Genomic DNA, 70675 nt, shown 5'->3' with positions numbered 1-70675 from the left:
TCCCCTCATGGGCCAAACCCTGTTGTTCAAGGGCTCCAAGAGTAACTCAAAGATTGCCCCAAGCACCTGCAGTCTGTACCCCAAGTGAACACTGAGATGGGACCAAAGCAAAGGAAACTAGACCAAGAAAATGGCCCAAAGCATTGCACAGATCCAGGAGAGAAGGCACTAATTGCATGACAGCTGTAATAGTTCCTAACAAATCTCCCCACACATTTGCACTTTTATTGGACACGCCCTGGTCCCCTCTGTAGGTACATCTCTGCCTCTGCCTTTCGTCCTCTTTGGAAGCAGTCGAACGGGCAGGATTTGCCCACCCGCAGGAGCTGCTCCAAGCTGGGAATGCAACTGGCAGTGCTGATTTCCAGAGGCTTCTGGCTCCCGGCTGAAGCCAAGGCCAGGAGCGGGTTGAAAGGTGCTGGCGCTGCTGCTGCTCTGTGCCAGAGAGCCCCGGCTGGGAGGGCACGGTGCCCACTGCGCCGTGGGCTCTCTCTCTCCTGCCAGAGCTGGGCGCACCTGGGAAGGAGTGATGATGACTTGTGGGAAAACCAAGGGCTTTGTGGGGGCTGCATTTCTCTGCACACACCCAGGCCACCTGGGGCACAGAGCTTTGGCCCCCAGAACAGGTCAGCTAGAGGAAAACTGTACGAACCCAGGTTGCTGAGAGGATTTCTCTGCCTGTTTTGAAGGGTTCTTACCCCCCTGAAGAACAGTGCTTTAGCTTCAAACCTTGGAAAAAATTACCAACAGTCAGACAACAGCTAGAAAATACAGTGGTATGAATTAGCTGATAGACTTCTATGTAAGATTGTCACAGGGTGAAAAATTTAGAGGTTTTGGGCTTCTCTTTGTAGTACATAGAAAAGAGTAAAAAATATCAAAATGGAGGATTGTTGTTGTTCTCTAAACCTTCTTCTCCTTCTTCTACTACTCCATGTTCTGCAGTAAAAGTAGTTTGGATTGATTGGATAGAAAATTCTGCAGTTCCTAGTTGTGTTTCTGAATCATTGGTAGGAAAGTGAAAATCATGTACCTTTTTAGTAACTATTGGTTAAAATATCTTTAAAAAGCTGTGTAAATCTTGATGATTGGACTCACTCCTACTTTTCTTCTTTCTGTGCTGTACCTGGGTCACCCTAGTGGCTCTGTTCCTCTGATAAGACTTAATAAACAACTATCTGGAAGCACTGAAACTAAAGGAGACATCTCGGTTTATCTCTCAAACTCCTTGCAAGGACTTTCGGTAAATTCTCTCCCATCCGGAGGGACTAGATTTACAGCACGGTAAAGTGTCAGAAAACAACTTAATGGAAATGGTTTCATTTTGATTTTTCTTTACTGTTCAGTAAAAATGGCCAAAATGAGAGGTTACCAAGCAGGGCTCCATCCCCGCTGCCAGCTCAGCATTAGAAAGGAAGCATTACTTGATTTTGGCACTGGGTGCATGGGGAATCACTTCTCTAACACATGCACACCCAGCAATTTCACCTGCTAGTTTGTATCCATGGAACTAAGATATTGTGATTTAGCTTTGATTCAGCTAATTCTGTTTTGTCTCAACCCTGGCTGTCAGAGGCATGCTGAGGGAGGAAGTGCACGTGTGCCGCTTGCAGGAGGCAGCCAGGAGATGGGGGAAGCCTTGTCTCTGGGGAGACTCTGCCTGTCAACACCTCACATGGGACAGGCAGTCAGTAGGTGACACTGTACACGCCAGAGAGGCTTCTCAAGTCAGATGGTGAAAGGTCTCCACCAATGGATGGCAGAGAAAACTTGGAGTGGACAATGCTCCCCTGTCAGTGAGCAGACTTTGGAAGGGGACAGGGGATATAAACTCTAACTTTATATAACTCTAACTTCTATAGGCTCTATCATGAGCTTTAGGGCTCGCTGCTGCTCGCTGCTATTTGTTCGCTGGCTCACTCGCTCCCTCCCTGGACCTGCCCCAGCCTGCCTTTTGGCTCTGCTGCCCTGTTACAAAGAACCCAGATCCAATATGGAAATGAGTTATTAAAATTTATTGAGAACTCAATAAAAATGGCAGAGCAAAAGGGGACAGCACTGGGAGCGTGGCTGGGTGCCAGAGGCTCACCCACAACATGGTAGTCCTGCCTTTTATACCCTTGTGATTGCATCAGCCTGATGCATATTTATTCACGGCTTTGCATAGTCTCGCCCCCTGGTCAGTCATTTGGGAGCCTGCGCTTTTCTGTTGCTGTGGCCTTCAGGGTCCTCACTGGTTGGAGTCCTAGTCCTTTTATGGTGGTGCCTTCGAAGTCTGGCTGGCAACAGCGCAGCCCTTTGCAAACCCCAGAACTGCTATTACAACATACAGATATACAGCCCTGCAAAACCAACCTCCACAACAAGACCACCCCAGCAACACTAAACATTTCAACATATCCTATCACCTTGATATTTTCCCTGGGAAAATATCATAATATTCAGCATCACAACTCATAATATAACTCATAAGATGACCCATAATTCATACAACATACGGCGAAAACCAACTCTCAAGAAGTCATTTATAGCAATCCCCCCTCTTATTCTTTGAAACCATTATTTGGCTTGAGCTGTATGTTAGATTCTTTATCTGTGTCATTAGTTCATACCTTTGGTCTTAATCGTTTTTTTCCACCAAGCTTGCCTAAATAAGTTATCGCAGCAGTCACTGTTTAAGATGAATAACAAGCACCTTTTCATGTGAGTATGGGTTACCAGATAAGAATCCCAGGTACTTCCATAAAATAGATTTTGATAACCCTTCCAGCAGGGAGGGTTCCTTCTGCTTGCATCTCCAAATAAGAAGTGGAATAAGCACCAGAGGTCCAGTAGGACTCCTAATCCCACAGCCACAGCCTATGGGGTTGCCACCCATAGCTGGCTCCTTACGTGGAGAGTACAGATATCCACCTGGTCTTGCCCTCTGGCCTTGTAGGCTCACATCCACATCATACGGAGTTCCTGCTGGCATTTGGAAATACGGGGTTTGATTCTCTTTGATGGTCTCTTCCTATTCGATTTTGGTTAATTCTTGATTCTCTGGCAGCAATAGTTTGAATCCACAACATAAAACTACAATCACAGTTCTGGGGTTCAGATACTTCAAACAGGGTACGTAGCTAGCAAGAACCCCACAGATTTTAAAAGGACCAGGTGGGGCTTTCCTCTTTTTATATCTTACACACATACAAAGACAGTGATTGCTATACCCCAAACCTTCCCCCGCCGTTTGTGGACGGATTAAACCATCCCTGGGACGATGTCAGAGTTTATACAGTTTTTGTCCCTCAGGTATCCCAAACCACCGGTCTACTTGCCACCCGCTTTAGGGGCATCCTCAACTGTCCTGCTGCTGATGTTACAGTCCACTGGCAGGGTTCGTTGACAGGTCCTTTAACTCTGTTGACATGGGTCCAGCCTCGCTCAGCAGTCCTGACGGCTGTCTCGGTTGTTACCAGCACCTAAAAGGGGCCTTCCCATTGTGGTATTAATGGTGGTTCATTCCAAGATTTAATTAACACCCAGTCCCCAGGCTCGAGGTGATGTATTTTAAATCTAGAAGGGCAGTTTGGGGAATCATCCCTCGTTTTCTTCAATGTTCCAAATTTCAGGCTATGGTTTTAATATATTTTGTGATGTTTGCCTCCCCTTCCTCACCAGTTGCGGCTCTGTGAGCTGCGGCTAAAAAAGGTAACCCAAAGATCATTTTGTAGGGAGATACCCCTGGGTCAGATCGTGGTTGCGTTCTAACCCTTAGTAACGCAAGGGGTAAGCATTTTATCCAAGACATCTGAGTCTCAATCATCAATTTGGTCAATGCCCTTTTAAGAGTTTGATTCATCCTCTTGACCTGTCCGGAACTTTGCGGGTGCCACGGTGTATGTAGCTCCCATTTTATCCCCAGTGCTTGGACTAATTGTTGTAACACTTTAGAGACAAAGCGTGTTCCACCGTCTGAATCAATTCGGTTAACCATCCCATATCGGGGAATAATTTGTTCCAACAACATTTTAGAGATGGTGTTGGCTGTTGCTCTCACAGCAGGTATAGCCTCTACCCAATCGGTTAAATGGTCCACCACTACCAGTAAATATCTCCAGCGCTGGATTTGGGGAAGTTCAGTAAAATCCACTTGTATATTTTGAAAGGGTCTTAGGGCCAGGTCCTAGGCACCTAAAGTTGTTCTTCTCATTACCTTTTTGTTCATCTTCTGACAAATCACACATCTTTTGGTTACTTGTTTTGCAATTCCAAAAACACCTATACACCCATAACTTTTCAAAACTTCATCACAAAGGGCCTGCCTGCCCCAATGGGTCTTTTGATGTGTTCTTTCTAATATTTCTTTGGTGAGGGGTCTGTTTAACAGCTGCCTTTCATCTGGGAGTTTCCAATTACCTGCATCATCTATTTCTGCTCCTATTTCCTTCAACCTCTCCTCTTCTTGCTTACTAAACCTTGGAGCTTCTGACTCTTTATCTTTGGAAGTTAGGACTATCATTACTTTCTCCTTCCCATTCTCTGCAGCATCCTTTTCTTCTCTGTCAGCAAGAGTATTTCCTCTAATCTCTGGAGCCATTCCCCTTTGGTGACCTTTAATATGAACAACAGCTATATCCTCTGCTGATCTCAGGGCTTCTAAGACCTCCAAAATCAGTCCTTCATGAATCAGTCCCTTCCCTTCTGAGTTTAGTAACCCTCTCTCTTCCCATGTCTTTCCAAAGGGATGCACCATGCTGGAGGCATATTTTGAGTCAGTGTAGATTGTTCCTCTTCCACGGCCTATTAACTTTAAAGCCCGGACTAAAGGACATAATTCACAAGCCTGGGCTGACCAATTTGGGGGCAATTCTCCTTTTTCAGCTACTGTCATCTTTTGTCCATTTATGATGGCATCCCCTGATTTCTGTCGCCCTTGTGTTGAGCTTTTGACGGGGTACCCTTCCTTCTTGGACCAGGGTAAGAGAGCAGAGGAGGCTGCTGTTCTGCTAAGTTCTTTATTTCATAGTCTCATAGCTTTCTTGAAGGCAGAGTTCAAAGGGGCTTCATGATAAAGCCAAGCAGCAACAGCAAACAGTAGGCAGAAAACAACTTCTTCTTCTTCTATATGCTCTATGTGCTCTATATGCTCTATATTTTTTCTTACAGAATTGTGGATTATATTTGTTAACTGACCAATATGATTAACACACGATTCTACTTTTCCTTTTCTTAACCTATCCTGGTCTAATTCTAGCAATCCTAAGTCTTCCACAGGTGTTACATAGGTATTACACAGATTTGCGTCTATAGTTTCTATCAGTTCTTGTTGTTTATGTGAACACTCTATCTAAAAAACATGAACAGTATGATTCTACCTATATTTTGTCTAAAGTAAAGAATTCTGTGAATAGGTAACACTGCTGCAGCAAGAACTGTGTTTAAGGTCTGTGCTACAGCTTTTTAATGTTTAAGGCACTTAGCATATATTTCTACTAAAAGTTAAAAAGATCTATATTTCTATTTCACTTTGGTGTGGCTTCATGTATCTCAGCTTGTCCAAAGGTTTTAATTCAACCCCTGTTCTTTGGCTTCCCTCTGGGCCTGAGTCCAGAGGAGCTTTCACTCCAACACCCTTATATGCATCTTGAGAAGCCATCTATATACAGAATCTTCCCTCCTTGGAGTGGTTAGTCAGTTAAGTCCTCCCTCACTTTGGTTTGATAATCAATTATGTCTAGGCAGACATAAGCTCCAACCAGCTCCCCATATAAGAATTGAGCTGGGTTCAAATATTTGTTTGTGATCCATTCCAGATCGTTCCAGCCTGTTAGGATGGCCTCGTACTTGAGTATCCAAGAGGCTGTGAGCCATTTTTCAGCCTTTTGATTTAAAATGGTCCTCACGGAATGAGGAGTGTGTACGTTTAACTTTCCCCCAAAGGTTAATTTCCTGCTCTCCTCCACTAACAGTGAAGTGGTGGCTACAGCTTGAATGCATGTGGGCCACGCCCTACGAACGGGATCTAACAGCTTGGATAGGTACGCAACGGGTTTTTAGATCCTCCCCAGTCTTGAGTTAGGACCCCATGGGCCACCCCATTGTCTATGTTCACAAATAGAGAAAAGGCTTTTTTTAGAGCAGGGAGACTGAGGGCTGGGGCAGTTATCAATTTTTGTTTTAATTTCTCAAACCTGCCTTCATCCTCCTTAGTCCAGATTACTTCCTCTTCAGTTAATTTCTCATAGAACCATTTAACAGCCTGGGTGTATCCTTCAATCCATAGCCAGCAATATCCTAACAGTCCAAAAATCTGCCTTAGTTCTTTCTTTGGTTTTGGTTTAATAACTATCCCTGTAATTCTTTCTGGATGTAACCGTCAGCTGCTTCTGCTAATTATGTGACCTAAATATTGGAGTTCCTCTTCCACAAATTGGAGTTTTTTCTTTGACACTCTCAATCCCTGAGCTCCTAGAAAATTTAGGAGGTCTATTGTGGCCTTCTTAACTTCTCTTTCTTCTGTCCCGAAGAGTAACAAATCATCTACATATTGTATGAGTTTAATGTTGGGATTTAGGACAAAGGATCGTAGGGTGTCCTCCAAGGCCTGCCCAAACAAATTCAGGGATTCTTTACACCCTTGGGGTAGTCTTGTCCACCTAAGCTGTTGTTTTCTTCCTCTATTAGGATCCTCCCACTCGAAAGCAAAGATGTCTCGACTTTCCTCAACTAAGGCACAAGCCCAAAAGGTGTCTTTGAGATCTATTACACTGAACCATTGATGCGAGGGTGGTATCTTACCTAAAAGGGTGTATGGATTAGGGACTACAGGATAGCGGTCAAGAGTTCTCTTATTTACTTCCCTTAAATCTTGTACCAATCTATAGGTACCATCTGATTTCTTAACAGGTAGAATGGGAGTGTTATTATGTGGGAACATACATGGCTCGAGGGTTCTGGTTTTGACCAGAGAATTAATAATGGGTTGTAATCCCTTACACCCTTCCGAGGAAATAGGGTACTATTCCGAGGAATAGGAACTTGGATTGGGCGGCTTTTATCAGTTATTTTAATCGTAATGGACATCATGTCAAATTCACTCTGATTCTCTGGTCCTGCCCATACAATTGGATTTGTCTGTTTTTCACCATCCTCTTTTAGTTTGAACAATTTAACTACTATTTCCCCTTCTTTGGGCAGTACCCCAGTTCCTAATTGTATTTGCAAATCCCTCCCAAGAAGATTACATCCTGCCCCTGGTACTAGTAATATGTCCCCCTTTCCTGTTTTGTGATTTCCCTTAAAGATTACTTGTTTAACAATAGACGCTTGAAATCCTTCCCCTTTCACCCCCACTACTTGTAAAGATTCCTGGCTCTTCTCACATCCTTTTGGGATCTTACAGACACATGTTCTCTCAGTTCCTGTGTCCACCAAAAACTCAAATTCTTCTCCCTGAGGACCTAATTTTAAGCTTCTCAGGGGCTCACGATGCTATTTTGTTCCCAAGAGATAGAGTCCCTGACACTCCTGATCTTTTTGTTTTCCCTTTTTGTACTTCTTCAAAAACCTCCAGATCTTTACTCCTTTGAGAACAATTCCTCCTTAGATGTCCCTTCCCTTTACAATAAAAACATATGGGACCTTGGTTTTAGTGGTTGTTCTCACTTCATCCAGCTTGTTACCATTCCCGAGTGTCACGATCCGCTAATGCAAGCGGGGCTCGTGATGGTTCATTTATCGATCTCAGAGTGTAAAAGGACACAAGGGATTTCAGTTTTAATCAAAACAGTGCACCTTTATTAAGTGCCCACAACACAGTAATGCAATAGAGGAGAGAGATAAAGAAAAACAAGAGAGAGAAAGAGAGATAAAGAAAAAAAAAGTAGAGAGGAAGAAAAAGGGGGGCCAATAGCTACCAATGGATGAGATAAAGTGGTCTTCCACCAATAGATTCGTCTTCTTTCTGTGGGGAGATCTGGGGCTCAGTCATTTCAGAAAGTCCCTTTATAGTCCTTTTCAGAAGCGAGGGGCAACTGGCCAAGAGGTGGGGAAATCTGCAGCCGTTGTTATGGGGCCCGTTGCTTTGGGAAACAGGTACAGGACAGGCGTACAGGACAGGTGTACAGGACAGGTCATTCCTTTTCGCTTCAGCGCGGTCCTTCCCGCCTGGGCAGCAAGAACGGCGCAGTCCATTGTGACCTGCACTAATTTTCCTCAGGAATGCGTACCAGTTCCCAGTGGGCACACCCACAGGCAACACTTGGCAGACACCCCACCTCAGCCAGGCCAGGACTCCTGTGTTCAGTCTCTGTCCTTGGCGATGATCGTGAGGCAGATGAGGGATCTTCAGACCATCTCTTCCAGCGAGCATCTGTTGTTGCCACCCCCTATCCTGTCAGAGTTCCACTTCTCGTAGGTCAATTCCCTTCTCTCTCAGTTGCCACCATAACTTTAGCTTTTGTCTTGATTTTTTCCTCCTCCCTTCCAACATAGACTTTCTGGGCCTTCCTCAATAGTTTATTTAATTCTTGTTCCTGCCAATCCTCAAGCTTATGCATCCTTCTCCGGATATCTGGCCAGGCATGCATGACAAAGTTGATTTTTAATAATACCTGGCTAGCCTCTGTCTCTGCGTCTATGCCAGAATATTGCCTCATGTTTCTCCTGAGTCTTTCTAACCATTCTGTGGGGGTTTCCTCTTTCCCTTGCTGTTCATCAACAGCTTTATTAACGTTCTGGTTTCATGGAGCAGCCTCCTTTATTCCTCTAATTATCAAAGCCCTATAGTCCTCCATGTTTGGCCTTCCCTCTTTGGTGTTGTGATCCCAGGGGGAATGGGCATTTTCTCCCCCCCATTTTGTTGTCCGTTCCAGTGTTCCTTATCCCAAATTCTCATACCTGTCATCCTTATAACTTGCTTTTCCTCTTGAGTGAACAACATGCCTAGGATGGACTGCATCTCGTCCCAAGAATAAGTGCTTGGTCCTTAAAAGTGATCCACCTGTTCAGACAAAGCAAGAGGCACATCCAGTAATCCTTTCAACTCCTTTTTGAAGGCTCTCACTTCAGAGGAGTTGCGACAGATGTTTACAAACCCTACCCCTCCTTGCATTCCTTCCATCAGTACTTCTCTGAGGGGACACACTTGGAGCCTGTGACTCCCATCTCTAGAATTCTCCTTGCCCCTGGATATTGCTTTACTCCTAGTATTCTGGCTAGGTCCATCTGAGGGTATCCTCCTCTCCGGAGGCACTGGTGTTTCTAGAGGTACCAGTGCACCCGGGTCAATCGGGGGTGCTGGAGTTTCTAGAGGTACCAGGGCACCTGGGGTAATCAGGGGCGCAGGAGCTTTCAAAGGTATGGGTACATCTGGGGTAATTGGGGCTCCTGGGGTTCCCAGAGGTACCGGTGTGTAGAATTTCTCACGTTTCACTCGTCGGAGGAAATAACTTTCAGGGATGGGACCATGTGACTAATTGGATCTATTGTTTAAAGTAACAAAATGCATCAGTCGAGGCGTGAGATTTTACAGTACCTCCGAATAATGGCGAATAGTCACAAGATTTAGAGTTACGTCGTAATTTCTAACATTCTAATCCAATAGGCACTTAAAACGACACTTTGCTTTGGATTTATGACCTATCACCTGTGGCACTTCTCCCTGCAATGCAGCTCTGTCTTGACCAATAACTTCTCATGTCACATACACACAGATGTCTCTATTATACCATCTACATTCTAAACTCAAACTATATGAAATCACACTATTATATTTAAAACCCTCCACCAGAACACCCAGTGTACATTTTTACTTATAACTATAGGAACACAGGCTTGTAATGCTTTTGCCTAAGATCTGTAAATCTCTGTCAATTAAGCCAGACCTAGTCTCTTCCAGGGTTGCAAATCAAAGCCTCCTCTAACTGCAGGAGTTTCTACTCCTCTGTCTCCCACACCGGTGCACCTGGGGTAATTGCTGTTTCCAGGGCTTCTAGGGGTATATCCATAGGTACCTTTTTACTTTCCTTCTTAGGCTTTTCTCTGCTCTTCCTCTGTCCCACGTTACAATCTTGGAGTTATCCTCCATTCCCTCTTCCTTCTCTGCCCCCGTACGCAACAACCAAATCCTTCCCCCTTTGCTATACACTTCTGGTTTCCACCTCCTCGTTTTCAGGATCCTTCTCCACTACAATTGCCTTCCCTCCCAACAGCTAAGCCCCCCTTCAGGGCCTTCTTGGGGCTTTCTGCTACCTTTCTTTTGCTTCCCACCATCTAGAAGTTTTCTGCTACCCTCTCTTCGCATCCTCACCGCCACCCTGTCCGTCCCTCTGCGTCTCGCCTTGCCTCTTTCATGGTTGCATCTTGCCCCAGCAGAATCCTGCTACCGTCTCTTTCTGCGTCACCAGCTATCCTATTTCTCATGTCTCCCGCCGCTTTTCTTTCACCTCACATCTCTGCCACTTAGCAGTTCCTCTGCTACCCCTCTCACTTTGCGTCTCTGCCACTTGCCAGTCTCTTCACGTCCCACTCCAGCAGCTCCCTGCTACCTTTCTCTCTCTGCCTCACCACGCTGTTATCCAGTCTGTCACTCTGCAGGCAGTTTCATCCTCGATCCCCCCGGAGCTCTTCAGGGTTCTCCCACCCAACTCCACCCCTGGCCAAGTCCCCTCCGCCTGTGTGGGCAGGGTCTTCATGCAAAGAAATTATAAATAACTGCCGCAAAAAACCAAATAAACAGGGGAATTTTTACTTTTGCTTTGCTAGTTCTCCTCGTTCCTGGTAATCCAGCTTGGGTCTAAGGATCTACTGGAGGTGCCAGGTGGACCACCGAAATCAGCGGGGCTGGCCTTCCCAATGAGTGCAGCCCTGGGACCTGCAGAACTGGTATGTGTATCCCAGACAAGTCCCCAAATTGTTATAAACGACCCAAATCCGATATGGAAATGAGTTATTAAAATTTATTGAGAACTCAATAAAAATGGCAAAGCTAAAGGGGACAGTGCTGGAAGTGTGGCTGGGTGCCAGAGGCTCACCCACAAAATGGTGGTCCTGCCTTTTAAACCTATTATAAGTGGTTTGATCTCTGCTAATTAAAAAGGTTAAGGAGGTAATTAATTAGTAGGGTCAGCATTGGATGGCGCATGGGACCGGTCAGTGGGCTGGAGTATCTGGAAAGTTCCGAGACGGACATTACATCATCGCTAACCCCACCAGAGAGGATATGGATTGGACTATAAGAGCAGAAATTGCTTGTCAGGAAAATGATTGGCCAGGAATGCAGCCCTAAACGAGCCAAGGACAGCGCGGATCAAACGCAACTGACCAATGTTGAGCAGGTCAAAAGACTGTATAAACTGTTCCGGTGCCTGGCACCGGGTCCTCCTTTGCTGACATGCTTGTCGGGGGAGCAGCCAGCGTCGCGCGTGCTGCTTCATCTGCCTTGTTGTTTTGGGTTCCTGAGCTACTCTCGGTTCCCATTCTCAGTCACTGTTCATAAAACCAATTAAAATTGGCAATATTGTCCACCTGTTTCTGACAATACCCTTCTGGCTGTATCAGCCTGATGCATATTTATTCATGGCTTTGCATAGTCTCGCCCCCTGGTCAGTCATTTGGGAGCCTGCGCTTTTCTGTTGCTGTGGCCTTCAGGGTCCTCACTGGTTGGAGTCCTAGTCCTTTTATGGTGGTGCCTTCAAAGTCTGGCTGGCAACAGCGCAGCCCTTTGCAAACCCCAGAACTGCTATTACAACATACAGATATACAGCCCTGCAAAACCAACCTCCACAACAAGACCACCCCAGCAACACAAAACATTTCAACATATCCTATCACCTTGATATTTTCCCTGGGAAAATATCATAATATTCAGCATCACAACTCATAATATAACTCATAATATAACCCATAATTCATACAACATACGGCAAAAGCCACCTCTCAATAAGTCATTTATAACATGCCCTCATTGGCTCATTTGCCTTCGCGCCTGTCCTGCCTCCCTGTGTCCCTGACCGCCGCCTTGCTGCTTCGCCCCCACGTCCCTGCCTGAGCTACCCACGTTCAACCCTGCTGCTCTGATCCAGCCATCACTGCAATCTTTGCCGCGAACCTGTGCAGGGTCCTGGACCTCCTGTTTGATTTCGCACTCACTGCGTGTGAGTCTACTCCCATCACCACGGGAGCGGCGCCTGTGAAGCTGTGCCTCTCCGAGAGCTGCGCAGGCTCGTTAGCAGGCAGCCCATCAACCCCCCAGTCGCGTGGACGTCGACGGCACTCCCTGATCTGCTGGTGGTAACGCCCTCTTTTGCTCTCTGTCTCCCCTCTCTCTCTCTCTTCCCCGCCCATTCCTTTTCCATTTTCCTTCCTTCTTTTCTGTCTTTTCCAGTCTCCTTTCGTTTGGGTGATTCCTTTTTTGTGTTGTTCTTTTTATTACTAATAAACAGGTCTCAGTTACAAGGTTTGCCTCATTTGGCTTAATTTTATTCTTGACCATCTAATTCTAAAAGAACTCCTCACAGTTTCCCTCAGTGGAACGGGACAGACATACTCATTACTTTGCTGAAACTTACAGGCTAAACTTTCCCCCAAATCCTTTGACATATTTAGATCACTTCTCAGAATTTATTCACATGAGAGTAGGGGTGTCTTGATGGTCTCTACTGGTTTTTGCAGCAGGTTCAGGAGAAGACCCATGCACAAAAAAACATAAGACACAACTGGGGTTGCAAAGCAAATTTATTTTATTAGATGCAGCAGCAAATGAAACATAGCGACCCCTGGATTCCCAAAAAGCTGCTGAGCAGGACAAGGCGATGGAGCATGGTGGTCAGAGGGAGTGGCAGGTAGGCAGTGCACCTTCAGGACATCCCCTGGATCAAAATGGTGTGCATCTTGTCTTTGTCACCTTCTCACCCCTCTGCTCAGAAGTGCCGTGCCTGAAGGACGCTGCCCCGTGCTCGAGCCTGCGGAGCAGCCCGGCTCCCTCCCGCTGTGCCCAGGCTGCTGCACACACTGCTAACCTTTCCCAGGACTTCCAGGGCAGCCGGCAGAAGAGTAGCAATCCTCAGCCGGGGCACCAGCCCTCGGCTGTCTTTTGCCTTTCTCTCCTCCTGGGCCGCCTCCAGACGGCCAATGGCACCAGTCTGCGCTGTGCCCAGCACGGCTACGCTTCCCTCGGGAGCAGCCAGCTGCCGCTTTGGCTCTGAGATGGGACGATGTGCCCGCTCCCAGGAAGAGGCACCCAGTGCCAGGCTGCTGCCTCTTGCAGCTCCAAGGGCCTCCTGCCAGCCTGCCTCTGCCCAGCCTCAGGCTGCTCTGGGCTCTGCGTGGGCTCTGCTGGGGCTCCGGCCTGGGCAAGGCCGGGCCGCTCTCACCTCACGCTCGCTGACAGCTCTGCCTCAGACGAGACCTTTCAGAGCACCCTCGCTGAGCTTTCTGCTTTCTCAGCTGAGCAAGACTCTCCCCGAGCCAAAGAGATTGCACTTAGGGATACAAATCCAAGTGGCAGGAACCCCAATGCTCTCGAGTCACAGCTCAACACCTACATCTGCACAGGATGTCTTGGCTGCACAACTCCTCCTCTGCTTTTGCCTGCAAATGCCATTGCCCGTTCTGCCTCAACTACAAGCACAATGGCTGGGCAAAAACCGGCCAGTGTGCCGTATTGCAAAGGCAGTGTGGTCTGGAGAGGATGAATGAAGAAGAGCCTGCCCCACTGACAAACCATACCAAAGAAGCCGTAAGTGTCACTTTCCACCTTTAAGGAACAATGGACAATTGAGAAAGAAATCTTGAGCTTCCCGACAGGGTGAGAAAGAAAGGAATCTTACAGATGAGTTGGGGTTTCAGAAACTTTATTTATTTAGAATCCTACTCTACAATCCTATTCTGCAATCCTACTCTACAATCCTACTCTACAATCCTCATCTAAGCTGGTCATGGAGAAAATAGTCCTGAATGGATGGATTGCCACTGCAATCTTTTCTCCTCCTCCTTCCACTTCTTCAGTGACTCGATCAGTGGCACCAGGCTGGATGCAGGCTTGGCTGATGTTACAAATGGATGCTGCCCAAAGGAAAAAAACAACCAAGAACAATGAACCATGACTTTCCGAGCTCAGTGCTTCAAAGGCAGGGGTAATATTTTTAAATGAAAAGGGGATTTACTCCGAGTAGGTCTAAGGAGCATAGTGCAACAGTGGCACAGGTTGTCCTGAGAGCTGGTAAGTGTCCCTTCCCTGGAAACATTCCAGGTCAGGTGGGAAGGGGCTCTGAGCAGCCTGATCTCTTTCAAGATATCCCTGCTCATTGCAGGCCACATGGATCAGATGGCCTTGACAGGTCCCTGCCAGCCCAGCCCAGGATTCCTCACCATTTTCATTTGGAAAGCACCAAGAGTGAAGATGAGGAGGAAGGGGGCTCAAATCTGATGCCTTGGGCTTCAGTGGAGGAGGAGCCCATCCTCGGACACTGTTTGACCTGCAGCCCCTTTGCATTTTACCTGCAGGAGCTCCTTGGCAGACCAGCGCCGCTCCTCCTTTGTCTGCAGGCAGCAGTTCAGGAAGTGACGCATAGAAGCCGAGAACAGGTTGGGCTGCCGCAGCTGTGGGGTCCCTCCTAAGGCTATCAGGAGTTCAGCCTGGAGAAAAAGGAAACACAAGACTCCACCTGCTTCTTTTGATGCCTTAGGTTTTAACTTTTCTATTTTTCAATTCCTGTACTGCCTAGTGTGTAGCTCAGAAGTTTTGTGTGGCCTGTTAGCTACTGTTCTCTCGTGCTAGTTAGACATAACAAAGCCTCTCTAGGTTTGCTCTCCAAGGACACTCCGATTGTCCCAGGGCCCAAAATGTGTGAACTCAAAGCCTCTGAAGAGGGGCAAACTTGGGCTAATTACATCATTAACTGGGCTCATAATTGGAGAATTAACCCTGCTATGGAAATGGACCAAGCTTACAAAACTGTGAAGAACTCATGACCCAGGGTCCATCTTGGATGTAGCCTTTTGACTGCCCAGGCTGTATCTTTGAAGGCCATTCAAATAAATACCTATTTTGATTCTCTTATTCTTGTCTAGTCTCTGGTTTTAGGTAGCCACTCCAGGCATCAGTTTCAAGTCTGTAAATGCTCTCCCAGAGCCCCTTGTTTAAGCTCAACTCTGCAGTGGCAATTTCTGCCTTGGCAGAGAGGCAGAGATGACTTTCCTATACCAACAAAAAACCCAAACCCCAAAGCAGCCACAGCTTTTCCAGCATCCAGCGGAGCTTGCCTTGGCAGCTGATTTGATTGGCTGACCTAGTTAGGGGCAACTACATCAGCAAAAGCACGTTTTGCTTCTCTGAAGATTCCCACCAGCTTGACAGGCAGTTTGGAAGAGGGACTTTGCTCTAACTGTTTTCAAGCATTATTATAGAAAAGGGAGTTATTGCTCAGGTAAGGAAAGAAACATTTGGAACCTCGCGTTCAACACAGACACGTTAAGATGCATGCAGAAAGGTCTTGGGATGAAAATGCCTGTTTGGGCACACAGGAGCCACCTGCAGCTCTGTCTCGCAGCAGTCTGCAAGTTCCAGCTTCTCTGATGTGGCAAAAGAAAATCTTTTCGCGGTCAAATCAGCAGAAGGAGAAATGCCATCCCTATGGTAACCCTCTGCTCCTCTGGATACTCAAGTCAATGCATTAAAGATGTGCCCATCCCAGAAAGTGCCAGGTAACAAATGGGAGGTTTTGGCAGGCTCTCCATGTCACCAGGCTGCAGCTTGGTCACGTGGAGAACGTGGCTTGGGCTATGACAGAAATATGGTCACTAAGTGTTTCAGCAACACTGCACAAGAAGCAGAAGACACTATGTGGCCTTTACACCCTCATGCCCAGGTTTTAGGCAAGTGACAAGAAACCGTACAGGGAGTGCAGTTCTTCTCTAGAAAAGCACTGTTTTAGAAACTTTGTTGGTTTGGGTTTCTTTCCTTCTTTTCTGGAAATGTAACACCAGCTCTGAGATGTGTGTTTTGTGTTATTAGAGACCTCTACACAGACAGATGAGCTGGAACACCTTAAAACCTAAAGGAAAGTGTTGCCTGAGAATGGAGAGTGTTTGCATGTGGTAGGGCCTGAGTTCCCCCACTGATGCAACCAAAACTACAGCAGATGCTGATGTGCTGCAGGGCCATTTTTAGAAGGGGACCTTGGTGGAAGCAGTGCCAGCAGACGGCAATGGGATTTTTTCTGATGGAGGACAGAACACAGGATAGGTGAAAAAGACAGAGGGATCAGTGAGTATTTGCTCCTTACCAAGGAAGGACTTTCATTCCAGTGAGGAGCTTCTCGTTCCACCATTTCGATCCCCACAATTCCAAGAGACCATATGTCCACTTTGGGGCCATATGGTTGACCTAGCACAACCTCAGGCGCCATCCACCAAGACGTCCCGACCACTGAGCTCCTTAGATTCTGCTCAGGGGTGAGCTGAGCAGAGAGGCCAAAATCAGCTGAGGAGAACAAAAAAGTTCTGTACAATTAGGAAACCAAGCAAAAGAACTCCCCACTGTAAGTCTGAGAAAGCGCTGTTGAATCTCCTGGAAATCCGTCCCTGCTCTGTTTCCTCAGGACTTTAGCCAAGGAAACACGGAAGTGGCTGCTTTTATAATTTTTTAATCCTGCCCCCAGAAGTGGCTTTTATTCCCTGGAACCTTTAGATTGTAGCTCCCTCCCTCTGGAAGGGACACCCACAGACCCAAACCAGTGCCACTCTGGACTGCTTTTTCCTCGCCATACCTCTGTGCACGTTGCAACTGTGCCTTCAGCTCGCTGCAGGGGTCCCTGCACTGCCAGCAGCACCACTTTGGGGGAACTGGCAGTCACTCAAAAGCAGCCCCAAACCCCACATGCCCGGAACGCTCTGCCTGGCCAAGAATATACCAACCCAGCTTGACAGAGCCGTCAGTTCTGAGAAGGATGTTGCTGCTCTTCACATCTCGATGGATGACATGGTTTGAGTGAAGAAAATCCAGTCCTTGCAGGCACTGAGAGAGAAAACAGAGACAGGAGGATAAAAATGAGTGGTGTGATTTGAGCCCACAAGAAAGGAAACAGCTCTAAAAGATTCCCTTTCCAGGGGAATAGAGTGTAATGGCAGAACACAGAGCCATTGAGAGGAAGAGCTTGCTGCTCCAACACTACCTTTCTAAGGGAAGGCACGTCAGCTTTTGAGAGAGCCAACGGGAATTGCTGTTCTAGACTGTCCTCTGCAAAGCAGCCAGAATGACTGCTGCTGCAGTGGATGTGCTTTCTTCATCCAGAGGACAAGCAAGGCTTTGCCAAGAAAGAAAGAGTCCCTCCCTTTGCTGTGAAGCGGCTCACTTTTGGGTGGGAGGCTGCATGGCAAAGGTTTTCTTGCTGGCCTCAGCACAGACTTGGAAGTATCACATGAGTCGCCTTTCAGAAGCAAACAGCATTTTGGGTGCACTACTACCCTTTTCAGCTGAGGACTCTGAGAAATGAGTCCCTTTTACCATTAGTTTCCAATTCTGCTACCAGCACCTTTGCTTTTACAGGCAAGGAATGCCGTGCAGACAGGCTCCAGGCAAGCATTCAGAGAGGCAAGGTGGAGAACAGCAACTACAAATACAAGAGACAGAGTGAGAATGCAACAGCAGGAGATAAGAGTACAAGAACAGAGTACAGGGAGTGCAGGCACACTGCCACGCAGTTCCCCTGCTTCCCCATAGCATAGCAGCCACACAGAAGCAAAGTTTGGCACATGGAATCCCTCCAGTTCTCAGCCCCTGTTTCCCAGACAATCCTGCCCAAGCCCTCGGAAGCACAGGTGGGATCCCTGACCTCCCGACTGACGGCTGCCATCTCATCTTCAGATATGTACATCTCATTGATGGCATCTCTCAGAGTGCCTCCATCCATGTACTCCATCACCAGCCAGACTTCATCATCCACAAGGTAGCTGAAAGAAGGAAATGAGGCCATGGAGATGAACGTGCATGGCTACGCCACTGTTTGGAAAAGACAACGATTGATTCTTGTTTCCAGGTCCCTTTGAAACGAGAACAGACTCAAAGGAATAGACGTTCCCTCTAGGCTGTGCAGCGATTGCAGTCTGTGCTGTGTCAAGGAGAAAGGCACAGCTGTGAAAAAGGAGATGTCTTAGATGGCCAGCAAGTGAAAAACGCAGTTTACTAACAGCCCAGATAAAAAGCTGTCACACATGGTGTTTATGGAAAAAAAGCACCTAGTCTTCCTGGCATGCCCAGCAATGGAAAAGAGGGGCTGCAGTCCAAGGGAAATCCTCTCTCGGATGGCTCATTAGCATTTAAGACTCTTGAGAAAAATCAAGCCCCAAGACAACGTGGTGGCAGTGAACTTAGAGGGTATTGACTTCGTAAGATAGCACTGGTGCAGGCTTTTGAAGAATTGTCAAACGATGTGTGCCAGGGAAGACTAATGCAGACAAAATGCACTCTCTTCCCATCCATTGGAGATGAGAAGAGAAATAATAATTGATCAGTAATTAATGGCTCTATTTTCTGCCACAGACCAAAGTGGGTTTTTGACCTCTCATGCTTGCAGTAGGTAAACAAACATTCATGGGATAAGACCACGACCACTCACCTGTCTAAATAGTTGACCAGGTTGGGATTCCTATTCATCTTCATGATCATGAGTTCATTGACAGTTACTTCCTTCCTCCTCAGTCCTTGCAGACTAATTTTCTTTATGGCCACCTAAAATGACAATGACAATCAGTACCTTGAGAAGTTGGTGGCACGAGACCACAACACACACGGAGCGAGTGATTTTGGAATGACACAGCTGAGCTGTGCCAAAGTGCCTTGTGATTAGACACTGGAGTAATTAGGAACTGACATTCCAACAGCCCATTTCTCCGCTCCCTTGTGGGCCAGAAACAGGACACATGGCCACTGACGTTTTGCCTTGTCCACTTGGTAACAATGGTGTCAACTATCACCCACAAAGCTCTGCCCACACTCTCTGCTGCTCTGCCTGGGATCCAGAGAAGTAATCCAAGCCTTGCTACTCTATGGATACATCCTGGGCTATAAGCAGGGCTTAGGGCTTTTAGGGACGCCTTGCAGATCCCTCCCTACGTGCAGTTCCCAAGTGCAGCACTGCAGGTTGCTAAGGAACTACCAGTAAGGTTCAGATGTGTTTGCTGGCAGCCAGAAATGAGAATTCAGGACTCTGAAGCTGTAGCCACAAGAAAGCAGTGAGATGCTCTAAGGCACCACCTTTGTTTTAGCCACTGAGAGTGAGTGAGCATTTCCTTCTCCAAAAGGAACCACTGCTCTCTTTGCCTTCCTTCTGGCAGCTGAGAAGGACAACGACTGTCCCAAATGTATTTTGCAGGCTGGCACCAGTCTGTGCTTCTTGTGCCTTTGCAGCACAGCTCTCGCGGTGACCCAAAGCTCCAGCCACAACTCACACCAGAGGGGAAAGCCCTCAAGAGCTGCAGAATCTGCAGGGACTGTTGACATTTACCTCTCCTCCTGTGGCAGTGTCGAATGCTCTACAAACTTCTCCGAAACCCCTAGAAACAAAACAGCAGCAAAGAAAGGAGAAGCTGTTTAGATCTTGGCGTGAAAGCCAGCCCGGACAGGAGATCTCTGCTCTAAGTGCCTAAAACCTGCAGGAGGCATGAGGGCTCTGCCAGAGGGCACATGATGCATTTTCCTCTCCAGTGCATGGGCACTGGGCCTGTTCCTGAAGCTTTGGGCTTTAGTCCCTCAGCTCAAAAAGAGAGCTTATTCTTTCATCTTGAGTTTCCGTTTCTAAACTGTGTGGTTCTAATCCTGACCACCGAGTATTTCCTTCAGCAACCTCTTGGAAAGAACTGTTCCTGAGAACTGTTATCTGACAGCTACCAGGGGCTAGGCTTCTCTTTCAGGCAAGCAAGATTCTCCTTTCATTAGTGTGGCCGTATGATTTTGAGACATACAAAAATGCTAAGGAAATTAACACACAGCTGTCCCACACTTGAGAGACAGGAGATCTTCCAGCTCCTGTTCCTTGCTGCAGGCAAGACCGTGGCAGCATGGAGATGTCTTTGACAATGCCTTCTGACCACACTTACAAATTCTGACCAGCACTGAGAGATGGGTCAATCTAAGCCCAGTGTCTGAACATGTTTGCAGCTTGCCTGACTTGACACTTGATAGATATTCCACCAGCAGAACAGCCGGCCCATGGTTTTGTAGAAGAAACTGTGGTTGGACTCACCCACTGCCGATATTTTCCAGTTCAGTGTATTTCATCACTGGATTTTCCATGCTCACCATTTTCCCTGAGGGAAACAAAGTGCAAGATGCTCACTTGAAAGCAGAGATGCCACCTTCCAGGAGATACAAAAGGCAGCCCCACTCTCTGGGGCTCTGAGCCTTTTGTGGTCATCTGGGTAACAACAACAACAGCGACGAGAACCACAACAGCAACAGCAACAGGCCAGGCAGCTCTGCAGCACAGATGGCCAGCACTGAGACTGATTTTCTACAGTCCTCTGAAGAGATCTCTTGAGAGGAAACAAAGCACAGAGAGATGCATTCGCAGGAGAGGATGGCATCTTGCCAAAGGAATGCCTTTCTTTTTGTAAACCAGAGCAGCTCACATTGTGACCAATACCAACGGGGCTTTCCGCATCAGGATGCTCAGCCTTTATGGGCAGGCTGAGTTCAAAGATGCCCTTGCCCGTGTCCCATGTGAAGAACCACACTGCTTGTCTTCCCCCTGACTGCGCGGATCAGTCGCTGGCATTGGACTCGCCCTCTCAGCTCTGCACACGTCCCCGCCTTCCCAGCTCGGCACAGCGGCCACGGGCAGCAAGGACAGCAGTGCTCCTCGGGTGCCGGCGTGGCACGGACAGCTGCCCAGAGGAGATGCTGAGCCTCTCGTGAGTCCAGGCCGTGCCATGCAGAAGCCGGCCCAGACGAGGGGCTGCTGCCTCCTGGCAGCTCCGCGCTGCAGCGGCCGGGCAGCAGCAGGACTCTCTCAGCTGAGGAAGGCTCCAGCCTCTGCAGTCGCAGCGGCCGTCAGGGGCAGGGCAGGTACCACAGCAGGGCTGGGAAGGCCCAAGGATGAGCACTGACAAGCACTGGGAAGAAGCCACAGCCAGACCGAGCCCCGTTCCAAGCTCTTGCCCCCTTTCAGGACACAAGAGGATTGGCTTTGAGATCAGACACACCGAGGTGCACATCAATGCCCTTCTTGTCCCAACAGGTGATGGTAGACACAGAGTCAACTGGGCTCTGTTCTCAGCCCCCCCAGGTCTTACCTGAGAGCACAGCACTGGCAGCTGTTATGGGCAGGAAGCAGATTCAATGGGCTGTGCTGCAGAATCACAAAGGGCTTCATGTGTTTTCCTAGAGAGTGAGCTGTGCAGGGCTTGGGCCAACGGGTGGCATTCTAACAGTCACGGGAATGACTGGGAATCAGGGATGAAAAAGTGCCACGGATCTGAGGGATAGACAGTGGATGGGCTGGAGGCTCACTCCTGAGAAATGCCTGCAGTGCAGTTTTACCTGACCACGCCACATCAATGTGTCTCTTGGACACATCCTTATAAGCATGAAACTAGGATATTAAATAGGGATTGTTATAAAAGTATCTGCTTTTTCTTTGGGGACATGTGGAAAACACCTCTTGCTCTCAATTTGTGCTGTCACTTGATGTTTTTTCAAAGAAGTGGTCATTGGCAAAAACGTTGCATTGTCATAAAAACCAACTGTAGATGTAGTAGTGGAATAGTAACAGTCATCAAAATTACACCAATAAGACACATGAGGAAGAAGAGCTCCTTCAGGATGGAGAAAAAACAACTTCACCAGAAAAAAAAAAAAAAAGGCCCAAACCAAACACACAAAAAAACCCCAAAACAACAAACCACCAACCAAAATCCTTACAAACCCACCAAAAGACAAAACTCCAAAACCAAACAATTTCTGCGAAGGTCTTTTGCTCTGATGAATGCTGAGAAATCAGGAGTCTAAGGAGAATTTAGGAAGCCAAATATTCCGTTCAGTTTGGCCACTAGCACAGAGGACTTGCCTAGATCATTTGCTAGGTCACAGCTGATGCAGGAACAATCCCTGCTTCTGCCTTCAGCAGAGAGGGAAGCTCAGGCAAAGCCAAGGCAGTCTGAGCTGTGCTCAGAGGCAGCAGGAACACCCAGAGCACTCCCTCGCTGCCTCGAAGCACAGCACTTCCTGTGAGGAGTCCTAAATGTCCCTGTGACAGCAAACTGCGGAGCAACATTTGGCACAGCTATGCTGACACATGCACACAATACACTGTCCCTCACACAAGAAATACACAAGACGTACTCAGTAGCTCCAGGAGGTCATCCTCCATCTCCTGTTGATGGGAAGAAGCTGTGTTGGTGTTGGAGCTGAGCAAAGTGCCCGGGCTCCACTTCTCAGGCTGGGGTGCAAAGGCTCCTTTAGACAATGCTGCTGCTGCTGCTGCTGCAGGAGCAGGTTCCATGCGAGAGCCTGTGTAGATCTGAGACAAGAAATGAGGTTGTGTCAGAAAGTGTGGCTGGCAGAGATTGCCCTGGGATCCCATTTCAAATGCAGGCCCAGAGGAAGATGCTGTCAGCCACATGCAGGGCTCTTAAAATGGTTTTTTTTGCATGTCCACTTCTCAAACCGGATGGGTCAAAACCAAAGGCTGATTTTACTTGAGTTCATGGCCAGATTCCTGTTCCATTCTCATGGATTTTCTGAAGGATGACTGCTGCAATGACTATTCCACTTCCTCCCAAGCACTCTTTTCCCCCTCCAAGGACTATGGACACACTTGCATCTCCTTGTTCTAATGTTCTACCTCCTCCCATGGAGTCCTCTTTTCCTCCACCATCTTCGGGACGGGCTCAAGCTGCAGCAGGTCCGGCTGGGACAGTTCCTGTGCCCCACGCCAGCCTTGGGGCTCTTTGTGGCCAATCACTTGCTGGAAGTCTTTGCAGGCTGCCAGCTGAGATGTCCACACTTCCACCTCAAGTCAAACACAACAAAGCAGTCAGACACTACAGCTTATCCCTGTCAGCCGTGGGTCAGCGACTGTGAGGAAAGGGAAAGAACAGGTTCACAAGGGATACAGACAGCTTGTTTCAAGATCCATCAGGGTCACCAAGCTGACCTGCAAAAACACCTCAAGAAACAAGGAGAGCAGGAACAGGCCAGCAGGAATCCATTTGGATGACTGCTGGCCAAAAGGCCAAAGGACTAGTCACACTGTCCAGGGCAGCAGCTGAGATTCAGCAGCCCAGGACGTGTCCTTCAGAGTGGCTGTGATAGAGACCACAGCAGGATGGCACTCAGAGACATCACCCCACCCGCCTGCTGCTCTGCAGAGGAAAAGCAAGAAGGGCAGAAACCACCAGTTTGGTGACTGCAGCGGCTCTCTCTGTTTCACTCACTCGCTTTTGTAGAGCCTCATGCTTTTGGAGTAGAAGATTAATTTCCTCTCGGATGATTTTCAGTCCTTCACCCAGCCTCTTCTCCCTTGCCTTGATCCTAGCCTCAGTTTCCTGCAGCTCTGCCTGCAGCTCTTTGTCAATGTTCTGCAAGGAAGCAGAGAGAGGATGTCTCACGAGTGGAGTGGCTTCAGCTCTTACACTCACCTGCTCTTGTAGATCGCTCCTGTGCTGATGGAGATTCTTCTCCTCTTGGATGCTTCTGATGTCTTCCTTGCTCCTCCTCTTTGCTGCCTTGATGTCACTCTTGGCTTCGGGCAGCTCTGCTTGTGGCTCTGCCTTGATGTTCTGTACACACAAATGCAAAGCAAGTGACTGGCAGCTGCCATCAGGCTCAGCTTTTTCCTCTTTCAGCCTCAAAATCACATTCATTCAGCCCCTCCCTTCTGCTTCCCTACCCAGCTCTGCTTCCATTGGAACCCTCCCATCCCAGCACTGGGCTCTGCAGATGACAAGGCTCTGTGCTTTCAGTGCCTGTGGGACTCCTGGCCTCCTCAGTCCCAAGAGCTCCGTTTTATGTCCCTGTTCCTGCCCTTCACTCTGTCACCTGGCTAAGCAGGCTCACCTGGCCATTCTCTTGTGCCTCTTCCACCTGCTGCCTGAGCTGCTGCAGCTGCTCTCGGGCTGGGAACAGCTCTCGCCGAGTCTGGCAAGGCATCTCTGATAGAGCAATCTGCTCATGCTCTTTCTCTAGAAGGAGCTGCACAGAAAGCAAGAGAAGATGGCTTTCAACTTCCCATAAAATATTTATGGGGCAGGACTCAGAGACTGATGGGCTCGCACATTCCCAAAGCAATGTGCTGCTGCTCTCCCGGGTCCTTCTCTGCCCACGGGGAGGCACAGATTCCAAAGTGACACTGGCACTACAGTCAGGCTCCATCTGGGACTGAAGCTCCAACAGACTCTTAGGCATCTGACAAGGGAACGTGGGGCATTTCTCAAGGCTCTGCTGAGGACCTCGCTCCTCTTCTGCCGTGTCCTGCTTGTCTTTCAGAAGTGACTGACACCCAGCCCTGTCCCACAGCCCCACCCTGGCTCTGCAGGTGGCTTCCTGTGGGAGCTTGCTCCTTGTGAGAGACACTTCTGGAGTTCATGTTCTCTTCAGGCCTGCACTGCCATTCCTGCCTTTCTGACATCTACACTCTTGTTACAAATCCTGGATTATTCAGGAGATGAGGATGCGAACAAAGAGCCTCCAATGGAGGTCAGAGGGCCTCTATGGCCACCTCAGTATATGGAGGAGAACCAAGGTGTTTCTTGTCCTCCCTCTTTTATCAACTGAGAATTCTGACCGGCAGTAACAGAGACCCTCAGAAGGCCCCATTAACAAATTAGCTTAGACACCCTTCAGGATGCCAGTGAAGGAAACCATGTGTCCTGTAATGCATGTTTGACCAGAGTCACCAAACCCCACCTAGAGGATGGGATTGCTCCACACCCATAGGACAGACCAAACTTTCACGGATAAACAGGGGGAGGAAAACACCTCTGAGGGGAAAAAACAACCATCTCTGGAGGGGGAAACATATCTGCCTGCTTGGGATCGCTTGATGGAACATGTCTCTCCTCCTCTCCTGAAAGGATGTCTTTAGGTGAGCTTTGCACCTCCAATTGCCTTGGAGCAGAGCAGGGAAGTTTCATTTAGATAAATAGATCGATCGATCGATCGATCGATAGATAGATAGATCTATCTCACTGTTATCATCTCTCTTTTCCTATGCTTTCCCTCACTACACACATCAACACTTGGTAGCCAGTGCCCTGATTAGCAGCAGTCCTGAACTTGCTCTCCTGTTGCTTCAATAAACCACACTCTTGGGGAACCTGGAGCAGGAAGGTCCTTCTAGAATGCGATCAGACCCAGGACACTGCACTGGGAACTGCACTCTTTGTGCATCTGTACTGGGGCAAGTTCTTCTCTTGGACTCAACCAGACTGATGATGTTAAAGTGGCTGCACTTCAGAAGTGAAGCTGAGCCCCTCCCAGCCCCTCTGACCTCAGAGGACCAGCTGGAATGCAAGGGTGTTGATTTCCTGCTGAATTCCTATACCTGGAATACAACACATTCTGCTCCCCTGGGCTGCCAAAAGGCATGGGCGCTGTTAACCTGAGAGTGATGTGCAAGGCCCTGCTGGCTGGCCGGACACCAGAACAGCTCCTTCTGCACCAATCTCCCTGCCCCAAACTACGTGTTCTCATGCAAAAACACTGCAACTTCCAAAACCGCCAGCTTGCAAGCTAAAATTCTAGCAGAATCTCGTCCAGTGCTAGAAAAGTCCAGGAAAGGTTGAGTAAAAGCACCTTTGTTTGCCGAGAAAGAAAATACAGGGAGTCTCCTCCTAGAAAACCAACAAACCAACAAACAAAAAGATGAAAGTGTCACCTACTTCAGAGCAACATCTTTGCCCCCACTCTAGGCTCCAATGCAGTTTTCAAATGCAGTTTTAAAAACAGACTTCACAACAGAAAGTATCTGCAGAAACATGGCAGCCTCGGGCTTCTGCCCCGGAAGAAGGGCTCCCAACTGCGCACTTTGCTTCTTTTGCCACACGGGAGAAGAGGGGCCCCACACAGGTCCGTGCACAACACAACCATCTCTTTGCAGCTTATCAAAAGCAAAAACACAGGCGCACTCAGAGCCCCTGTCAGCTCTGCTCCTCACTGCTCTGCCTGAAGAGGCCAAAGAACAACCTGGCAACCAAGGCACCAAAGTCCCTGACTTCAAGCAGCACCTCCCCGTCCCCAGTGTGTCTCTGAAATACTCCCAGCTCGGCCCACCCAAGAAGCTCATGTGGACAAACCACCCCAAAGCCCTTGTGTGCTCACATCAACAGCTTTTGTGCCAGCAGCTACTTGGCCAGCCTGTGCAGTGGGACACGGCTCTCCAGGCCACCGTGTCCCCCACGTGTCTGGCAAGGCTGAGAGCGGTGTCTTTGGAGCACTCCCTTCTCTGGCGACAGGGGAGCCTTCATGATTCGTGTTTGCCCCTCTTGGAATCCCAGCAAGCTGGGGCCTAAACACGACAGCTCAAAGGCCGTGTTCCAGCTGTCAGTGGCTGGGGGGAATCGCTAGGTCCTGCCAGGACTCCAGCACTCAGCATCCTCGGCCACCACCAGCAAGTGCTGGCCGCTCAGAAACTTGCAGCTCTGATTTCCTCTAAACACAGCCCCAACCACAACTGGCACTTACCGGCTCAGGACGTTCAGGTTCACGTCTGATGCCAGCTGGTGATTTCCAGACATTTTTCACCCATTTGGCCCTTGCTCCAGGAGCAGAGGGAGCCAGAGGAGCGCCGGCGGTTGGTTCTGTGCCCTGTGGACAGGCAGGAGTGTGAGGGACAGGCAGTTGCCTGTCATTTCTAACCTTATCTCTATTCAGCTCTACAACCAGCTCTACTAAGGAGAAATCATAACCTTGCATAGCAATGGGATTCCAAGTGCCTCCAACTAAAGTAAAATGGGCTAATTCAACAGTACTGCATATTGCTCTGAATTAGATATTGCAGCCTGGCTACTGTCAGCAAGCAACGTTCTCTCTGCAAAGCTGGGCTTTTAGTTCTGCGACAGCTCTGAAATGCAAAAGCAGCTATTACACAGCGATGCCTTTGCTATTGCTGCTGCAGACATGGAAACCTAAAACTGGATAAAATCTGTGCTAGTGCTGGAAAAGGGCAGGAAAGGTACAGCAAAAGCACCTTTGCTTGCTGGAGAAAGAGAAAATAAACAGGCCTTCTCCTCCGTGCAAACCAACAAACCAAGAGACCAAAAGACAAAAGGGTCACCTGCTGCAGTGCCTAAAGCCCTTGGGTGCAGTGAGGGGATGCTTGGCAGGGGATGCAACGGCACTTGTGGCGAGCACTGTCATGCAGGCATTTAGGGAAGTCTGCCTGAAGGTCCCGCAGGAGCCTCCCTTTCTCCAGCCTAAAGCTGCTTCAGCACCTCCTCATGGCACTTGGCCTCCACACCCTTCCCCAGCTCCCTTGCCCTTCTCTGCACACGCTGCAGCCCCTCAAGGTCTTGCTTCTTCACAGTGGCCCAGAACTGGACACAGCACTCCAGCTGCGGCCTCACTGGTGCCCAGCACAGGGAGACGGTCACTGCCCTGCTCCTGCTGCCCCACTCTTGCTGACACAGGCCAGGATGCCCTTGGCCTTCCTGGCCACCTGGCCACACGCTGCCTCACGTTCAGCTACTGTGGACCGGCACCCCTGGCTCCTTTTCTCCCACGCAGCTCCCCAGGCACAAAGTTGCACATTGACTTCAAATACAGCAGCCAGAACGGCAAGATCTCCTTCCTGTTCTTAACCCTACGAGACAGCACTCAAGGAGCTGCAGCTTTGCCCCCACTCTAGGCTCCAATGCAGTTTTCAAATGCAGTTTTAAAAACAGACTTCACAACAGAAAGTATCTGCAGAAACATGGCAGCCTCGGGCTTCTGCCCCGGAAGAAGGGCTCCCAACTGCGCACTTTGCTTCTTTTGCCACACGGGAGAAGAGGGGCCCCACACAGGTCCGTGCACAACACAACCATCTCTTTGCAGCTTATCAAAAGCAAAAACACAGGCGCACTCAGAGCCCCTGTCAGCTCTGCTCCTCACTGCTCTGCCTGAAGAGGCCAGAGAACAACCTGGCAACCAAGGCACCAAAGTCCCTGACTTCAAGCAGCACCTCCCCGTCCCCAGTGTGTCTCTGAAATACTCCCAGCTCGGCCCACCCAAGAAGCTCATGTGGACAAACCACCCCAAAGCCCTTGTGTGCTCACATCAACAGCTTTTGTGCCAGCAGCTACTTGGCCAGCCTGTGCAGTGGGACACGGCTCTCCAGGCCACCGTGTCCCCCACGTGTCTGGCAAGGCTGAGAGCGGTGTCTTTGGAGCGCTCCCTCCTCTGGCGACAGGGGAGCCTTCATGATTCACGTTTGCCCCTCTTGGAATCCCAGCAAGCTGGGGCCTAAACATGACAGCTCAAAGGCCGTGTTCCAGCTCTCACTGGCTGGGGGGAATCGCTAGGTCCTGCCAGGACTCCAGCACTCAGCATCCTCGGCCACCACCAGCAAGTGCTGGCCGCTCAGAAACTTGCAGCTCTGATTTCCTCTAAACACAGCCCCAACCACAACTGGCACTTACCGGCTCAGGACGTTCAGGTTCACGTCTGATGCCAGCTGGTGATTTCCAGACATTTTTCACCCATTTGGCCCTTGCTCCAGGAGCAGAGGGAGCCAGAGGAGCGCCGGCGGTTGGTTCTGTGCCCTGTGGACAGGCAGGAGTGTGAGGGACAGGCAGTTGCCTGTCATTTCTAACCTTATCTCTATTCAGCTCTACAACCAGCTCTACTAAGGAGAAATCATAACCTTGCATAGCAATGGGATTCCAAGTGCCTCCAACTAAAGTAAAATGGGCTAATTCAACAGTACTGCATATTGCTCTGAATTAGATATTGCAGCCTGGCTACTGTCAGCAAGCAACGTTCTCTCTGCAAAGCTGGGCTTTTAGTTCTGCGACAGCTCTGAAATGCAAAAGCAGCTATTACACAGTGATGCCTTTGCTATTGCTGCTGCAGACATGAACATGGATTTTCTTTCTGCCCACCCAGCTCAGCCTCCTTACTCTACTGCCGCAGGCCAAGCTCACAGCTTTCTACACAGTTCTTAAACACCAGGAACATCAAAAGTTCCTGTCTCACTCACCTCAGGGTCAGGACTGACGAATACGCGGATCATGTGACCTGCAGTGGGAAGGGAAAATGAACCAGATGCTGTGAAAAAACCGCCTGTGAAAAAACCGCTGTGAAAAAACCTGGTTAATCCCGCAGAACAAGTCCACCCAAACAGAGAGTGTTTTCTTTTCACAATAGCCCTCCAGCAGACACAGTTCTTCCACACATCCAGCAAGAGAGCAGGACAATATTCTTGGTTGTGCCTATGCTTTGGCCTCTTTTGCCAGTAAATGAATACAAACTTGATCAAGAAAATGCAAATTGTTCTTTAACACCCAATATTTCTCTTCTGACCAACAGCTAAAGCTGCCTTTTTTATCCTCTCCTTCAGGTTCTTTTTTTATAAAAAGGTTGCTAGCACTAATTCTCATTAAGTTACTGAAAACCTGTTGCCCAGAAATCCTTCCCCCAAACCCCCCTGAGGTGTCATAGTTCTACTGGGAAACAGCCCAGGAGCAGCTCTGGGGTTCAAGAGCAGACACTCACTGTTTGGGAGTTTGCACTTCATTGCAAAAAGAATCACTATTTTAGCACTCATTAAAGGGTCGAGTTAGACAGTCAAATCTTTTAATGACAAAATTTAGAAACAAAGAAGCTTTCCCTGAATTCCAGGCACAACTGCAGAGTTCTTTGAAGGCCTTCTGAGAACACCTCCCAGGCTGCCTTTTCAAAGTTGTCCTGCTTCACCCAGCCCCCTGAGGAAATGACAGACTCGGCTGCCACAGACTCTCCCGTGGAGGGAAGGGAACCCCTGCACGTTCCCTTGCAAATGCTGCCCACACCTCCCTGGCTACAGACACCCTCTTTTGAGCTGAATGTGTTGACAGGAGCTTTACCAAAGCAGTGGCATCCTAATGGTCTTTTTGTTTCAAAATCAACTCAGTTACTAAGAAAGAGCAGGAAGACCTACACAAGCCAGGTTGGGTTACACCCAGGGAAAACCTCTACTCACGTGTCAGGTTAGTCAGGTAATAGGCAGAATAACCAATGCCATACACAGTGCAAACTGCAGCAGCAAGTGCCTCCATGATTTTAGCACTGCTGTGCAAGTTTGCAGACTGTGCTCTAACACAAGAAAAAACAAGGCTCCTGTCAGAGTGCAGCTGCCCCCTGACAAGGCCTCAACCAGGAGGATGCTCCTGCTCTGAGCAAGCCCAAGAGCTGCTCTGACACTGAGACCTTCTGTGCACCAAGGCAACCTTCTGATGACAGCACCACAACGTGGCAACCATGCCCTGACATCACAAAGCAGCTGCTCTGCGTTGGTCTGGGAATTGATGCTAAGCAACCCAAGCTTCCCTGCAGCAAACACACAATAGCCTGGGAAGTTCTCCTCTGTCACAAAGCAGCACAAAGTCCCCTCGTGGGCCAAACCCTGTTGTTCAAGGGCTCCAAGAGTAACTCAAAGAGTGCCCCAAGCACCTGCAGCCTGTACCCCAAGTGAACACTGAGATGGGACCAAAGCAAAGGAAACTAGACCAAGAAAATGGCCCAAAGCATTGCACAGATCCAGGAGAGAAGGCACTAATTGCATGACAGCTGTAATAATTCCTAACAAATCTCCCCACACATTTGCACTTTTATTGGACACGCCCTGGTCCCCTCTGTAGGTACGTCTCTGCCTCTGCCTTTCGTCCTCTTTGGAAGCAGTCGAACGGGCAGGATTTGCCCACCCGCAGGAGCTGCTCCAAGCTGGGAATGCAACTGGCAGTGCTGATTTCCAGAGGCTTCTGGCTCCCGGCTGAAGCCAAGGCCAGGAGCGGGTTGAAAGGTGCTGGCACTGCTGCTGCTCTGTGCCAGAGAGCCCCGGCTGGGAGGGCACGGTGCCCACTGCGCCGTGGGCTCTCTCTCTCCTGCCAGAGCTGGGCGCACCTGGGAAGGAGTGATGATGACTTGTGGGAAAACCAAGGGCTTTGTGGGGGCTGCATTTCTCTGCACACACCCAGGCCACCTGGGGCACAGAGCTTTGGCCCCCAGGAAAGGGAAACCAGAGGGAAACGGCTTGAAATATTTCATTTCAACCTTTTTTACTGTTCAATATAAGTGACCACAATGAAAGGTTACCAAGCAGGGATCCATCCCTGCTGCCAGCTCAGCGTTAGAAAGGAGGCGGCACTTGATTTCAGTGCTGGGTGCATGGGGAATCACTTCCCTAACACGTGCACACCCAGCAATCTCACTTACTAGTTTGTACCCATGGAACTAAGACACACTCATTACTTTGCTGAAACTCACAGGCTAAACATGACTTCAAACTATTTGACATATTTAAACCACTTGTCAGAAGTTCTTGATGTGAGAGTAGGGGTGTCCTGAGGGTCTCTGGTGGTCATTTGGGGAACATCCCCATGTGTCAGGGATAGGAGACAGATCTGAGGCCTGACATGTTTGGTCCGCAGTGTTGCACATCGACAAGATAATGCAGAAGACGACTGTATTCTTAGTTAGCGGGACTAACTTCTAGAAATGAAACTAGGTATCGGTCACCTGGTGGAACTCATCCTGGGAAAGGAGAAACAATACATAATGGAGCCATTGTTGGCATGGAGTATGGTCATGGGCCAATGTGACCTCATCTCGTAAGTTGGCCCTGGACGAAATGATGTTGAAACTGGCCACTCCTGAGGAGGAGATATAAGGTGTGCCCCGGGGGTGGAGGGGAGAGGACGACATGACGCACGCCATTTTTATCCAGGGGACGCCCTGAAGGAGTCCTGCCCTTCTGCCCCTCCCACTCAGGAGCCATGCTCTATCTCCTTCTCCTGCTCGGTGGCTTTTCCAGCAGCCAGGCGCCGGTATGTATTTCTTGCTAACGTGACTACTAAAATTCATTTGCTTTGCAATTCTAACTGGGTCTTGAGTTCTCTGGGCATGGGCGTCCTCCTGAACCCGTAACACCCATTCCTCAAATTCTCCTCTGATGGTCATTTACACCTTCCTTCCCTGGGAATTGAACACAACATTTCGTCACTGCACCCTGCAAGTGCTTTTGCTGCGTGAAGCCACATTGCATCTTTCTTTCCCAAAGTAATAAAGAAAACACAAATTGCCTACTGAAAGCCTTCTGCTCCCTTCCAAATCAGTTCACTACTCAAGCACAAGCCTCAGGCACATCCCCGATTCCCTCTGAGAGAGGAAGTAATATTTTGCTGCAGCCAAAAGGGGTTTAGGTCAAAGAATGAAAATTGCTGGATGTATGTTGGATTTATGGTTTGGAGCTGTTCTAGTTAATTTGCTGGGTGTTGCTGTGAGCTGGGAGAGGGGCAGGGTTGAAGACCTGACTAAAAAGGAAGTAGGATGGGAGGGGAGGGGACAGAAAAGAAGGTGGTCAGGAGAGCACCTAAGTTTCTTAGTACCCACCCATTGGGAAAGGGGACAGGGACCGTCCCGGCTGGGAAAGGGTCTAAAAAGCAGCCATTTTCTTAGAGGGGGGGTGTGTTGAGCTCTCGGGGAGGGAGGCACACACCCGGCTCAACGGAATCGTTACTCATAAGCAGTTTTCCTTTGCTTCGACGACTTTGTTACCATTTAATTGTATCCAAAAGTGAGTTCATTTTTAACACCTCTCTGCCAGCAACTCAGAGCTGCGTGGTGCACTGCTTGCTGTGCCCTGGAGAGCACAAAGCAGGCTGGCCTGGTGGCCCCGAATATTTCTGCAGAACGCTCTGCATTCCACACCTTTGCTCTGACTCAGTGCAGAACTGCTTCCTCCCCGAGCTGTGTGAGGCACTGGCTCCTGCGGATCTGACCTGACGAGCTGTCGCTGCCTCCCGTTGGCCTCGGTGCCCCTGGCAGAAGTGCCGTGCCTGAAGGACGCTGCCCCGTGCTCGAGCCTGCGGAGCAGCCCGGCTCCCTCCCGCTGTGCCCAGGCTGCTGCACACACTGCTAACCTTTCCCAGGACTTCCAGGGCAGCCGGCAGAAGAGTAGCAATCCTCAGCCGGGGCACCAGCCCTCGGCTGTCTTTTGCCTTTCTCTCCTCCTGGGCTGCCTCCAGACGGCCAATGGCACCAGTCTGCGCTGTGCCCAGCACGGCTACGCTTCCCTCGGGAGCAGCCAGCTGCCGCTTTGGCTCTGAGATGGGACGATGTGCCCGCTCCCAGGAAGAGGCACCCAGTGCCAGGCTGCTGCCTCTTGCAGCTCCAAGGGCCTCCTGCCAGCCTGCCTCTGCCCAGCCTCAGGCTGCTCTGGGCTCTGCGTGGGCTCTGCTGGGGCTCCGGCCTGGGCAAGGCCGGGCCGCTCTCACCTCACGCTCGCTGACAGCTCTGCCTCAGACGAGACCTTTCAGAGCACCCTCGCTGAGCTTTCTGCTTTCTCAGCTGAGCAAGACTCTCCCCGAGCCAAAGAGATTGCACTTAGGGATACAAATCCAAGTGGCAGGAACCCCAATGCTCTCGAGTCACAGCTCAACACCTACATCTGCACAGGATGTCTTGGCTGCACAACTCCTCCTCTGCTTTTGCCTGCAAATGCCATTGCCCTTTCTGCCTCAACTACAAGCACAATGGCTGGACAAAAACCGGCCAGTGTGCCGTATTGCAAAGGCAGTGTGGTCTGGAGAGGATGAATGAAGAAGAGCCTGCCCCACTGACAAACCATACCAAAGAAGCCATAAGTGTCACTTTCCACCTTTAAGAAACAACGGACAATTGAGAAGGAAATCTTGAGCTAAATCACAGGGTAAAAAGGAAGGAAATCTTCCAAATGAGTTGAGGTTTCAGAAACTTTAATTATTTGCCATCCTTCTCTACAATCCTACTCTGCAATCCTACTCTACAATCCTACACTAAGCTGGTCATGGAGAAAACAGTCCTGATGTGATTGTCACAGTCTTTTCTTCTCTTTCCACCTCTTCACTGAAATAATGAGTGGTGCCCGGCTGGACGCAGGCTTGGCTGATGTTACAAATGGATGCTGCCCAAAGGAAAAAAAAAAAACAACCAAGAACAATGAACCATGACTTTCCAAGCTCAGTGCTTCAAAGGCAGGGATAATATTTTTAAATGAAAAGGGGATTTACTCCGAGTAGGTCTAAGGAGCATAGTGCAACAGTGGCACAGGTTGTCCTGAGAACTGGTAGGTGTCCCTTCCCTGGAAACATTCCAGGTCAGGTGGGAAGGGGCTCTGAGCAACCTGATCTCTTTCAAGTTGTCCCTCATTGCAGGGACTGCTCATTGCAGGCTGTTTGGACCAGATGACCTTTACAGGCTCCTACCAGCCCAGCCCAGCCTAGGATTCCTCACCATTTTCATTTAAAAAGAACCAGAAGTGGAGATGAGGAGGAAGGGGGCTCATCTTATGCCTTGGGCTTCAGTGGAGGAGGAGCCCATCCTCGGACACTGTTTGACCTGCAGCCCCTTTGCATTTTACCTGCAGGAGCTCCTTGGCAGACCAGCGCCGCTCCTCCTTTGTCTGCAGGCAGCAGCTCAGGAAGTGGCGCAGCGAAACTGAGAATAGCTTGGGCTGCTGCAGCTTTGGTCTCCCTCCTGTGGCTATCAGGAGTTCAGCCTGGAGAAAAAGGAAACATGAGGCTCCACCTGCTTCTTTCACATCTGTAAATGCTCTCCCAGAGCCCACTCTGCAGTGGCAATTTCTGCCCTGGCAGAGAGGCAGAGATGACTTTTCTATACCAACAAAAAACTCAGACCCCAAAGCAGCCACAGCTTTTCCAAGAGTCAGCAGAGCTTGCCTTGGCAGCTGATTTGATTGGCGGACCTAGTTAGGGGCAACTACATCAGCAAAAGCACGTTTTGCTTCTCTGAAGATTCCCACCAGCTTGACAGGCAGTTTGGAAGAGGGACTTTGCTATACTAACTATCTATACTATCTCTAAGGATTATTACATGAGAAGGATCTCTGCAGTTCTTGTTGGTCCCTTAAGCGCAGCTTCCATTAAACAAAACTCATCAAGCTTTTTATCCTCTTCTTGAAAACAATGGTAATTGGAAGAAAAGACAGGAAATCCATCCGATTTTCCTCAGGTAAGGAAACAAACAGTTGAAATTGTTGGTGTGACCCAGCCCACTGCGGGGCTGGGGCAGCGTGATGCCAATCAATCCCAGCTGTCATGGGTTAGCAAAGCATAATCCCAGAAGTGATGCTCTTGCAAAGGGGTGCTTACAGCTTCCTCTGTGACCTGACAGAGCCTATCAGCTGGCCAGTTTGAATATGGACAATTCTTGAAGCCACTAAAAATTGTGGCCTCTGTGATCCACACTTAAGGATAGACACACCCCAGGCAGAGCCCTCTCTCGTTTCTGCTGCTGGGACAGGAGGCTGTGGGCCCTGTGCGGGGGCCCAGCGGGCCCAGCCCAGGCCCTGCTCGGGCCAGGCCGGGCCGCACCACAGCCATCCTGGAGCCGGTGGGCCCTGTTCCACCCGCGGAACACCCCCACAGCCCTGCTATGGGCAGCCGGAGCAGCCCGGCTCCCCCTCTCCAGTGCGGCCAAGATTCAGCTGAAGCTGCCCTGCTGTCCGGCAAAAGATCGTGTGACCAACAGCGATAAGCGAAATTCCAGCTGCAAGGCCTAGGTGAGATTAACCCTTTTAGTGCTGTGAAGAGCTGAAAACCTGAGGGAGAAGAAAGACGAGATGCTTAAAGCTGATATTCTGTTGTAAAGCTATGATGTATCAGAGTACCTGTTGTAATTTCATGAAGGCATGGGGGGGTGGAGTGTTCAACTTGTACTTGTGAGCAAAAGCACCTGCGCTGAGATAGGCAGATGCTGAAGCAGCTGTAATTTGAGGAGAAGTTTGAACAGGGAGAGATGGAAGTGATGAGGACTTTTGCTCCAAATGGAAAAGGAGAAGACCTCAGTTCCTAGAGATGCTCCCAGAGATAGCCCTAGAGATGAAGATGAGGAGGACCCTTTGCTCCCAGGGAAGGAGGAGGGCCTCTGTTCTTAGAGATGAAATGCTCCCAGAGATGGCTGAAGAGAACTTCTGTTTCTGAATGGCTCAACCTTCAATTTGTACCCCAGTAATTCAAGAGTGGACCCTCGAAAGCAGTTGTGGGAAAAGCTGCATGTCAGGGGAAGGGACTCACATGTGAGCAGAGAACCAACCCGGGCAGCTGTCTCATTGTGCTAATTTCTCCATAGCATGGGCAAGAGAGACTCCTCTTCCTAAACGGACTGAACAATTATGGAAGTGGTAAACAGACTGAACATCTCAAGGGTTGTCTTTTTACATTGTCAGTGGGAGATGGGAGAAAGGTGGGGGGGAGGAGAAGTGTTCTGAAGGTGTGGTATGATTTTTTTTTTTTTCCCCCCTCTTTTAGGTCTGTTAATAAATTTCTTTATATTCTTTCAAGTTTGGTGCCTGCTTTGCGTTTCTCCTAATTCTTATCTCACACAAGGTAAACAGGAATGAGTATTTGGACCAAACCACTACACCAACCCATCCACTGGATCGAGTTTCCCGAAGAGGCAGACTCAGAGGATGGGTCAATGGGCGGCTCAGAAGCCTAAGCCGCACCCCCCTGGGCAGTGCCCGGGTACAAGCCGCCTCCCCCGGTTCGGGAAAATTCTCGGTTACTTGGTTGTTCACTGGTTCTCTGTTATAACTCCCACCTCTCGGTTTCCCCCAGTGGTTCTTGTGAAATTGTTTCCTCCCCCTGGCTTGTAACTCATTGGTTGTTTTCCCCTTTCCCCGCGGTTTTCAAACTCTATAAAACTGCGGACAAGCCTCAGGGAGGATCCCATCACATTCCATCCCTTCCCAGCTCGTTCGGGTTGCGAAACTTCTAACAAGAAATCTGTTAGGAGCCAGACCAGAACAGCCTCTCTCTTCCTTTGTCTCCGAGCTAACGTGAGCTGATACCATTGGCTCCTGCCATGTTTCCTCTGCCGAGAAGCCAGCTAGCTAATTCAGCCAGCAGCTCTTTTCCTGATGCTGAAGTCGCTTCTGCGGCGGGCAGAAGTAACGCAGCTGGGCTGTCTCTGACCTGGGGCACGCCAGAGCTCGTGCCCCGAGCAGCAAGAACTTGGTTAGGTTGGCGCACCAAGCACGGGGCTCACACGAGTGGATCCCTGTGACATCGTGGCTGTCAGTGGACAGCGATAAGAAGCGACTTTGGACTGCTAACGCCTCTCGGAGCAGTCTGCTCTGTTTTAGGAGCAGTGCCCTGAGAGAAGGCTGCTAACTCCCACTCACTCTGCACTGAACTGACTTTGGAGAGCAGGCGTGCCTCAGAGAACCCAACCTGTGCTTTTTACTTTGGGACCAGACAAATTTGTGCTGATGTCTGAAACTTGTGCGAGTATCCCTGGTCCCTGATATTTTGTTTCTTTTTTCTTTTTTCAGGTGGTGGGCGGAAGAAGTGCCCAAAGAGAGATGGGATCCAAACTCTCTCAGCCCCAAAGAGAGGTTTTTCTCCAAGTTGTGAAATTCCTTTCAGTTACTGGTTTCAAATTTTCAAAGGGTCTGTTAAAACAGTTCGCTGGCTTTTCTTTTACCTTCCTCAAGTGTCTCCAGCAAATTTAAAATCTCCTGCCTTCTGGAAGGCTGTGGGGCATAAGATTACTGATTTAAAGCGAAAAGGGGACTCCTCTGGAGAAAAATTCTTTCCTCTAGTTCTAGTGCTTCAGGACTTGCATAAAATGGATCAGAAAGTAAAAGAAAAGCACAAATCCCCTTGCAGTTCTTCCTGTATCCCTCCTTTCTCCCCTCCTGCTCCTCATCCCACTTCCCCTTCATTGGAAAAACTGAATGGGGTGATATGCCCAGAGGCACAGAGTTGCTACCTTCTCTCTGACCCCTCTCGCTCTTTTCAGCCACCCTGTTGGGGTAGCTCTGGTCAAGCTGCCTCGACCTCTTCCCAAACCCTGTATCCCTTGCCCTCTTCCCGTTATAAGCCCAGAAAACTGTTTTAAATGCTGTTTGCCATTGTCCCCCCCCACTCCACGTGTCTGAACAATGGCGCTGACCACATGGCACAGTTCACCCCTCCCCCCCTTGTTCTTCCCCCAGGCCCTTTCGCCCTCTTACCCCCAACCCTTTCCTATCCCCTCCCCGAGATGTGATGTCATCGGGTTCCTCCCATGCATTGGGTACTGCCCCCTGCGTTGGGAATCCCCGCCCATCCTGTGACCACGCCTTCTGGTCCTCCAACCCCGCCCCCTGTGGAGGAGTTCCTGGCTCCCACGCCCCCCCCATTCCAGTTCCCACGGGGTAGAAACCGGAACCACCTTGAAATCAGGTCCGGGAGTCTCCTCAGCCCCTTCCTATCCCTTTGCTGTTCCTGTAACATATGATTGAACTGGCAGTAATCCCACATGGAAACCTTTTGATTCTGCAGGGCTGAAAGAGCTTTGCAAAGCCCAGAAAGCATTTGGGAGGGAGAGTCAGTATTTTAAGAACCTTCTTAAGATAACTCTCACCGGTACAGTGATTGTGCCACATGACCTCAAAAGCATTTTCTCCTGCTTGCTTTCCCCATCCAAGTTTCAAATGTGGGAAGAAGGTTGGAGGAAGCAACTGGGAGAGGTCCTCCTTATTTTACTGCAGGATCCAAACAACGCGGGGGTTTCTATGGATCACCTTACCAGTGAGGGGTTATTAGCCAAGCCCCAGAACCAGGCTCAAAATACACCAGAGCCGGTCCTGAATGCTGTAAAGCAAGCAGCACAGCAAGCGTTCTTAATGATGCCCCCTAAATTAGCACCTCAATTGAATTACACTGAGATTTGGCAACTGCAAAATGAGCCATTTATTGATTTTGTGGATAAACTGAGGCTGGTAGTGGAAAAACAAGCGGAAGATCCGAAAACAAGAGAGCATATTATAACGCAAATTGCAAAGATTAATGCCAATGATGCTTGTAATAGAGTGGTTTTGGGTCTTCCATTCGAACCTCCACCGACCTTAAGTCAAATGATTCGTGCTTGCACGACATTGGTGCCAATTCATCAGCCAAATTTAAAAACGGGGAAAAACTTAATAGAAATTGCAGCCGCTGCTGATGCAACAGCATCTCAGATTTCTATTTCAATAGAAATGCTAATTGGGTCTGTCACAGGTGTGGCAAACCAGGGCACTTGGCCCAAAACTGCAGAGCTCTGGCTTCAGTTAATCAGGGTTCCTGAGCTGTCTCCCCAGGGAAAATGACATCGCCTGCCGCCGATGGGATGCAGCCAAAACACTGACAGGACTGTGTGGATTGGCAGGGCCACATGGGGGAATGAATGAAGAAACTGCCACCAGGAAAATGGTTACCACGACCACTGCAACTCAAATGGACTCGGTGACACCCCAGAGAATCGTCGTGAGTTGTGAGAGTCTGAGAGACTGTATATTGTTTGTGTTAAAAGATGTTGTACGTTCACCAGCTGACATTTGTGTTACACCAGAAATTGTTCAAGTGGGCCCACAAGGGTTCTTTACTGTCAATATCCAGTGTGTTAACCCTCCCTATTTTCTTGCTGCTAACCAGGTTGTGGCCCAAGCTATTCTCATGCCCAGTAGTCCGCCACAGGACTACAACCCCTCTGTCTTCTGGGCTGAGGCAGCTGGGAATGACAAACCCATGCTTAATTGCAAACTGTCTGGCCAAGGCTCAGACATCAGCCTGGCAGGAATGATGGACATGGGAGCAGACGTGACAGTCATTTCTTCCCACAATTGGCCGTCACACTGGGAGCTGCAGCTGGCAGAAGGTATTGTGACGGGTGGGGGGGGATCTATATCTGCTCAAAGAAGCAAGGCAGTTGTCCAAATTGAGGGTCCAGAGGGACAGATAGCATCAGTCCGTCCTTTTGTAATTGACTCTGGATTTCCATTGCGGGGCAGAGATCTCATGTCCCAGTGGGGGGCTCGAGTCGAAATTCCATCTCAACCCCAACATTTTTTGTACAGGCCACTGCGGAGTGCCCCTTCCAGAAATTAAATTGGATCTCTGACAAACACATCTGGATGGATCAATGGCCTTTGAAAAATGACAAATTAAAGGCACTTAGCACACTCATGGAGGAGCAATTGAAAAGAGGAAATATCGAACCATGTAAGAGCCCTTGGAATTCCCTGGTATTTGGAATCAAAAAGCTGGGGAAAGACCAGTGGCGCCTCCTCCAGGACTTGCGGAAAATAAATGCAGTCATAGAGGACATGGGACCCCTGCAGCCCGGAATGCCTTCACCCTCCATGCTCCCCAGGCAGTGGAAGGTAGCAGTCATTGATATTAAAGAGTGTTTCTTCCAGATCCCACTACGCTCAGACAATGCGCCCTGGTTTGCCTTCTCGGTCCCTTCCATCGACCGAAAGGCTCCCGTGCAGCGCTACCAGTGGTGAGTTTTGCCACAAGGCATGAAGAACTCACCCACCATCTGCCAGTGGTATGTAGCTCGCATTCTGTCCCCTGTCAGAAAGTTAGCAGCAAAGGCAATAGTGCTCCACTATATGGACGATGTTTTGGTGTGTGCTCCTAACCAATCCTATTTAGACTGGACATTGGGGAAGGTAATTGAGGCCTTAGAGGCAAATGGATTTGAAATCCAGGCCAAAAAGGTCCAGAAAACCTCTCCATTTAAATACCTTGGACTAAAAATCCAATGAGCAGACTGTGGTTCCCCAACAAGTCAAAATAATTGATAACCCTAAGACCTTGCAGGAACTCCATCAGCTCTGCGGGTCCATCAATTGGGTGAGGCCTCTCCTAGAGCTGACAACAGAAGATCTCGCTCCTCTGTTCAACCTCCTGCGAGGGAAAGATGACCTCCCATCACCCAGGCATCTATCAGAGGAGGTGAGACAGTCCATCTGTAAGGTACAGGAAGCGCTGTCGTCCCAGCAGGCACACCACTGAGCCCCAGGTCTGCCTTTTCAAACTGATTCCAAAAGAAATTCAAAGCAGAAAACCATTAAATGCCTTGACAATCTTTTCAGATGCCTGCGGTCGTTCCCGCAAGTCTGTCATCACATGGAAGTATCCCTGCACTCAGAAGTGGGAGTCTGATGTACAGGTAGTTGAAGGATCCTGAAGTGGCAGAACTTACAGCGGTGGTCAGGGCATTTGAGTGGTTCAGTGAACCATTTAATTTGATAACTGACTCAGCCTATGTTGCAGGTGTAGTTTCCAGGGCAGAGAGAGCCTTACTAAAGGAGGTTGCAAACCCAAAACTTCATAACTTGCTTTCGAAATTGATTCAACTGATCTCCCACTGAAAGCAACCATTCTATGTCATGCATAGTGTGTGAGATCACACACTGACCTGGCAGGATTTAATGCCGAAGGGAACAGGAGAGCAGATGCCCTAGCAATGCCCATCGAGTTAGCGAATGTGCCTAACAGATTCCAGCAAGCCCAGCTGAGCCATGCAGTGTTCCATCAGAATGCTCCAGCTCTCATCCAAATGTTCCACCTCACTAGAGACCAGGCAAAAGCAAAGACGATCTCTTCTTCTGGCCGAGCTGCCCTCACTTGTGCCCCAAGTGGGGCCATGCAGCTGTGGCACCCTGAGGAGGGCATCCCCTGGGCATGGGCAAGGGCACCTGCTGGACTGTGACCACTGGAGATGGTTGTGCATGGACAGAGAGCCTGCAGTGCTGCCCACAGCTTGGAGAAGGGCAGGCTCAGGCCCGGGGCAGCTTCTCCCAGTGACACTCCAGCTCTCAGAAGCCTCCAAGGTGCAGCCACACTTGCAGTTGCCTGCTCACTGCTTGGGGTTCTGCATGGCTCCACACGGTGCTGAGGGCAGGGCAGGGCAGGCTGTGGCAGCGCTGGCCTGGCTGTCTCCACTGATGCCTTTGGTTCTCTTTTCCTCTGCAGCAGCAGGGACCGGCAGCAGCGGCAGCAGCAGCAGCAGCGGCAGGACGAGGAGGAGGTGGCTGCCCTGGCCCTTTGCTCTGCGGCGGGGCCCAGCCAGGGCTGCGCGGGCGCCAGGGCAGGAGGGCTCCGGCTGCAGCAGGGCGCTCTTCGGGCAGCCCCTGGCAGCCGTCTGCGCGGAGGACGGCACGCTGCCCCGGCCCATCCAGGTGAGGCGGCCGCACAGGGCTGCCCGTCCCTCCCTCTGGATGCTGCACAGCCAGTGTCCCCACGCATGTCCCCCAGCCATGGGGCACTGGGCTCTTCAGCCGTGCCTCAGGCTCCTGCTCCCAGCCCCTTTGCAGCAGGAGGCAGCGAGCCCAGGCTGGGGCAGAGCTCTGCGAACAGGGCAGCTCCTCACACAAGCCCCTGCCCTCCCGCCTCTCCTGCAGGAGCTGCTGGCTGTCCTGCACCAGGAAGGGCCCACAACAGAAGGCATCTTCCAGAAAGCAGAGAGCGCCAAAGCCTGACAGGAGCTGCGGCAGGCCCTGGACCACGGCCTGCACGTCGACATGGCAAGCCAGCCAGTGCTGCTGCTGGCCATGCTCCTCAAGGTGAGTCCTCCTGAGCTGCAGCTGCAAAGGCTCCTGCCTGCGCCACCGTGCTCCAAGGCTCACCGGCAGCCCTTGGCATTGCAGGACTTCCTGGGAAGCATCCCCGGCAAGCTCCTCGTCACCGACCTCTACGAGGACTGGACGGCTGCGATGCAGATGGCCAGCAGAGAGGACAAGATCTGTCAGCTCAAAGAGTAAACGTGGGCAGCAGCTTCCAGCTCCGCAGCAGGCACTGCTGGAAGCCTGGCACTCTCCTGAAAGGGGACACTCTCCTGAAGGGGCTGTGTTTTTGGACAGCTTGCTCTTGCTGGCTGGCAGTCTGATTTTGGGGCAATGCACGGGGAGCGTTCCCTTGCGTGGGCTCGGGGGAAATCAGGAGCTGGGCAGCAACGCCCTGCATCCTTCCCACGGGAGCGCTGGAGCCCTGAGCGCTGGCCGAGAGCGCCTGCGGAGCTGCGCAGCAGCCGCTGGCTGCCCCCTGCCTGGGGCCAGCTCTGGGGACGGCCGTGGGCAACGTGGGCCTGCTGATGGACGCTGCCTTCCTGTTCCCTCGGGGGGGCCAAGAAGTTGCCCGCAGCAAAGCTGCTCCTCCTCAGGCAGCTGCTGGCACTGCTGCGACTCATCGGCCAGCACGTGTCCAGCAGCAGAATGACCTGCAGCAGCCTGGCCGTCTGCCTGGGGCCAAAGCTGCTGAGCCCACCGCAGGAGGAGCAGCTGGAGCTCGAGGCCATGCTGGCCGAGAACAAGCAGGTAAGGCTGGCTTCAGCAGCCGGCTGCAGCCTTGCTGGCCAAAGGCAACTTGGCTGCCCAGAGGTGCCTGTGCCTGGCGGCCCCCTGTGTCCAGCCAAGGCTGCTGCGGGAGCTGCCTGCAAGAGCTGCCCCCCAGCCAGCGCCTTCCTCCTGTGCAGAGGCAAGGCTCAGCCGTGATGGCTCTTCCTCCCTCCTCCCTCCCTCCCTCTCTCCTTCCCCCCCCTTCCCTCCCTCCCTCCCTCCCTTTCCCACTCTCTCCTCCCTCCCTCCTTATCCCCCTCATCCCTCCATCCCCCCCCCCCCCTCACCTCCAGAATTTCTGCTTCAGGCACCTCCAGCTTTGTCTCCAAACACCCACCAGAGCTCCCCAGAGTCGCTGGCCAAGGCCGAAGCCCTGACGAGCCTTTCTGTGTCAGGAAGGTAAAAGGAGCCCACATTGGTTCCAGCAAGAAGGGACTGAGCTTGTGCCTCCCACCTTTGCCTCTCTAATCCAACTTTGTGGCTAAAGGCTTGTAGACTGCTAGCCCCAGGAAGAGAAAAAGAGAAGGAAAAGACAGCGAGCAGAGGCCTGGCCAGAAGACAGGGAATAGCAGCCAGAAAGGGAAAGGAGGACACACCAAAGAAGACTGGAGAAATGCAGGAAGCTCTGGCAGCCCAAGAAGCCCAGGTATGGATGTGCCAGGCTCTGCTGCCCACCCTCCTCTCCACACTGCCCTGAGTCAGTCCAAGGCACTGGCAAGGGCCGGCAGGGGCTGGTGCTGGGCAGGGCTTGGCAAGAGCTCCATGGCAGCTGTGCAGGGGCTCTGCAGCCCTTGGCTTCCTCCACGCCCACGTGCTGAACCTCTGCAGGAGGATGGCTCTGGGCGGGACGAAGGGGCTGAGGGAGAAGCTGTGAAGGTGGGGCAGCTGGAACCCCTCTCCCTCTAGTTCTGCTTCTAGATGTTTATAGTGACACCTATCAAGCTAAGGTTTTCATTCTAGAGGCCGCTTTTTCACATGTTCCATGTCAATGGATAATTAGGTACGTCTCTTGGTACCTGTCAAGGCATCTGCTGCTCTACCACATCTATCCCCACTCTGCTGCCTCTGTCCCCATTGCCTTGTCTGCTGTGCCAGCTCTGTGCCCTGTGGCCATGCTGGGAGCCGGGCTGGCGGCCAGGCCCAGCTGAGCAGCACTTTCAGCCCCCGGTCTTGGCTGCCCACACCTGACGGGAGCAGCAGGAACCGCTGGTGGCAAAGCAAAAACCAGGGTGGGAGCTGCAGGCACAAACGGTGGCGTGGGCTTTGGCCGCGGGCACTGGCCGGCTGGGCAGGAGCGGGCCCTGCCCGTGCTGGGGCCGCTCAGCGCGGCTGCCCCGGGCGGCACAGGGGCTGTCCTTGGGCAAGGCAGCTGCGCCAGCAGGGCCCGGGAGCGGTGCCGGCTGTGCCGCGCTGCCGGGGGCTGCGGGACGGTCCCGCCGGGGCTGCGCTCGCCACAGCCTGGCCCGCTGGGCCTGCAGCTGGCCCAGCCCTGAGCTGTGGCTGGCTCTTCTCCTTGCCTGGCCCTGGGGATGCTTGGGGAGCTCTCTGTGGGTGCATCGGAGTGCCGAGGGCTCGGTCTTTGTCTGGCCCAGCTGGAGGGAGCCTCCTGTCCCTTTGGAGCAGAGGGAGAAGACCCGGCAGTGGGGTTTCTGGCAGCTGCCTCCTGCCAAGGAATTGCAGCGAGACAGTTTTCCCAGACGGTTGAACGAGTAGGGGAGAGCTAAGTAGACAAGAAATTGGTTGTTGTAAAGCCCCAGAACATGTGGGGAATTTTTCTTTCTCACCCTGCTTGTGAGGATCGAAGCTTTTCTCTTGCCTGACAGAAGTGCAGTTGCTGCCAAGGGAAGCGCACCCAAGGACCAGTAGTGACTCGGCCTTCCCTTTGCTTCCTTTCTTCTTCCCTCACTGCTCCACAGCTCCCTTGTGCCAGAACCTCGGTGCTGCCTCACCTGAGGATTCACAGCTGCTTCCAGCCCTTCCAGCACAAGTGCAGGTTCTCAAGAGCATGAGGCTTTCCCAGCAACTCCCAGGAAAGTGTTTGCCACCTCCAGACTTCTTGAGGATTCATCAGAGGAACCAGGCACACACAGATTTCTACGCCAGCCTGAGCTCATCATTCCGCTGGTTCCCGTAGACCATCAAAGCCTTTTTGTGGCCCTTCCAGAGAGCAGCAGCTGCACATCTTCAGAGCAGCACACCCAGCCTACAGCCCATCAGGTAGGGAGAGAGTTTCTACCGTTGCTTTTCAGGAAGATCATGAAAAGGGACCATTTGAAGTATTTTCCTGCAGTGCTCTATCATGTGTACATCTCCAGTGTGAATCAGACAGGAATTGTCAAGTGAACTGGGAAGCAGGACCTTGAAAACAAAACCAATCTCTGTCTGCTTTTCCTGTCCTTCCTCCAGATTTGGAGGCTGTTCTGGCCATTTTCCAGACAGCCTCTCTGTAGGGATGAAAGGGAGAGGCAAAAAACATTGGTCCACAACTGGTCAGTGTCAGGTGCACCCCCATCTCTCTTGGAATGAAGCCCAACTAGGATGCTGACAGGATATTGCAGAGTTTGCAGATTGTCTCTCCTGCAAAGAAGGCTATTAAATTTCAGTGAGCTCTGTGTGTCCCCAGAACTGCTGCAGCTGCAGAATACAGCCTCACCCACAAGGTTGCTTTTTACAATACAATCAGATTTGAATTTTAGCATGTGTGTCTGCAGATCTGGGCTCTTCCTGGGTGAATCCACTTTCTGTGGTCTGTTGGGATGAGAAACTCAGAAGCAGCCATATCTAAAAGCTGCTGGGGAGATAGAAAAGGCTGAGATTACAAAGTCTTTGTGTGTAGATCAGTTTTACAATCCATCCTTTAATATACATACCCATCAATTAGAGGAAACACTGTTTGAGAGGAAGAAATCAGTCTTCCAATCCCCTGGGAAGTCAGAGTACATCTCTGGAATTGAGTTTCTGTGTGCTTCCTGTGATGTTTGCTGCAAGGCAGCAATAGAGCTCTGTGTCCCAAAGCCACATTCTGGAGCCTGACCAATGTGTTTGGATTCCTGCAGCCACACCAGGCAGTTCAGCCCCCAGTGCTCCAGCTGGCAGTGCTGCTTGGGCAGCTTGGACGGCCTCCAGCTGGGCTTGGAATAGTCCTGGGGAAGAGGAATTGCCACCCCTGGATCTAGACCTTGTTCTTGAGACACTGGAGGAGATGCTGTCACCATCCCTGCCTGAAAGGTCTCCCTTTGCTCAGGTAACTCCATTGGGTGGGAGTGAAAGGGGCTGGGCTGAGAGCTGTGGATGTTGTTGCATGGCTGAGAAGCAAAGGCTTCTTGGATTAAGCTTTGAATGGAGAAGGAAGGATTTGCTTGGTCAAGCAAGATTTCCAAAAGAAGAGGGAATGAAAAGTCTCCCCCTTTAGGGAGGATGAGAGGTTTGAGCAGGTGGTGGCCAGGTTTGGGTGCTCCTTTTGCTGGGGAGAATCCCTGGTGCAGGGGCCTTTGTGGTGATGAAATGGAAGCTTTTGCAGCTTTTGGACTGTGTTTGAGAAGTCAGTCTTCTCCATGGTTGAAGGCCTTTGGGGCCCAGACTTCTTTGTTAGGAACAAGGGATGGAAGTGTGTGAGCAGTGGAGCTTTTAGGGGGCAGAAGTGTTGGTTTTGAGGCCCCATGACTTGTGTGATTGGTGAGCAGGACAATGATGATGCTGGACATGAACGGGTTAAGGACTCCTTTAAGCCCAGGGGCTTCTTCTGTGTGGAAGAGCAATTCAGTCAGGGACCATGAGTCCTTGTGTTTGACAGATTCCATCTTTGACTTAGGAATCCCCTTCCTGTTAACTCTTGCCTCTTCCCAGATGTGCCTGGAGTGTTCAGTTCCTGTGTTGGCACAGGCCTTTTTGCATATTATTATACAACTTTGCCAAAGAATTTCTCTGTTTTGTTTAATATGCACACCCACTGCCTTCTTCAGATTTATTAGCCAGGAAGGGCAGAGTCAAGGTGGCGAGTGGGATTTTTTGGGATCCCCAATATCTCATTGCCAAGTGTGTTGAAATTCTGTCTTCTGTAAACTCAGACACAGCAGTTTTCAAAAGCATTTTCTTCCTCAAGAGAAGGAAATGTGGCAGGCTCTGAAGTATTGTACCCCTGAAGTAATTCTAAGAAAACAGTAAGTGATCTTTGGGTTTCTTTCTTTCTGTTTTTTTTTCAAGGGGAATATTAATGTTGCCCCTGAGTCTTCAGGAGGGGAGGCCGGGAACAGGGCTGCAGCAGAGGGAGCTTTGCCTGGTGCCATGAGCTGCAGAAAGAGGTCCCTGGAGCCCGAGGAGCCTGGTAAGGAGAGAGCCCACATTGGTTTAGAGAGCTCTGAGGCAGCTGCTCTGAGCCTGCCTCTGGCAGGAAGGGAGATGAGAAGAGTTGAGCTCTTGTTGGTGCTTCCTGGTGCCTTTAGGTCAAATCCTGCCCTGGCACAGCCTCCCCGAGCCCTGCCCTCCACGCTTCTCCAGAAGCACTGACACCGAGTGCTGTGCTGTGGCCAGAGAGCCATGAATAACCCTGACCCCGTGGGAGTTGTGTCACCAACCCGGGTGTCCCAATGTGGTTCATAACCGAGCTCACAGCACCCTTCAGCTTCAGCCCTTTCAGTGAGGACTGAGGTGTCTCTGTCAGCACAGAGAAAGAACAAGGCTGGGCTTCTGTGTGGGAGCTGGGACTGTCTGTGCTTCAAGCTCTCGTTGGTGCCATTTGCACTGGGGATGCTGAGAATTTATCGGGAGACTTCAAAACTTCAGAGTTTCTGAAAACTTGAAAGGATGCCTGTTCTTTAAAGAGCAGCCTTCAAATTCCTAAGTGAGACTCTGCCTTTCAGGCCACCTGTAACAGTCCCTGATAGGAGGACAATTGCTGCCCAAGAGAAATGTGCACGAGGGTCGGTATTGACTCACTGTTCCCTTTGCTTCCCAGATCCCATGTGATCGACCTCTCCAGGAGGGCTGTCCTGAGTGGGAGGAAGAGACAGAGGGAGAGCCTGTGACCATCAGGCAGGTGCAATCCCTCTGTCTATAGTGATATTGATAGATGTGTATAGTTATATTTATCTCTGCAGTTATCTTTATAGATTTATACAGTTTTAGTTATATGTCTATGTAGTTGTATTTCTAGAGCTATATAGTTACATTTTTATATATAGTTATATATCATTATATTTATATATACGTAGTTGTATGTATAGATCTGCATAGTTACATTTATACATGTGTACAGTTGCATTTATATAGATGTAGTTATGTTTATCAATACTTAGATGTGCATACTTCTATTTATATAGTTATAGGTATATGGAGGCATAGGTACATAGATTGATATCTGTATAGGTATAGGCTGATTCTAAGCTCTTTCCCTCCTCTACTTCCTTTTTGATCTCTTGCTTTTGCCCCTGTGCCCCCTCTGTCCCCTCTTCCTGGGCTGGCTCCGAGCTGGCGGCCGGGCCGGGCGCAGCAGCAGCTGCAGCCCCGGTGTCCCTGGAGCGGTGGGAGCTGCCGGCGGCCGCAGGCACTGTGCCCTGAGGAGCTGCTGGAGGGCGGTGAGCCAGAGGGGGCTGGGGAGAGGTGACACTGAAGGGACGGTGACGTTGAGGTGCTGGTGGGGCTGAGGGGATGGTGGGGGAGCAGAGGGGAATGGTGGGGGCTGCCGTGAAAGGGAAGTGGCACAGGCTAAGGAGGGTGGTGGGAATGAGGGAACTGGGAGAGCTGATGTGGATGGCAAGAGCTGAGGGGTCTGGAGGAAGCTGAGCGGGTGGTGGGGCTGAGAGGTGTGGGGGTGCTGAGGTGACAGGGAAGTGGCACAGGCTGAGGAGGATGGCAGGTCTAAGGGCACTCAATGGGTCTGAAGGGCCTGAGAGGGGTGAGAGGGCTGTGGGGGTCTGAAGCACCTGGGGGTGCTGTGGGCTTGCCAAGGGCATGGCAGGGCTGAGGGCATGGAGGGGGCCAGCAGGGAGCACAGCGGGATCTGGGACTGTGGCTCTGCCAAGCTTTGGAACCCATTCCAGAGCCTCCACTTTTGCCACAGCTGCCCTGAAGTCCTTGAGAACATCCAGAGACTGATGAGAACCATCAGGGAGAAGCTGAAGGCCACAGCAAGAGCAGTGAACGGGGACCTGCTGCTGCCGCCCGAGAGCCTGGGTGAGGCCCCAGGGCCGCTGAGGCAGGGTGGGCGTGAGGCTGGCGTGGGCTTTGGCCGCGGGCACTGGCCGGCTGGGCAGGAGCGGGCCCTGCCCGTGCTGGGGCCGCTCAGCGCGGCTGCCCCGGGCGGCACAGGGGCTGTCCTTGGGCAAGGCAGCTGTGCCGGCAGGGCCCGGGAGCGGTGCCGGCTGTGCCGCGCTGCCGGGGGCTGCGGGACGGTCCCGCCGGGGCTGCGCTCGCCACAGCCTGGCCCGCTGGGCCTGGTTTCTCTTTCTAAGCCTCCTGGGGAGGCTCTGAGATTTCTCTTCCCTGATGGAAGTGCAGCTGCTGCCAAGGGAAACGTCCCGATCCTGACTCAGTGTTCCCTTTGCTTCCCAGATGTCCCATCTCTGTCCCCATCCAGGAGAGCTGCTCTGCACGAGAGGAAGAGACTGAGGGAGAGCCTGGGAATATCGGCGGCTGCAATCCCTCCTGATATAATTCTAGTTATAAATGTGTGGAGTATGACTAAGAGCGTTAGAAGAATGGGGATATTGACACCTGTATATCTATTTGTATGGGTATATTGATGCATGTATATCGATCTGTTTACATCTGTAGTTATATTTACATACTTGTTCAGTTGGGTACCTCTAGAGATCGATTGATGGGGTTGGAATGATTTTTATATTAGTACATTGATATTTGCATATTTATAGAGGGATTTGATATGTGTGTATTATAGATGTCTCATTATATCTCACATGAAATATTTAATATATATTTACATCTGTGTGTTTTTATACGTATTTGTATTTGATATGTATTTACTTATATTTCAGATTTATGGAATTGTATAGTTCTAGAATTCTATTTATTTAGTTCTGGATCTGGGATTCTTTAGAGAGGGATATCTGTATTTCTGTATTCATATATGGGCCGTACAGTTGTAGAATTATGTCATAAATTAAATTGTTAAACTTCAGTTGATATTTGTGTGTAGTGGTAGTAGAGGGTTCCAGTAAATTAATTTTTTTTAACTGAAGTGGGTATTTGTATATATGTACATAGCATGATTGTAACAATAAATTAGTTTTGTAAACTTCAGTTGATAGTTTTATGTTCATGTATTAGCAGCGTGGGTGTAGCAATTTAAAATAAATGTCATTTTTAAACTGAAGTTGCTTTTTTTGTATTTGTACATTAGCAGTGCAAGGGTGGCAATCTGCAATAATTTCCATGTTTAAACTGCAAGAATGGTAGATTTGTGCTGTACAAAGGACTGGGCAGATGTAAACAGGATGGTGCTGGAGGATTTTGGCCATGAAAATCCCCAGCCGTGCCCAGCAGATCCCCCAGCTGCAGCCAGGCTGGGCAAGGGAACGGCACATTTGGGCTGGCAGCAGAGCCACACGTTGGCTACAGACTCGCTGCAGAGGCCTGCTGAGAAAGCGGGACTCCCCTTGATGCCTTTTCCTGGTCTTAAAATCGAGAGTCAAACATGGTTAGAAGGGGAAAAGGGATTTTACCTTGGGATTTATTTTAAGGATCCTTAGGTGCACACGTCCAGGTCGTATGCATTGAGATGCACCCCGCTGAGTATGTGTGTGTCTCCCCAACATCGGGTATAACATTATAGGTTTTACTAATTAGCAGATCTATCAAAGGTTCCCCAAGGAGAGGCTCAAGTGAGCCCCCTTCTCTAAGGAACCTTCCCCTGCCATGGTTCTATCTTGCTTTACAGAATGTGTTCTGGAGAGGACCTTGGGCTCTGGGGCACACTGATCCCTAGCTACCAAGCTCCTAAAATGTTTTGTCTCTCAGTTTGACAAACAAGTCTAAGAATGTCGGCAAAAAGCACGAAGAATACAGAAGTTGTAAAAAGGTATAACGGCTATAAAAGAAAAGGCAAAAATCTTCATGGCATCATTGCCCCCGTTTTAGAGACTAACAAAACTCTGTCTTGTCTGGTCTGTATTCTTTACCCGCAGAACCTGTTTACACAACCAACTGCTCCACAGCAAATTACACAGATAATAACTACAATTACAGCTGTTATGAATATTTCTTTTACCTGGGCTCAGTTTGGTAATCATGAGGTGAGGGTATCAAAAACATGATCAAATTTTAAGGTGTTATTTCTAGAAGCTACTTCATGTAGAATTTGAGTTCTCTTCCAAATTTCATCTAAATCTCTCTTAATTCTTCCACTTTGGTCCACATAAGAACAACAAGTGGTACTGACAATAGCACATACACCTCCTTGTGCAGCAAGTTTGAAATTGAGAGCTACCCTGTTTTGCATAACTGCACGGGACAGACTGTCAACTTCCTCCTGTAAGGCTGAAATTGCATCTGCAGTATGCTGCTCAATACGTTCAATGACAGCCGAGATGTTTACAATTGTTCTTTCCAGTTCAACTACTCCGTAAGCGGGTACAAGGGCTCTGATTATGCTATGAAAAAGTGTGGGATGTTCAATGAGGGGATTAAGAGACCTTTTTTTCTTCTCATTTGGTTTTTCAAGATGGTCAAATATTGTTATATTTGGGACCACAGCCCCAATAGCACAAGCCTGGTCTTTGTTCACAGGCATAACTTTCCAGGCCTTATTACCACATATCCAATACAACCCCATCCCAAACGACTGAGCCAGTCTCCACCCTGTCAGTTTCATCTTTGCTGCAGTTCTTGGGTCTATTATTTCCCTGAAATGGGTCTGATGACAATATGAAGGAAGAACGGCTTTTCCTGTGGCGTTTACAATTGCACAAGGAACCTTATAGTTGGCATGCTCTACCAGGCTACTCAGGGTAATGGGGAGCAGAAGGGTGCTATTCATTGGTTCCCACATTTCAGTGCGGTTCTCTTCCATTAAAATGCCAATCAATGGCCACTGACCCTTCCCATCTAGGGGTGGTAACTGAGTACAGATCTAGCAATTGCTCTTATTAAGAATTTTGGACACATTTTGGACCACAGTCTTATGCAAATCATGGGGTGAACCTTGAACCATGGTTACCAGTTGGACAAACAGGAAACATGTCAAAAACAGTTTAAACTGCATCTTTCTGATTTGTATCAGTCTCTGTATCAAATCTCGGTGATTTTGGGAGCAGAAGCTTTCTTCACCCTGGAGTAGTGGATCCACGGTCCCTTGCCAGCAACCTTGACCCCAGTAAAAGTGGTCAGCAAAACTTGGAATGGTCCCTTCCACTTGGCTTGCAAGGGGTCGCTGTCCCACCACTTGATGTAGACTCAGTCTCCAGGCTGGAATGGATGAGCAGCTGTGTCCAATCCTATTGGTTTGGATAACACGACGAATCTCTGGAGCTTCTGCAAAGTGGAACTCAGAGCCATTAAACACTTTTGCAAATCATTTTTACTTCTCATATGAATTTCCCCTGGGATATGTGGAACCTGCTATGGCCTGCCATATAATATTTCATAGGGACTGATGTTGTCCCTTCTCCTTGGCTGTATGCGGACTCTCAGCAAGGCTACAGGCAGGGCTTGAACCCACGTCATGGATGTCTCTTGACAAATCTTGCAAATCTGGGTTTAGAGGGTCCCATTTCTACACACATAGCTACTCTCTCTGGGTGGTCCCTGTACTTCCCAATTGAGTTTTTCCACTGCTGTCATTCTCCATGCATATGACCTGGACATGTGCACCTAAGGATCCTTAAAATAAATCCCAAGGTAAAATCCCTTTTCCCCTTCTAACCGTGTTTGACTCTTGATTTTAAGACCAGGAAAAGGCATCACCCTGAGCGTAGAACTGTAACCAGGAGCCACCCGGGGAGGAGAAATCCACCCCCATCCCACCGGAAGCTCTTCAGGGAGCGCTCCAAGTGTCCCTCTGAAGGTCATCCTGGAGAGCAGCAGCAACCAGGGATCCTGAGCCAGCTGCGCTGCCTTTGGCAGCACTTTGGCAAAAGGTCTGGAGCCAGGGCGAGGGAACAGTGACTGTAACTGCTGCAGGGCAGGGATGAGGGAAGGGCCATTGACCCAAGTGCTGAAATGCTCCAAAATCCAGAAGGATGCTGGACAACTGGGAAGCAACAAGTTCTCACAAGCGCTGAAATGATGGAAGCCCTTTGAGTGAAGTTCCCTGAAGGAACTCGCAGGGGAAACGCTGCTATAATAAGTAGGACCAGAAGGCAAAAATGTAGCACTGCTAGGAGATGGTCTATAAGCCCCACAGGCTATGGCTTAGGAAAAGATCAAGTAGAAATTTGACATATTCTATTTATTATATCTATTAAAATATATTGTATATCATACTATATAGGATAAATTGAAGAGATGATAAATTAATATGTATTATTTGATACATTTTGAGAAATATTTTCATTTCATGTAGATTTGAAATATTCTTCCAACTTGGGAGAGTGAAGATGTACTGCTGTCCAAAGCCTTCTGCCCACACAGCCATCAGCCCACGGGTGTGTCCGTGCACACCCACCCACCGTCCTTGCTCTTCTCGGCATCTCTGGGCTGCTGTTTGCACACAATTAGGGTGAATTCAACTCGACAGACCTACCAGTGGGGTGTCCAGCTTGGCACGAACGCTGATGGGGCAAGGCACAACACACAGCTCTCAAATCACTTACATTATCACACGTGCTTTCTTTCCTGCTGGGGACTGAGGAACTCTTAAAAGCACCAAAGATACAGAAAAGAGGTGCAAAGAATTGGCATCATGCTACTGCTGGTATCCTCAGGTAGGAAAACCTGTAGGGTTTTTTAAGGTTGCAACTTTCCAAAAACTAGGAAAGCTGCTCAGCATCAGCACCCCCATTGTAAATGGTTTTATTGACTTGGCAAAACTGGAACGTTACCTTTGGACTCCATCCTTGGTTAAAATCACCTGCCCTGACCTACAGACTAAAGCACCACCCGCAGCAGAAGCTACGTCAGTCACTTCTCTCAAAAAGATGTCTTAAATTTGCAAGGAGAAAGGAAAACACGTCAGAATCTATGGATTAATGACAAGACTCGGAGAAATAGTCCAAAGAAGAACTCGGAAGAACTACTGGGAGAAACAGCTCCAAAGCAAAGGGCCGCAGCTTCTCTGGGACGCTCCTCGTGCTCCAAGGCAGCTGGGCTGCCCTGGCTGCCCAGGACGCTGCGCACCACGGGCCCCGCAGAGCTGCGCAGCAGGGAGGCAGCTTCGGGCACCTCAGCCCCTGGGCAGGAGCGGCCTCCTTGCTCTGCACGGCTGCCCGTGGGCAAACGCAGCGTGCCGGCCTTCTGCTCTTGGCCCCAGCCCGGCCTGGCAGGGCTAATCCCGTTCCCTGTCTGCAACCTGCTAAAGAGGGACTTGTTCCTTTCCAGCCCTCCAGGGCATTCATTTGCACCACAAAACACTGAAGGACTGAGGCCTCAGCAACAGGCCCTGAGCCAAAGTTGCCCTCTAGATGACCCTTCCTACCAAATGTTCTACGGGTCTGCTCCTTAACCAGGCATTACCATCAATGGGATCTGTGCAGCCCTTCATTGGTGGAACGTGTCTTTACCTTTCAGTATTTAGAATGCGGACAAGACCACGTCTGGCCCTGTTTGGGGTGTAGGATCCAAGACAACTCCCTCGGTTCCTCCTCCAGCCATGGCTGGGCTTTGGAAGGAAACAGTAGAATGAAATCAGATGTCCCTGCAATACAAGTTCTGTCAGACTGGTTGTTCAGCACTATCAAAGCCAGGCTACTGCTGCCTAGGCAACAAGATAATGCTTGAGCTCTGCAAAAAGCTGTAGCTATGCAGAAAGAAGTAGGTCCTTTGTAACAGGGTATGTGAATGAAGCCCTTTTTAGAAACCAGCACATTTAGCAGGACAGGCTAACTGCAAAAGCTAACCCCTGGCTATTTGAGCCGGCAATCTTAGAGAGCACGTGCAGGAAGCAGGGGTGAGAAGTTCAGGAAGACTTAGGAGCCTTCATCAGAAATGACCACCAGGAGGCTGACGACCACCGCGTGCAGAGACTGTGCATGTGCTCCAAGGGCTGACATAAACGTGTGATTAGAAAATGTCTTGCAATATGAAGGTTAGGAAAGTATAATGTGCACATTAAGGAAAAAAAGTATAAAATCTACTACTGTGTGAAGAATGGAGTGAGTTTGTGGTGGAGTTACTCCCCTCCCTCCCTCCCTCCCTCCCTCCCTCCCGGTGTCCAATAAACAAATACCTGCTCTATAGGCCTTATACTACGGAGGACTGCTCTCTTGCCCAGGTTTTGGGCATCAGACTTTAAAAACTGTTGTTGATTTCAGACCAGAGGAAGAGAACAACTCCACAGTTTTTTCCCAGCTCCTTCAAATGGTGTTATAAAATTCTTGTCTCTTCCCTTATTCTTTCATGGTCAGACAAAGATTTACTAGAAAACTATCAATTTACCCCAGCAAGCACATTCCCTTTTCCACTGCTTAAGTCAGGACAGTTATTGCTCTCCACAGGGTTCATAACTAGAATCAGACTGGCCATGTGGCACAAAACTGGGCCTGTGGGAGAGCCCAGCAAGCACAGACCCCTGCTTTTCATGCTAAGATGGCTCATGCTCCTCCTTTCTCAAAGCATTTCCACCTCTTTCTCCTTGTAATGGTATATCCTATTGTTTGTCCAGCACAAATACAGTTCAGATCGAAATCTCAGAATGAAACAATCAGCCTTGCATTCTAGTTTGCCTACAACAGACATCTTTGATTGCAATTTCCATCATCTGCTGTGCTGTCTGCAAAAAATAAATTTACATTCTGTCATCAAAATAATTTTGTCCGATAAACTTGTCTAATTCTTAAACAATGCCATTGCTTTGACCTTAACAGGGGTTAATTTTGTGTGTTGGCTTCACAGAAGCCCACAGTCCTCAGCTGGTGCCAGCGAGTGCTGAGTGTGCCTCAGCACTCAGCACTCTGAATGTGTGGAGTTTGATTGCTGGAGTGCAGTGTTTTAGCAAACATCCCCAAGGCCCGTATCTGTTCCCATAAACAGCAGGAGCTCAGAGGAGATGGCTTGTGCTCCTTTTCACCCGCTGCTCATCTCCACACACCGAAATACCTGAGAATCATGGCTGTATTTGTCGGCAGACAAGGAGCTGTTATTTGGCCCGGTCAGGAGGGACTGTAATACCATAAACAGAAGTGATGTTTCCAGGAAAGTAAGGTACCAACTTTTTTGCTTAAGAGTAACGGTCAAATTCTCCCGACACTAAAATGTCCTTCTTATTTATTCAGTGATAATTGAATCTTGCTACCTAGGATGTATGGTTTTCTTTCACATTCAAAAAGAGGTCTAAACTGTCTTGTGTCAAAGGAGTGACATTATGGGAACAAGTTTCTCCACCTACTTTTTATTTCGTTTGGTGGGGGATTGGTGTTTGGGGGGGGGGTTTTGTTAGTTTAGTTCAGTTTAGTTCAGATTAGTTCTGAGTTGGGGATTTTTGTGGAGTTTTTTTGGTTGGTTGGTTAGTTTGGTTTGGTTGGGTTTGCCTGTTGATGGTTTTAGCCTGAGACCTACAGCATACAGAAAGGTAAAATCCCTGGCAGGTGCACACCTGGAAAGCAGTTGGGTGCATAAGCAGGCAGACTTATATCCCTAGCTTTAATAGAGTAAACCCTGCTTTGTTTCTTCATTTCTTCACTTGAGCCTTTTGCAAATATTTGCATTTTCTTGATCCTAAATACTGACAACGGATGCTTTAATTTCTTTCTTTTCTTTTACTTTGGCTTAGGTGTCGAATGTCTTCAAGTTCTTCTGGTAAGAAGACATTCTTTACTGAAGGACACAGCAAACATATGAGGTGAGTTTGGAGTCTATGAGATGTCCAGCTTCCCAGTACTTCCCTTGACATGAGCTGCAAGATGCAGGTGGCCAAGTTGATATTCCTGGAGAAGAAGAGGGAGATATTTCTTCCATTGCTTGGCAAGAAGCTTTTCCAGCAAGCAGAAGGATGCTGGAGGGCACCTGAACCCCAGGAGCCCTGCAGAATTTGTCTGCCTCTCTCAGCTTGTGTGTCACTCATAAACACACAGGCCCACAGCCACACATCTGGATGAGGAAGAGTCCATACCATTTAAAGTCCAACAGCAGTATTCCAAAATCACTTCTGAGCTACCTTAGCCAGTGACTAAACTACCTGTGACAGCAGCCAGAACAAGATGCAATTATTACTGAAAACTCCCCTTAATCCCAGTTTTGTTCCTTTGCCACAGCCCTCACCAGAGCATTTCACCATGACCTTTAGTCCTCCTGGAGCTACTCAGGTAACAAATGCCATTTCCCCTCGGCACAGTCACAGCCAGCCTGAACGGGCACAGACGATGAGAATTCCTTCCACCTGAGGTACCTGCGCTCTTAAACGTCCCTGGAGCGCTTCCACTAGCTCAGCTCACTTGAGGGAGGACAACCATCCTGGCAGACCTGAGCAGCATGTCCAGGAGACAGGGAGACCCAAACCAGGGCATCACAACTTCAGGTTTAACAAGACTTGTGCAGACATCACACAAAACAGTTCATGCAGATATTCAGTGGAGGCTGCAGAATGTACAGAGAGATTTTAGTCGGGGGGAGCAGCACTAGAACAACCTGAGATGGTGTTTGCAGACAAACAAACCCAAGGGAGCAAACAGAAAGAGGCAGAAGCTGCTTGTGAAGTTCAGCAAAGAACCATTTCAGACCAAGTTCATCCCAAAACGGAGGTGCAGTTTCAGGGCAGTTACCATGAAGTTTTACTTTGTGGTTCTGTTTTTTTGTAGAAAAGACTTTATGTTCTCTCTTCTTACCCTCTAAAGTCCAGGGACTAAGGTGGCCCCCTCAGTGCTGGTGAGCAGGTTTCAAAACCTGTGTTTTGAATTCACTGGACTCAAAAGCGTGGATGCTCTGTACCTGCTGTTGCAGTAAGATTCCCTTTGCCTGGTGGGATTCTACCTCCTATGCCAATATTTTTAGTTATGTCAAACTTGGGGTCTAGGTGTTCCTATACTGGGTTAAAACCACATCTGTAAGGAGGAAGAAAGTGATGAAGATTCTCTTCCCCGTTCTGTAGCCAAGGAACCCAAGAAATACATGCTAAATTCAATGACTTATTACTTGTTTGCCAGGAATTTCTCACTTTTATCAGCAATGTAAGTCCAAATACAGACTCCAGCTAAATTGGTCAGAAAAATGTACATTTCTTTCTTCAGCTTCTACTCTTCATGCTGCTGTGGTTAGACCAAGTAACCTACAACACTGGCAGGAACAGCCTTTGCCACAAGTACGGTATAGAAGTAAACAGCAAAGGATGGGTTCAGGACCAGCAGTTAGTTCCCAGAAGATCAGGAACAGCTTGGGTGCTGCATGCCCACCATGTCTGCATCACCTTAAGGGACATTGCTATCGCAGGTGTTGGAGGAAAAACTGTCTGAGCATCTGAGATGGAAAGGTGAAGGCAGTGACACAGCTGTGGGCCAATCAGAAAGTGAAAATTGTGTCTTCCTACGCCGCAAGGAGATCTTACATGCTAGCAGAAGAGCACAAGGGACAGTTTCACCTGAAACACACACTAATGTATTGCAGATATACTGAAAATATTTATAATTTCTAACAGCTTCTAAAATAAGTCAGTATAGACTGTTTTAACGTTGCCCCTGTTGCATGTAATACCAGGAGACTAGTGAAAAAATATATTTACATAAGGCATATTTTGCTTTCAGAACTGACTGCTCTTTAACTTGGAACTGGTAAGTATTCACCAGTAGGAAAAACATTAAAACTGCATTGTCAAAGTGGTAAAAATTGGGATTCAAAAGCTACGGTGCCATGTAGGGAAAAAGGAAAGATATGGAACAGTAATAATACTTAAAGTCATCAGGCCTGTACATTGAGTGATGTTCTCTACAAATTACTTTTAAAGGGGAAAGGAGTAATTTTAAGAGAAAAATCTTAATCTAAAACCACATACCACAGTTTTAAGGATTTTTCTTTCCTAAAACTTAACAACCTTTTCTGTTGTTAATTATTAAACCAATTTTTGGCCCAAACACTGAAATGTAATATCCATCATTTGTCTTGTGGTGTTTGTAACTGACATTAAATTCTACCAGTAGGGTAGAAAATTGGGAATGAGTCATGCTGCCAGACACAAGATAAGCACCCTTCTTTTCAAGTTTCAGTAGCCTTAAAACACAGCTAAGGGTAACTTCTCATTCTTAGCCACAGAGTACTGTGGAAAAGTCAATGCAACCATAACCATACTTCAGGGGTGACTAAACATTCCAATGGACAATCCGCTTTTCAGCCACCTGCTTCCTCATCTCCAGTAGGGCACCGGTCCAGTGATCGTGTGTTTCTCATAACTCACAGAGAGTACAGAGGAGATCTTCAAAGAGGCTTTTCTGGATGAAGCAGCACATAGACAAATGTCTGGGAAATAAGGGCCATGAAACATGAAGAAAGATGTCCCTTCTCTTCTGAACTCCTGTCTTCTCCTTTTTGCCTATTCATTAGAAATGTTGTTGCAATTCGGTCGCTGGGATAATTTTTACAAGAGTTGTTACACTGTGTTTAAAGAAAGACAAACCCCATCCCACTGAGGTGCATCATTCGGAATTCAGGTACTGTTTTAAGCTGTTTAAGATGAATTGGGAAGAGATTTTCTGGGTAGTGGGTTTCCATTTTTCTGAGAAAGCCAGCACACACAGGAAGAGATGACAGGGCATCTTTAAACCACTCAGTGCAAAAGACTATTCCAGAATGTGGTGAGACCAACAATCCTTGTGTCACCCATAGGGCAGGGACCAAAGTGACAGGGCAGGGCTCCTCACAAAGGGACCTGGAAGGAGGGCAAGAGAAGGCAGTGTTAGCTGGAACTCAAGACAAGCTGGATGTAAGGAGAACATCCCCTCTGTGTGTGGGATGAGCTTATGCCACAGCACCAAACATACTCACATGAGCCCGCAGGGTTAAATGATGTAGAGATATTAAAAAAAAAAAAAAAAAAAAGGCACAAATTAAAGAGATGGAAGAATTAGGTCTATTTTTTCCTGCTATGAACAGAAAAATCTTTCCAGTTCAAAAGAGAATTTAAAAGAACAAGTGACACTAAGCACAGAGGATTGGAAGATCACCTTTGTTAGTGTCCATTGAAAAGACTTGGCTGCAGGAGGGATTTTGCATTGGAACTCTCCCCAGACTGGGGAAAAAAAAGAAGAGAAGAAATGATTCCTGAGGAAAGAAAAAGGCACAATCTCTTGGAGAGACATCAGCGGGAGTTCACTACAACTCTAGGTCATTAATCCCTTGGGGAAAGCAACATCCATCCACGGTGCACGATTTAAGCTTTGATGGGCAACGCTGACAAAACTGCTGCCCCTTCCTGTTGCTGCTTCTGACTCCAAAGAATGAGAAATGGGCCAAATCTGCCCAAGACAGGCAGAAACAGTGAGAAAGAGCCAGCCAGTTAGCTGGAAAAGGGGCAAAAAGCAAGTCCTCAAGTCTCTCCTTTTCATCATTTCCCCTGGTCTTGTTGGACCAGTCTGCTTTGAAGTAGGCAACTCTGGTAGCAACCCCAAGCAAAAGAGTGAAGCTACTCAGTGGAAGATCTTTTTCCTCCCTCCCTTCAGCCATGCGGAACACAGAGAGATGTGGCTGCCACTTGACACATAGGAACAGTTTCCCATGGGATTCCTCAGTTTGGACCCTTTCTGAAACTGGCTGCGCTTGCCTTGGTGGTTTGGGGTCGTGCTGCGAGCCAAAGGCAGAGGGACGATTCCACGCAGAGAAAGAAAGGGTTTGCCCCGCTCCGGTCCGTGCCGCGCCCGGGCAGCGCCCCGGGAGCCGCCCCGCCCGCGCTGTGCCCGCAGCCCCGGCTTTGTGCCGCTCGTTCCCGCGCGGGGCCGAGCGCAGCGCCCCCCTCAGGCCGCGCGCCGCCGGTGCAGCTGCGGCCGTTGCGGCGCCAGTGGGCGACAGGCGCGATGGCCGAGCTGCCGCTGCCCGCCGGGCTCAATGCCAGCACCTTCCCCGCCAAGCTGTGGCGCCTGGCGAACAGCCCCCGCGTCCGCTCCGTGCGCTGGGACAGCCAGGGCCAGGGGCTGCTCATCGACCGCGCCCTCTTTGAGCAGGAGCTGCTCAGCCCGGCCGGCGCCGACGGGGCGGGCGGAGAGGGAGGGGCGGCGCTGCCGGACTCCTTCAAAGCCACGCACTTCGGCAGCGTCGTCCGGCAGCTCAATCTCTACGGCTTCCAGAAGGTGCTGGGTTGGTTTGGCGCGGCTGTGCCGGGCGATGCCGGGGCCGTCGTGCACTTCAAGAATCCCAACTTCCGCCGCGACCGCCCCGACCTCCTCCTGCGCATCAAGCGCCTGACCAGGGCCAACAGGCAGCGGCTGGCAGCCGGGCTGGAGGTGCGCAGCCGCCAGCCCAGCCGCTTCCAGCAGCTCAACACGGAGCGGCCGCTGCTGCACTTCCCCGCCGGGCACCCCCCCGGCGCCGGTGAGACGGGGTGGGAGCTGCGGGCGTGAGGCTGGCGGGGGCTTTGGCCGCGGGCCCTGCCCGTGCTGGGGCCGCTCAGCGCGGCTGCCCCGGGCGGCACAGGGGCTGTCCTTGGGCAAGGCAGCTGCGCCGGCAGGGCCCGGGAGCGGTGCCGGCTGTGCCGCGCTGCCGGGGGCTGCGGGACGGTCCCGCCGGGGCTGCGCTCGCCACAGCCCGGCCCGCTGGGCCTGCAGCCGGCCCAGCCCTGAGCCGTGGCTGGCTCTGCTCCTTGCCCGCCCCTGGGGTTGCTTGGGGAGCTCTCCGTGCGGGTGTGTAAGCCGAGGGCCCGGCTGTGGTCCCGCCCAGCTGGAGGGAGCCTCCTGTCCCTTTGGAGCAGAGGGAAAAGACCCGGCAGTTGGGTTTCTGGCAGCTGCCTCCTGCCAAGGATTTGCAGCGGGACGGTTTTCCCAGACGGTTGAATGAGTAGGGGAGAGCTAAGTAGACAAGGAATTGGTTGTTGAATAGCCCGGAAGCATGTTTTTTTTTTTTTTCTTCTTTGTAATCCTGCTTGGGAGGATGGGAACTTTTCTCTTCCCTGATAGAAGTACAGTTGCTGCCAAGGGAAACATACCTGAGAACCAATACTGACCTAGTCTTCCCTGTGCCTCCTTTCCTCTTCCCTGCCTCCTACACAGCTCCCTCATCCCAGCACCTCGGTGCTGTCTCACCTGAGGGTTTAGAGCTGCCTCCCGGACCTCCCAGGACAAGTCCAGGTGCTCAGGAGTCTGACGCTTCCCCACCAGCTCCCAAGAGAATGTTTACCACCTCTGGACTTCCTGGGGTCTCATCTGAGGAACCAGGCACATGCAAATTTCCACTCAAGCGTGAGCTCGTCATTCCACTGGTTCGCATGGACCTTAAACGCCACCCTGAGCTCATGGTTCCACTGGTGCCTGTAGACCATCCGAGAACTTCCGTGGCCCTTCCGCAGAAGCGCAGCTGCACATCTTCAGAGCAGCACACCCCAGCCTACAGCCCATCAGGTAGGGAGACAGTTTGTACCCTTGCTATTCAAACAGGTCCTGGAAAGTGACCATTTGAAGTCTTTTTGCACAGTGCTCTGTCGTGGGAAGATCTCAAGAGAGAATCAGGTAGAAAGTGTCAAGTGTATGGGGAAGCAGGACCATGAAAACAAAACCAGTCTCTGTCTGCTTTTCCTGTCCTTCCTCCAGATTTGGAGGGTGTTCTGGCCATTTTCCAGACAGCCTCTCTGTAGGGATGAAAGGGAGAGGCAGAAAACATTGGTCCACAACCGGTCAGTGTCAGGTGCACCCCCATCTCTCTTGGAATGAAGCCCAACTAGGATGCTGACAGGATATTGCAGAGTTTGCAGATTGTCTCTCCTGCAAAGAAGGCTATTAAATTTCAGTGAGCTCTGTGTGTCCCCAGAACTGCTGCAGCTGCAGAATACAGCCTCACCCACAAGGTTGCTTTTTACAATACAATCAGATTTGAATTTTAGCATGTGTGTCTGCAGATCTGAGCTCTTCCTGGGTGAATCCACTTTCTGTGGTCTGTTGGGATGAGAAACTCAGAAGCAGCCACATCCAAAAGCTGCTGGGGAGATAGAAAAGGCTGAGATTACAAAGTCTTTGTGTGTAGATCAGTTTTACAATCCATCCTTTAATATACATACCCATCAATTAGAGGAAACACTGTTTGAGAGGAAGAAATCAGTCTTCCAATCCCCTGGGAAGTCAGAGTACATCTCTGGAATTGAGTTTCTGTGTGCTTCCTGTGATGTTTGCTGCAAGGCAGCAATAGAGCTCTGTGTCCCAAAGCCACATTCTGGAGCCTGACCAATGTGTTTGGATTCCTGCAGCCACGCCAGGCAGTTCAGCCCCCAGTGCTCCAGCTGGCAGTGCTGCTTGTGCAGCATGGACGGCCTCCAGCTGGGCTTGGAATAGTCCTGGGGAAGAGGAATTGCCACCCCTGGATCTAGACCTTGTTCTTGAGACACTGGAGGAGATGCTGTCACCATCCCTGCCTGAAAGGTCTCCCTTTGCTCAGGTAACTCCATTGGGTGGGAGTGAAAGGGGCTGGGCTGAGAGCTGTGGATGTTGTTGCATGGCTGAGAAGCAAAGGCTTCTTGGATTAAGCTTTGAATGGACGAGGAAGGATTTGCTTGGTCAAGCAAGATTTCCAAAAGAAGAGGGAATGAAAAGTCTCCCCCCTTAGGGAGGATGAGAGGTTTGAGCCGGTGGTGGCCAGGTTTGGGTGCTCCTTTTGCTGGGGAGAATCCCTGGTGCAGGGGCCTTTGTGGTGATGCTCTGTAGGTTCTAAGAGGCTCTGTGTGATGGGAAAGAAGAGAAGAGTGTGGGGAGAATTGCCACTGAAGGCAAAGTGTCCCATGCAGGGAGGGGCATGCGAGAGGTGCCTCCGTTAGAGCAGCAGACGTGGGCTCTGCCTGTTTTGGGTGGGAAGGCCAAGGCAAAGCAAGGGCTGGGCTGCAGCTGCTGCTGCTGCTGTGTGAGCCGTGCCGAGCGTGCAGGCGCTGCCAGAGCCGTGCTTGGGGATGGGCTGGAGCTGCAGCTTTCTGCTCCTCTCAGTAGCCTGGTGCCTCCATTCCTGTTTCTATCTGGCAAATCCTCAGCTGGGCAAACTTGCCAGCCTTGCTCTCCGTTTTCCAGAGCTCAGGCACCTTCCTCTTGGGCATCTCTGTGGGAAGAGATGTGTGTTCCCATCCAGACCCTGCAAAGCTGCAGCCTGGATGAGAGTGTTCTGCTGTTCTGCTCAGGGCTGTGGAGGGAGGAGCACATCCCTGTGCCAGGAGCTGGCAGAACTCCTTCCTTAGTGCCCACTTCATGTGTTCAGTGTGAGCCCCACATTCAACTTTGTCGGCTTTGGCAGCTTTTGGACTGTGTTTGAGAAGTCAGTCTTCTCCACTGTTGAAGGCCTTTGGGGCCCAGACTTCTTTGTTAGGAACAAGGGATGGAAGTGTGTGAGCAGTGGAGCTTTAAGGGGGCAGAAGTGTTGGTTTTGAGGCCCCATGACTTGTGTGATTGGTGAGCAGGACAATGGTGATGCTGGACATGAACGGGTTAAGGACTCCTTTAAGCCCAGGGGCTTCTTCTGTGTGGAAGAGCAATTCAGTCAGGGACCATGAGTCCTTGTGTTTGACAGATTCCCTCTTTGGATTAGGAATCCCCTTCCTGTTAACTCTTGCCTCTTCCCAGATGTGCCTGGACTTTTCAGTTCCTGTGTTGGCACAGGCCTTTTTGCATATTATTATACAACTTTGCCAAAGAATTTCTCTGTTTTGTTTAATATGCACACCCACTGCCTGCTGCAGATTTATTAGCCAGAAAGGGCAGAGTCAAGGTGGTGAGTGGGATTTTTTGGGATCCCCAGTATCTCATTGCCAAGTGTGATGACCTTTCGTCTTCTGTAAACTCAGACACAGCAGTTTTCAAAAGCATTTTCTTCTTCAAGAGAAGAAAATGTGGCAGGCTCTGATCTATTGTGTCCCTGCAGAAAACAGTGAGTGATATTTGGGTTTCTTTCTTTCTGGTTTTCAGGACAATCGTAGTGTTGCCCCTGAGTCTTCAGGAGGGGAGGCCGGGAACAGGGCTGCAGCAGAGGGAGCTTTGCCTGGCGCCATGAGCTGCAGAAAGAGGTCCCTGGAGCCCAAGGAGCCTGGTAAGGAGAGAGCCCACACTGCTTTAGAGAGCTCTGAGGCAGCTGCTCTGAGCCTGCCTCTGGCAGGAAGGGAGATGAGAAGAGTTGAGCTCTTGTCTGCAGGGTTGGTGCTTCCTGGTGCCTTTAGGTCAAATCCTGCCCTGGCACAGCCTCCCCGAGCCCTGCCCTCCACGCTTCTCCAGAGGCACTGACACCGAGTGCTGTGCTGTGGCCAGAGAGCCATGAATAACCCTGACCCTGTGGGAGTTGTGTCACCAACCCAGGTGTCCCAGTTTGGAGCTGAAGTCTGTGGATGAGTTTGCTGCAGGGTGACAGTGCTCTGGAGGCAACACTGAGTGACTCCTGAAGCAAGAGAGCAAAACCCCAGCAAAAAGTCAATGTAGAAGTCTGAGCTTTTTGTCTCAGAACATTAAATCAATGTATGACCAATCTGCTGGTAGGCCTAGTGAGACACATTAAAAATACAAGCAGCAGAAGCTCTGAGGCCAAGCAAATGATAAAACACAAGGATTTATGATTTGGAAAGGAAAAACTTAACTTACCCCAAATTAGCAAGAACTAATAGGAGAGAGAGAGCACCTTGGATCTGCGTTCTTGAGCAAGGCTGGTGCAGCCTGCAGGCCTCATGGGGAGATCTTTCCCTCCCAGTTCTTCCTGCCAGAGCTGATGGTCGAGTTGAAGCCGCTGTTGCTCACTGCAGAGGGCAGTTTGTAGGTCCCAGGTAATGGAGCTGGTTCGTAACTCAGCTCACAGCACCCTTCAGCTTCAGCCATTTCAGTGAGGACTGAGGTGTCTGTGTCAGCACAGAGGAGGAACAAGGCTGGGCTTCTGTGTGGGAGCTGGGACTGTCTGTGCTTCAAGCTCTCGTGGGTGCTGAGACTTTATCGGGAGACTTCAAACCTTCAGAGGTTTTGAAAACTTGGAATGCTCCCTGTTCTTTAAAGAGCAGGCTTCAAATTCCCAAGGGAGAGTCTGCCTTTCAGGTCACCTTCTACAGTCTTTGATAGAAAGGCAATTACTTCCAAAAGGAGAGATGCCTGAAGGCCAATATTGACTCAGTGTTCCTTTTGCTTCCCAGATATCCATCTGATCTACCTCTCCAGGAGGGCTGCCTTGCGTGGGAGGAAGGGACCGTGGGAGAGCCTGTGACCATCGGGCAGGTGGAATCCCTCTGTTTATAGATAGATTTATAGATGTCTATAGTTATATTTATATATCCATATAGTTAGTTATAGTATTTACACTATACTTATTAGTTACATATAGTATTTATAGATTTATAGAGTTGTGTTTATAGGTGCATATATTTATAGATCTGTGTAGTTAAATTTATATATATAGTTATAGATGTGATGTAATTATACATATGCAGTTACAGTTATAGATTTGCAGAGTTATATTTATATATGTGTAGAGAAAAATTTATATATATATCTAAGTTATATTTATAAATGTACGCAGTTATATAGTTAGAAGTATTTGGATGTTTAGATACATAGATTGATGTTTATATAGGCCTAGGCTGCATTCTAAGCTCTTTCTGCCCTCAGCCACCTTTTTAATCTCTTGTTTTCCCCCTGTGCCCCCTCTGTCCCCTCTTCCTGTGCTGGCTCCGAGCTGGCGGCCGGGCCGGGCGCAGCAGCAGCTGCAGCCCCGGTGTCCCTGGAGCGGTGGGAGCTGCCGGCGGCCGCAGGCACTGTGCCCTGAGGAGCTGCTGGAGGGCGGTGAGCCAGAGGGGGCTGAGGGCGCTGAGGAGGCAGCGACACTGAAAGGACGGTGACCTTGAGGTGCTGGTGGGACTGGGGGGTTTGAGGGAGCAGAGGGCGAAGTGGCACTGAGGTAACAGGGAAGTGGCACAGGCTGAGGGGGGTGGCAGGTCTAAGGGGACAGGATGGATCTGAAGGGACTGAGGGGCATGAGAGGACTGTGGGGGTCTGAAGAAACTGAAGGCGGCTGTGCGTTTGCCGAGGGCATGGCAGGGCTGAGGGGATGGAGGGGGCCAGCAGGGAGCACAGAGGGATCTGGGACTGTGGCTCTGCCAAGCCATGGAACCAAGTCCAGAGTCTCCACTTTTGCCACAGCTGCCCTGAAGTCCTTGAGAACATCCAGAGACTGATGAGAACCAGCAGGGAGAAGCTGAAGGCCGCCAGCAAGAGCAGCGAATATGAACCTGCTGCTGCCACCCGAGAGCCTGGGTGAGGCCCCAGGGCCGCTGAGGCAGGGTGGGCGTGAGGCTGGCGTGGGCTTTGGCCGCGGGCACTGGCCGGCTGGGCAGGAGCGGGCCCTGCCCGTGCTGGGGCCGCTCAGCGCGGCTGCCCCGGGCGGCACAGGGGCTGTCCTTGGGCAAGGCAGCTGTGCCGGCAGGGCCCGGGAGCGGTGCCGGCTGTGCCGCGCTGCCGGGGGCTGCGGGACGGTCCCGCCGGGGCTGCGCTCGCCACAGCCTGGCCCGCTGGGCCTGGTTTTTCTTTCTAAGCCTCCTGGGGAGGCTCTGAGATTTCTCTTCCCTGATGGAAGTGCAGCTGCTGCCAAGGGAAACGTCCCGATCCTGACTCAGTGTTCCCTTTGCTTCCCAGGTGTCCCATCTGCTGTCCCTGTCCAGGAGAGCTGCGCTGCACAGGAGGAAGAGACCGAGGGAGAGGCTTTGAAAATGGGGCGGCTGGAATCCCTCTGCTTGTATTTCTGTTTAAAGATGTATGGACTTGCTCATAAGATAGTGATAATTACATGGATATTTATATGTAGGTTGCTATTTGTATAGGTATATTTCTATATGTATGTTGTTATATTTATGGATGTATGCTGTATATATATATGTTTGTAATTATATATATGTGTATCTATCTATCTAAGTATATGTGTATGTTGTTATGTCTGTGTTCTGTTTCCTATGTATACTGTTTTCTAGGTATCTATTTCTATTGATGTAGTTCTAGGCATATGGCTACTTAAATAGGTATAGTGGTATTTGGTTAGGTATATATGTCTATTTTTATATTTTTATATGTATATTGATCTATTTCTATGTATAACTATCTTTACATATGTGTTGAGATGTACAGCTATATATTGGTATTGATTCGTTGTATGGATATGGAGATTTGTATGGTTGCCTAGAGATAGGTTTGTTGTATGTATGTATTTCTAGATATAGTATGTAATATCTAATATTTCATCTATATCTGTATCTTGTGGTGGTTATAAATGTCTTTATTTCTATTTAAATATGTGTAAAGTTGTACAGTTGTAGAATGCTGTTTATTGAGTTCTTGGCATAGGGCTATTTAGAGAAGGATAGTGATATTTTTGTACTGATATATGGGCTGTACGGTTGTAGTAGTATGCAATAAATTAAGTTGTTAACCTTCAGTTGATCTTTGTGTATAGTGAGTTGTTGTAGAGGTTGGCAATAAATTAATTTTTGTTAACGGAAGTGGGTATTTGTATAGTTTTACATTGCATTGTTGTAGAAGTCTAATAAATTACTTTTTTGAACTTAAAGTTAGATCTGTATAGTTATATATTGTCAGCGCGGGTGTAGCAATTTGTAATAAATGACATTTGTCAACTGAGATGAGTGTCCTGTGATTTGTGCTCTCCAAAGCAAGGGGCAGATGTAGACGTGAGGACGCTGGAGGATTTTGGCCATGAAAATCCCCAGCCGTGCCCAGCAGATCCCCCCAGCTGCAGCCAGGCTGGGCAAGGGAACGGCACATTTGGGCTGGCAGCAGAGCCACACGTTGGCTACAGACTCGCTGCAGAGGCCTGCTGAGAAAGCGGGGCTCCCCTGAGCGTAGAACTGCAGCCAGGAGCCACCCGGGGAGGAGAAATCGTGCCCAATGAAAACAAGAAAGAAAATGTGGCAAAACAGATGTGATGATACTGTGGGAGCTTGATTAGATGCCCTAAATCACCACTGTCTAGGCATGTATTCAGCAACAATAATGTGTATAAAATCCCTTCCAGGAAAGATAGGATTGCACTTTCCCCTTCATTTACCTTGCTGTTTAAGTGGAAGATGTCCTTGTTACTGAGAATTTTTGCCCTTCAGCACCTCCCTCCCTCCCTCCCATTAAATAAAAGATTATGTACTGCAACGTGTCACCATAAATGAAAACAGCCCTGGCCTCGTGACAGTGTTTGCAAAGTCTTCCCTCCTCCTGCCCCTTCCTGTCCAAACTCTACCTGAGGTGAGTGAGGGCTCCAGGAATTCAGCAGGGTGCAGTACCACCACAGGTGGGAAGGTTTTGCAAAGCTTCCTAAGTATCAGGAAACTCTGGCTTTGCCAGTCTTCCCCTGGAGTATTGTTCTGCTCGTGAATGATCTGGGAGGACGCTGTGCCTCCAGCTCACTCAAGTAAAGTTTGTTTTCTTCATGGCTTGAATAGAGGAAAATGAAAATTGTAATTTTTAAAGTGAAATTTGGGCTTTGGTGCAGCTGAGTTTGCTTCATGATTTGCTGTGGAAAGTAGGGTAAAAGCTTTAAATTCCCAACAGAAGCTGACACCTGGCCCACACAGAGAGTTGAATGAGGCCCAGGTGTGCTTGCTGCACACTGGTCCAAGGGAGAAGTTGGAAAAAAATGCCCTTGTATTGCAGATGAGCCTCTGTGTACTGTTGTCGGAAGGGCTTTCTGTGGTAAAACGTGGTAATCCAGCCAGAAACTGTGGATATGTGAGCTCTAACAGCAACCTGCTTCTCCAGAGCAAGGGACAGGGCCAGCCCCAAAGCCTGAAAGGTGTTCTGGGTACTGGCGGAGGTACTGGAAGGCCAGGCTGTCCTTGTGCAGGGATGGCCTTCAAAGGGGCCTTCACACCTTGTGCTGCTGGCAAAGGGCAGCTGGTGGCCTTCCAGAGAAGGCTGCTTTTGTCCAGTTCTTTGAAGTGTTCCAGCCAGCATCAATTCCTGCTGCTCACACCAGCCCCTTTCCAAGCAGGAGGAACTCTGTGTAGGCAGCCTGACAGCGTAGTGGCAGGAGAATAAAATACTCAGCTGAGTGTTATCAGCTCTCTGTCAGAAGCTGCATCCGCAGTGCCTTATCTCTTCCAGTTGTCTCAGACGTGGAGGAAGTAGCGG

At 49.8% G+C, this 70675-nt stretch overlaps 1 protein-coding gene and 1 long non-coding RNA gene across 3 annotated transcripts; one reads left to right on the top strand and one right to left on the bottom strand.

Annotated features, from left to right (window-relative positions):
• Window positions 1-13837: 13837 nt before the first annotated feature.
• On the bottom strand, window positions 13838-39081 carry LOC138102603 (serine/threonine-protein kinase Pak-like). Its single transcript, XM_069000325.1, is given in 13 exon segments — window positions 13838-14049; window positions 14485-14622; window positions 16272-16468; window positions 16903-17002; window positions 17820-17937; window positions 18603-18715; window positions 23419-23763; window positions 24041-24175; window positions 28600-28722; window positions 29160-29197; window positions 30141-30263; window positions 30266-30390; window positions 39050-39081. Coding segments are annotated over 13 exon segments (1716 nt in total). The 3' UTR covers window positions 13838-13920.
• A 26403-nt stretch (window positions 39082-65484) lies between these two features.
• On the top strand, window positions 65485-69172 carry LOC138102612 (uncharacterized). Of its 2 annotated transcripts, XR_011147450.1 has the most exons (4): window positions 65485-65603; window positions 66682-67390; window positions 67685-67798; window positions 68177-69172. It is a non-coding gene; the product is annotated as an uncharacterized lncRNA (long non-coding RNA). The 2 variants fall into 2 exon arrangements; XR_011147449.1 differs by having other exon boundaries at window positions 66682-67798.
• Window positions 69173-70675: the final 1503 nt, after the last annotated feature.

The sequence above is a fragment of the Aphelocoma coerulescens genome, unplaced genomic scaffold (assembly GCF_041296385.1).
Source record: "Aphelocoma coerulescens isolate FSJ_1873_10779 unplaced genomic scaffold, UR_Acoe_1.0 HiC_scaffold_94, whole genome shotgun sequence".
Classification (NCBI taxonomy): domain Eukaryota; kingdom Metazoa; phylum Chordata; class Aves; order Passeriformes; family Corvidae; genus Aphelocoma; species Aphelocoma coerulescens.
This window is presented reverse-complemented; position numbering and strand designations above follow the sequence as displayed.